Raw genomic sequence first — 72,089 nt, 5'->3', positions numbered from 1 at the left:
TCCTCAGCCCAAGCACTCAACCTATAAGCAACCAGGTTCTCATTGGATATAAGGATAGAGGAGGAGTATTTACGCCCCTCCACCAATGTTTGGCTTACAAGAAAGGGCTATTCGAATTTGTAAGTGTTGGGGAGGGTAGGTTGTGGAGGCAAAGAAGGAAGGAACTCGGTAAGACAAGGAAGGGGACCCGGGAGGTGAATAAAGAAAAATCGTCCTTTCCATCTGATAGGATCGATTAACGTATCAAGAGTGTTTAGAAGGGGGGGTTGAATAAACACTCACAATTAAAACTGATCTTTTCGAATTTTGAGTTCAGTTTGGTGACAAACTGATTCTCGGAATCTTGTTGGTCAATGACAATCAGTTAAACTAAAGTAGTTGCGGAAAATAACTGACTGAAAGATAAAATACGAAACTGAAATAAAATAGGCAAGGGTTGTTTCTGGATGTTCGGAGAATTTAATTACTCATATGTCACCCCTTCTATCTCAAGGATAGGAAATCCACTAAAAGACTTTGATCAAATACAAGAATTGTATTGTGGGGACCCGGACGCTAATCATCTTATTAATCGTCATTGAGACTAATTTAATTAATTATAATAAGCAGGGTCTAAATTTTTTTTTCTTTTTAAAATGCGGAACGTAATGGCATACATCTTAACATACCCGTCAGTACTAAAAGTACAAATCTTGCACTATATACAATCAGTCTCAACTAAGGTTTAACAACTATATAACAAGTGTTTAAACCCTAACTCTAGTCCAAGTTCGTAGTCTCCACTCTAACTCGATCTTTCTTCACCTCTGTGACCCTGAACCTATCCCACCTGTTGCCATGCACACATACAGACAAGACAATAGCCGGATAACTCCGGTGGGATATAAATATCCCAATATAAACAATGTATCAATGCAATCATATAAAACATATATAAAAGCATAAACAATCATTAAAACATGTATCCAATCTGACTACATGAATCAATACGAATCTGTATTTAAGTCAATGAATTATTATCTTATCTCAACTTATTTCTAACCTAGGGATCCCGATCTAATTTAGAATTTGGTATGCTGTATCGAATGTCTACAATAGACGTCGATCTACATCTAAGCTCATCGATACACCGTAAGTCGAGAGTCTTCGCGGTTCTGACAAAGACTCGGCGGTTCTGCCCTAGCTAAGCTGACCTGCCCTAGACTCAAACTCTGGCTCTGCTATAATTCAATAGATTAAACATATCAATCTGATAATCTGCAAATATCAATGCAATAAAATAAAGTATGTGATTTTGGGAAACTCCTGTCAAACCTAACTCGAGTTGTGCAATCCCGAATCAACATTTATTTATACCTTTTATTCTGTCGCTCTGATAGAATCGAAATCTCGACTCAAGGCCTGTAAATGTTCAATCTGGCAATGACAATATCAATATACTATATCAATATTCTATTCAAATCAAAACATCCCCGTCTTATCAAATTCTGACGGTACAACAGTACAATCTTGCGATACCGGTGATACCACACTAGTATATACTAATTCCAATAACTTATAATCAACCACCGTACGAATCTGACATCACATCTCAGTCAATTTAACTCTGAAATTCATAACAATTCCATAATCAATCTGTTTCTTAATCTGACTTCGATTCTATGATGTCTACTATGTCAAGAATATCATATATGAATTCCATGTATTTCTGACAATATCATAATTTCAAAACATGTCAAAACGTAGTAAAACTTACGTCCAGTTGTAGCCTGCGTCGATAGGAACACAGTATCGAAGTCGGATTCAAAATCAGACGGACGAATTTTTCACAAAAGGCGTAAGGATTTTCTATAACTTCACAGAGACTTTTTCTCGATTCTTTTCTGATTCTGAAGGATTTTCGTACGTTTTGTATATATATATATATATATATATATATATATATACATTCACGCATGTAAAGCAAATGGCTCCTCCTACATGCAACAAGTCTCGCGCATATGAGCGAGACAGTATGTCTCGGCGCATATGCGCGAGACAGTATGTCTCGGCGTGTCTTCCCAGCCGCTCGCGCATATGCGCGCCTCAATTCCGCGCATATGCACGAGGCTCTCTGGACTCGACCTGTGTAGCTCGCGCATATGCGCGCCCTCATGTCGCGCATATGCGCGAGGTCTTCTGCCCATTTGGCGCATGGGCGCGCATCACGTCGCGCACGTGCGCGAGAGGCACTGTCCTCGCACATAAATTATCACACGTTACCTCAAATCGTGTCTCGGTTAATCCTCTCATAATCACATCAAATTATAAATCAATAATTACGGATTACTAGGATAAAATTCTCGGGCATTACATGTACTGACCTACTTCAGTTTGGACTTAACACTGCCAAAACTGAAACTCTTAGTATTACAGAATGTTCTCAGTGCGTAACTGATATTAGCACTATCGAATTTCAACGATTATTACAACTTGCTAATGAGCTCAAATTGTAGCCTTAACTGCTACGAATATATCAAGTAAGATTGAGCTGAGATTTTGACAGAGTGACAGCAAGCTTTTGAATAGTGTTTACTATCTTCTGTCTTCAGCTGTTCTTCTGTCATATTTATAAGCTTCTTTTCTCCAATGGTAACTTGAGAGGAATTTGAATCTTTGTATCCGTTGATTATTCCTTGGACATTGTTTGCTTCATTTATTGTGATGCGGCGTCTTAATTGCTTTCGCCGAAATGCATTTTTCTAAGCTGTATTGATTGAAGTGCGGCGTTGCAATCTTCTATGTCTCTTGACGGTTGATTGTTCTTTCCCGAGATATGTTCAGTTGAAGGATTCTTAGCATACGGTTGAATATATCAACTGATCAGTTTCCAACTGATCAGTCAGTTGATTTCAGTTATTAAGTCCAGTTGCTGAGTTCAGTTTACTCGATCAGTTGGTTCGTATTTTTAGTTGATTCATATTTTGTCAAACGCCGGAATTTAGTTTCCAACAATTTCCCCCTTTATGGTGTTTGACAAAATTAAGTAAATAATAACTGAACATCTGAGCTCATTGTAGATAAAATAAGAGATTGAATTTCTTGAACTGAAAGAGATCTTGATTTAATAACAGCTGAATCTAATAATCTGATTAACTGCTTCTGTTGTTTTCTGCTGTTTTTCAAGATGCTCTTTGATCTTTGATTTCTTCCCCCTTTTTGTCAAACAAATCCATCTTCTCAGATAATTTTCGAACGTCAGTTGAAAGAATTTTGACATCTGCGGAGATACTTGAGACAGCAGTTTGTAAACAAGTCTGCATCAATTCCATTTTATTAGAAACAGAAGTTTCCAATCGCTTAACTCGTTGACTGATTATATCCTGAGTTGTATAGAGACTTTGAGCTAGACCTCTGTTATTTTTCATCTCAAGTACAGTTCGGGTAAGAGACTCCATGTTTGCTTGAATGGCTTTCAGTTTTGCGGAGTCATATTCAATTGAAGAATCCAATTTGACAGTATGAGAGAATTTTGTGGATTGAATTTTCTTGATTTCAGTAATCATCTGCTGCATATTGTGCTGCATATTCTGGATTTCTTCAAGAACAAGATCCATTTCTGTGGATTGAAGAGGAGGTGACTGATTAGATGTTCTTGGTTCATGTGAGACTTGATCAAAGACCACCATGGTTCTATCAGATAATATCGTTTCAGAGACAGTCTATGCTGGAACATCTGTTTCAGTTACTGCTACTTGGACTGGAGGAGATGAAGATTGATGTTGATCAACAATTGGGCTTTCCTGCTGAATAAGATTTTAAGTGAAAGGGTCATGAACTGCCTCCATATTTTCAGCAATCTGTTGATTTGGTGATTGAGTAGGCACCACTGTTTGCTTCTTTAGTTCAGAAACAGCAGGCTGAACTGGTGCTTCTGTTGAGATAGAGACCTCTTGAGTGATTTGATCATTTGAGTGATCAACTTCTTCAGAAATGGTTTCATTATTCATAGATTATGTCACTACTGCTTGAATTATTTCATCAATGTTGGCAAAATTCAAATCGGCTTCAGAGTACAGCTGATGCTCCACAGCAGATGATTGTGGCACATCCTGAACTGGTTCTTCAGTTGTAACAATAATTTGTTCTGAGGATGGCTCTTTCTGCTGAGAGGAGGGGTCTTCTTCTTCTTCTTCAGAGGCTTCCTCAGGAAGAACTAACTCCTGATCCATTTCCCACATTTTTATCTGAGCTTGCAAGCTAGTAAGATCTGTATCTAGCTGAGTGATCACAGCTCGATCATTATAGGCAGTTGGATTGATGGGAATGTAGTTTGCCTTTAATTTCTCAAGCAGTTGAGATAGCTTCTTAGCTCGAATTTGATCAAAAAAATATGTTTTTCTCTCCAAAGCCTGAACAATTGTAGCAGCTTTGACCATCTTAGGACAATTGCTTCCAGTTTGATAAATTTGTTCAGCTGGGATTTCTTTTTCAGCTGCTTAGCAAAAATTTGAGTTCTGTAGACGGTCCAGTCATCATAGATTTTAAGTTTTGATGCTGCAAAATTATTAACCCGTTCCCAAACAAGGTCAATATGAGTTTGAATTGAATTGGATGGCCTGGGCTCTTCAATCAATTTGCCTTTGCCTTTTTCAGTATTGAGGATGTGTGGAATTTCCAATCCAGTACGAGTAGTATCCACCTGTTCTATAATCTTTATACCTTTGGGTCTGGGAGGTGCTAGAACGGTAGGACGATTGATGTGGATTAGAGGAGCTTTGATTCTAAATGTTTCCTTTGTTGCACCAGCTGAGATTTCTGGTGGAATAATCTTCAGAGGAACTGCTTTGATAGGCTGTTGGGCATTTGAAGATATCAGTCTTTCAGTAGGAATTGATTTTACTGTGGTTGGTAATTTTGTCCTTTGTGTTCTTGGTTTCTTGGCAAGTTTTGGAGAGGGCGTCTTCTCAGAATCGGATTCACTAATAATCAATTTTCTTTTAACTGTCTTCAGTTGAGCCAATGTCTTCTCCTGTTTAACTGATTTGGGAGCCGCCTGTTGAGTCCCAATCTCCTGTTTTATCTTTACAAACTGAGCAAGAGAAATGTCTAGTTTAGTCTTGGGTGGCAGAATATTCTTCTCATTGAAAATTTTGAATTTAAATAATCGCTCCGAATCATCAGCCACCAACCCTTTGACTTTCATCAAATAGCTTAGCGGCACTGCAAATCCTTTGGATTGCTTGGTGGAGGAAAACATGTTCTTCCAGATACTAAAAATAAGTTGCTTCCAGTTGAATTTTCTTCCAGCCATAATGATCGTAATAGCTTGAAACTTCTCCAAAGTCAGGACAGCATACGATCATGCCTTGGCCAATAGCCCTTTGGCTACGATATCAGCCAGCAACTGAACCTCATGCTTTAGTTCCTTCTTAGGATCGGAAACTTTGATTTTCCGTCCATCAGCAGAGAGTGCAATTTGCATTTCTTCAATATCTGATGCTTTAACATCACCTTAGCAAGGTGTACTAATCCATCAGAGGGTAATGAAAAGATTTCTCCGAAAGAATCTTCAGAAATGGTCACCGACTGACCGTTAATATTGGCAATGATGTTTCCATCAGAGTTGATATATCCATTTGAATAGAGGTCTTGGAGTTCTTTTGGGTAAATCTCCGGCGAGTATTGTCCCAAAAACATTATGAGACCAGCAGATTCAATCTTCAGAAAGACGTTCTTAATTTCAGCTTCGTGAACTGATAGAACTGAGTCAAAATCAATGGCCATAACGTTCAACATGTGAGCTGGGATTTGATTCGCCATTGCTGAGAGTAAGGAAACCTGAAATTCTGCGAAATACAAGCTCTGAGTGTATGAGTTTGCTCTGAGAGATGATGTACGTGTAAGAAAGAAAGCTGAATTGAAGCGGGAAATTATTTATATGTATGTGACTGTTTAGCTTCTGGACACGTGTTAGTCCATCAAAATTTTGAATAAAAACGTGTGTTCGTGTGCTATAAGCGTGTGTACAATTTAAAAGGTTCAAATGCTTCCACATTTTCAAAATGAGATTCATCATTAGATAATAGACAGTCACGTCACTTGATTTGGAATATAATATGTTTTAATTAGTTAACTTATATGAGAAGATTAGTGAAATACCCAACTGAACGATCAGTTGTAAGACCGTGTCCTTTCAGTTGAGAGTTTACTAACATTTGTCTTCTCAGTTAACCTTTAAAACCATTATTCCCCCTTAATTAGTGCATAAAATAATTAAAGCGAATAATTTTAAAGGTCAGAAAGATTATCGTTTGCTGAAACGTTGACGACCCTTCAGCTTCCTTGATATTCCGCTATAAATATAAGTAACACGGTTAGTTTCAGTTATATTGGTGAAAATATTCAAGACGAAAGAATGGCAGATGCGAGTAGCTCGAGTGCTTCGCCATTTTCTTCGGAAGCTAGGAAAGCTGTTATAGAAGACGAAGTCTTCTACAAGATTCTTCCCTACTGGGAAAAGTTACAGGAGCTAGCGTTCCTGTATAATTCTGGAGAGGCTACCACTCCCAAACTGATGGCAGAGTTGAGAGAAGTGCGGGAGCACTTGAATATAGCTGTGTGGGTGGACATCTTTACGGATGGTCGTATCTATCAGCTGATGCTTCGAAAGGAACTGGAGATCCTTAATCGCATAGCTTCTTCACACAGCTTTCTCAAGACATCTTCCTCATCTCTATCCGTTTGGTTGAGAATGTGGATAGATGATATAGATGAAAAATATGAAAATGTAATCCAAGCAAATATTTATGGTTGAATAAAACATTTATTTTGGCTTAACTTAGTTTTTTCTTTTTCCTGCAAATAATAAGTTTCATTAGTTATTATATATGAATTACGATCATGAACAGATGAACTGATGATTGGTTAAGCGTTAAGTAATAAATGTCAAACTGATATCAGTTGGTAATGAACAACTGATAGTTAAGAAGCCTCGGTAAATAAGAAAGACGCTTCGGTTGATTTGAGTCTCTTCAGTTTCTTCAACATTTAAATTTCATCTGTCTTTAAATAAGATGATAGAATGTGAGACAATAACAGTTCAATATGTCGGATTCAAGTAACTTTGATGCATGCAGTAGTTCGCATATTCAAGTTAATGAGCAATTAAGTCCTTATTTAGAAGGATTGAAGAAGACAATGGAAGAATATGTCTTGATGAAAGTGATGTCAACATGGTTCAAGATTCATGATTTGCAGAGGGTAAGTAGTAGTGGTGCTGTTCCTACTCGTGCTCAAGCAGCAACAGCAAGAAAATACATTGATCGTTTTGAAGTTAGGCATGTTACAGATCTGATTGATGACAAATGTCTGTTAGAAGCAATGTTATGGAAGGAATGGCATGTGGTTGAGAAGATTTCTACAACTAGGTCATTTTCTAGAATCCAAATTTATGAGTTGAATGATTGGATTAGAGAATGGCAGGATTCAGTTGGTTCTATGATATCTTCTGTACACTGGGATCGATGGTATTCTTAATAAAGTATTATTTTCAATTTGATGTGTTATTATTTTCTGCAGATAATTCTATTAGTAAAGCAACATTAGTAATAATTTTAAGACAGATCAATTAAACCAAGAATATTGCGAAAGTAAGAAAACTTAGTCTCGGGTAATGGTTTGGTGAAGATGTCAGCTGCTTGTTGCTCAGTTGATATATACTCCAGTCTGATGTTCTTCTTCAAAGCAAGATCTCTTATGAAGTGGTTTCTGACATCTATATGCTTTGTCCTTGAGTGAAGAACTGGATTATAGGTGATGTCAATTGTACTCGTATTGTCACAAAATATGGGCGAATTATTTGTAATTACTCCATAATCTCTCAATTGTTGCTGGATCCAGATCAGTTGTACACAGCAACTACCAGCAGCAAGGTATTCTGCTTCAGTTGTTGAGGTAGCTATAGATGTCTGCTTCTTGCTGAACCAAGAGATCAGCCTGTCTCCTAGAAACTGACAAGATCCACTTGTACTTTTACGATCAAGCTTACATCCTGCATAATCTGCATCTGAATATCCAACTAAATTGAAAGTAGAGTCTTTAGAATACCATAACCCAACATTTTGTGTGCCCTTAAGATATTTCAAAATTCTTTTAGCAGCTGAGAAATGTGATTGCTTAGGATTTGCTTGAAATCTAGCACACATACACACAGCAAATACAATATCAGGGCGACTGGAAGTTAGGTATAACAATGACCCTATTAAACCTCGATATAGTATTGCCTCAACTGATATTCACCCTTGATCAGTGTCCAATTTTACTGATGTGCTCATGGGAGTATTTGCAGCTGAACATGATTCCATGCCAAATTTCTTCAGCAGCTCCTTTGTATATTTAGTCTGACTTATAAATACACCAGTTTCCAGTTGCTTCACTTGTAGTCCAAGAAAGAATGTCAGTTCACCCATCATGCTCATTTCAAACTTATCCTGCATTAGCTTAGCAAATTTCTCGCATAATTTGGGGTTAGTTGACTCAAATATGATATCATCAACATAAATTTAAACTAATAAAATGTGATCATTCTTAGTAAATTTGAACAAGGTCTTATCAACTGATCCAACAGAAAAATCATGATCAGTTAGGAATTTTGAAAGAGTTTCGTACCAAGCTCTGGGAGCTTGTTTAAGACCATATAAGGCTTTGTTCAAATGATACACATGATCAGGAAAGTTGTGATTTACAAAACCTGGGGGTTGTTCAACATATACTTCCTCTTGTAGCTAGCCATTTAGGAATGCACTTTTGACATCCATTTGATAGACTTTGAAGTTCTTTTATGATGCATAAGCAAGAAACATTCTGATTGCTTCCAGTCTTGCAACTGGAGCATATGTCTCATCATAGTCAATTCCTTCCTCTTGCCTATTCCTTGTGCTACTAGCCTCGCTTTATTGCGCACAACTGAACCATCCTCGTTCAGTTTATTCCTGTACACTCATTTTGTACCTATAACAGTTTTTGAAACTGGTCTTGGAACTAAGTTCCAGACATTGTTATGAGTGAACTGATTTAGCTCTTCTTGCATTGCATTTACCCAGTTAGGATCAGCAAGAGCTTCATCAGTTTTCTTTGGTTCTAGTTGTGATACAAAAGCTGAATGGATAAATAAATTTAGCATTTGATTGCGAGTTCTTACTGGATCAGATGGATTTCCTATTACTAGCTCAGGTGGATGTGATTTTCTCCATCTGTAGTCAGTATTTGTTGTATCAGCAATTTCTTCAGTTGGTAACTGAACACAGTTTTCAGTCTCAGTTGGTGCTTCGCCAACTGGTATTTGAATGTTATCATTATGCTCTATCAACTAATCATTAGGAATGGCTTCTGGTTCAGCTGGTTGATCTGACACTTCTGGTTCGGGTGTTTGGAGATTGTTTTGATTAATATGATTGTCTTTTTCATCATCATCCTCCAAACTGATATATGTAAATCGATCAACTAGCTCAACTTGATCAGTTGGCTTATTAGTTAGTTCAGTTTCATCGAAATCAACATGAGCTGATTCTTCAACATTTAGGGTTTTCTTGTTGAAGACTCTATAAGCTATACTAACTGATGAGTATCCAAGAAATATTCCCTCTGCAGATTTAGCATCAAATGCTTTTAAATAATTTTTACCATTATCAAGAATAAAACATCTGCAGCCGAATATTTTGAAATAAGTAATTATACTTTTTCTTCCATGCCAGATCTCATATGGTATTTTCATATGATTCTTATTAATCATTGATCTGTTCTGAGTATAACACGCAGTGTTTACTGCCTCTGCCCAAAACCTTTGAGAAATACCAGAATCAGCAAGCATTGTTCTAGCAGCTTCTTTAAGGGTCCGATTTCTTCTCTCAGCTACACCATTTTGCTGAGGAGTTCTGGCTGCTGAGAGCTCATGCTTAATTCCAGCATTCTCTAGAAAATTTGAAAGAGTTTGATTGATGAATTCAGTTCCTCGATCTGATCTGATTCGATCAATTCCAACTGATTTTTCATTTAAAAATCTTTTGAAGAGCTTTATCAGTTGTGAAGCAGTATGGTCTTTAGATTTGAGAAAAATAACCCAAGTAAATCTTGAAAAATCATCCACGACTGCCAAGGTGTATTTCATTCCCCCTAAGCTCATGACTGGTATAGGACCAAAGAGATCCATGTGCAACAGTTCTAAGCATCGGGATGAAGATTTACAACCCTTGTTTTTAAAAGAAGATCGTACTTGTTTACCATACTGACATGCTGAGCAAAGTTTTTCTTTTGAAAAGTCTATTTTGGGCAAACCAGTTACAAATTCATGTTTACTCAGATAGGCAATGGATTTAAAGTTTAGATGACTTAGTCTCTTGTGCCACAACCAGTTTTTAGATGATTTGGAAGCAATAAAACAAACTGGTACATAAGTTTGATCATTCCAACTGACTTTATATGTGTTTCCACAACGTTTGCCAGTTAGTATGATTTCATCAGTTGAAGTTTTGACTGAACATGAGTTTTTATCAAAATGTACTGAGAATCCACTGTCGCATAACTGACTGATGCTGATCAAGTTATACTTCAGGTTTTCTACTAATAGAACATCTTTAAAAGTAAAGTTATCATGGATAAGCTTACCCTTACCCACAGTTCTACCTTTGGAATTGTCCCCCAAAACTGATATTTGGACCACTGTATTTGATCAGTTGAGATAGCACACTTGCATCTCCTGTTATATGTCGCGAACATCCACTATCCAAATACCATATTGAGTTTTTGTTTGTACCTGTTACCTGCAGTCACACACATAATATAATTTGGTACCCATATCTATTTGGGTCCTAAACTGATTAGTCCTTTAGGAACCCATACTTGGATTAGTCTAACAGGCTTTCCAGTAGCTGTATTCCAAATGGTTTTTCTCGGCTTTTGTGTGCTTGTGTGGTGTACGAATGATACAATATGTGTTTTAGCTTTATTCAACTGATTGTTCATTATATATCTCTTCTGAACTGGCTTGCAGTTATAGTAATTGGAATAGCCATTCGAATAGTTTTTGTAAAATCTCTTTGATGACTGACTTTGTTAATCAGTTGAGAATTTTTGACTATAACCAATACCATATCTTTTGTCCTTGTTCATACTTTCAGTTGGCTTTTCAACTAGTTTACTTGGCTCTGATTGTTCTTGTACCATAACTGATTTGACAAAGTGAATGTATTTCCCTTTGCCCATATTCAGTTTTGTTGAGTATCATTGGTTGACATTTTATCTTGGTTACAGAACCCCAAACCAGTTTTATCAGTTACTAATTTTTGGGAGTTCTGTATATCAGTCAATGCAACAGATGATTTGTTCCAAGCCTGAATAAGTTCAGTTTGTTTTGAATTTTCAAGAATTAACTTCTGGATTAATTCCTGATTTTTGTTTCTTTCTGCTTTTAACTCAGCAATTTCCCTTTTTAGACTCAACCCATCGACTTATTCATCAGTTTTGGTTTTATTTTCTGTGGGATCAGTTTGCTTTGCTTTGATTTCTTCAAATGATGATGCAAGCTTTTGATACTCATTTACCATGTCATGTAGTATTAGAATGAGTTCTTCTCGTGTGAAATCAGTTGAGCTGAAATCAAATACCTGTTGGCTAGATGATTCTTCTGCTGCATCATTAGCCATCAAGCACTTTACTTCCTCATCATCACTTGAACAGCATGAGATTTCTGGTTCCGACTCTTCACTCTCAGTTTCTGCCCATTTAGATTTGTTTTCTTCAGCTAAGAGTACCTCATGTTTCTTTCTGAAGACCTTCTTATATTCCTTGGATCTTCTTTTGCGTTCATATGATTTCTTTCTTCTGTCAGTTGAGCCTTGACTGTCCTTCTTGGGTTTAGGACAATCAGCAATGAAGTGACCTGATTTGCCACAGTTATAGCAGGCATTTGGTTCATCTTTGGAATTGTTCCTTTGGTATGGCTTCTGGAAGTTTCCTTGATTCTTTCTCATGAACCTTCCGAATTTTTTGATGAATAATGACATAGCATCATTACTCAACTGATCAGCAGATTTTTCGACTGAACTGATTTGTTCAGTTCTGACAGCAGCTAGAGCATTTGTGGCTGCAGGGGTGGATGGTTCTCCTTCTCTGGTCTGCAGCTCGAACTCATAAGCCTTTAAATCAGCAAATAAATCATGAAGTTCAATCTGATTTAGATCTTTGGACTCCGTCATTGCCATGGTTTTGACATCTCATTCCTTGGGAAGACCTCTCATTATCTTTAGTGCAATCTCTTTGTTAGTATACACTTTTCCAAGTGCATTTAACTCATTGATGACACTGCTTACTCTTTCATCATACTCGTGCATCGATTCTCCTGCTTTCATTTTGGTGTTATCAAACTTTTGCATAGCAACAGAAAGTTTATTTTCCATGGTTTGATCATTTCCTTCATACAGCTAGATCAGCTTCTCCCAAATTTCTTTGGTTGTTTTACACATCTTTATTTTGCTGAAGGTTACTTTGTCCAGCGTTTTGTACAGAATGTCTTTAGCCACATTGTCAAGATTTGCTTTTTTTTTGTCTTCAGTTGTCCATTCATCTCTGGGCTTTTCTATTCTTTGTGGTGCCCTTTCTGTTATGGCAACTGCTGTATTTGCTTTTAGAATCTTCACGGGTCCATCAGTTATGACATACCACATGTCATCATCTTGTGCAGCCAAATGAGCCTGCATTCTAATTTTTCAATCATCAAATTCTTCTCTGGAGAACATGGAAATTTTGTTGAATGAAGTCATGCTGGCAAGTTTTTAGATCAAAAGTATTCAAGAACAAGATTCAACCGCTCTGATACCACTTGATAGGATCGATTAACGTATCAAGAGTGTTTAGAAGGGGGGTTGAATAAACACTCACAATTAAAACTGATCTTTTCGAATTTTGAGTTCAGTTTGGTGACAAACTGATTCTCGGAATCTTGTTGGTCAATGACAATCAGTTAAACTAAAGTATTTGCGGAAAATAACTGAATGAAAGATAGAATACGAAACTGAAATAAAATAGGCAAGGGTTGTTTCTGGATGTTCGGAGAATTTAATTACTCCTACGTCACCCCTTCTATCTCAAGGATAGGATATCCACTAAAAGACTTTGATCAAATACAAGAATTGTACTGACCCACTTCAGTTTGGACTTAACACTGCCAAAACTGAAACTCTTAGTATTACAGAATGTTCTCAGTGCATAACTGATATTAGCACTATCGAATTTCAACGATTATTACAACTTGCTAATGAGCTCAAATTGTAGCCTTAACTGCTACGATTATATCAAGTAAGATTGAGCTGAGATTTTGACAGAGTGATAGCAAGCTTTTGAATAGTGTTTACTCTCTTCTGTCTTCAGCTGTTCTTCTGTCATATTTATAAGCTTCTTTTCTCCAACGGTAACTTGAGATGAATTTCAATCTTTGTATCCGTTGATTATTCCAAATGATCAGTCAGTTGATTTCAGTTATTAAGTCCAGTTGCTGAGTTCAGTTTACTCAATCAGTTGGTTCATATTTTCAGTTGATTCATATTTTGTCAAACGCCGGAATTTAGTTTCCAACACCATCCCTTCTGAGAGGAATGAATGTCATCAAGGAACCGGGCATTTAACCGGGTTGTCAAGGAGAAGGCATTATCTCCGAGTCTGTAGGAGAAGAAGTAGTGGAGGATGAGGGGGTTGATAACAAGATTGTTCATTTTTAAAAGGACATAGGCCGAGGCCATAATCCTGAAGGAGTTGGGGTGGAGTTGGTTAATAGGCACGCCAAAAAACTTGGGGACCTCGATATAGAAAGAAGGGATGGGGAACCGGAGACCATTTCTAAGTTGGTCCCTGAAGAAGGTGGTGTAGCCGGGGGGAGGGTTATCTGCCCTATCTGAAAGGCCGGGAATCAGAATGGAAAGATTGGAGGGGATAGAGCCCAAGATCCAGAGTTTTTTGTCCGCCCCCGAGCGCAAGGTGCTGCTCATTGAGGAGAACAAAGGAACTCCCGGGGTCTCAATGGTAGGAGGGCTAGAAGCCCGGGCTTTTCCTTTACCCTTGCTCTTTTGCAGAGTTTGGGAGTGGCCAGAGGAAGAAGGTTTTGAGGAAGATGGCTTGGTTTGATGGGCTGAGGGTTTTTTGGAAACTTGGGTAGGAATGCGACGGTGAGGGGGAGATGGGGGTGAACCGGAGCGCACCGCGGTGGACTCGTCACCAGGTAAGCCTCGCGCATTGGCCCCTGAAGTGGAAGAAGTAGAATCAGACATGGTTAATAAAAGAGGGAACTTACGAGTCTGGGGTGGAAAGCGGTGGAAGATCGCCGGGGTTAGAGAAATTGATGCACCGGAGAGCTGAGAGAAAAATTTGCAAGAGTTTGGCCACAAGTTTGAATTTACGAATGATTTTTGAAAAACTGGTGAAGTACTATATATAGAGGGAGGGAGTTAATCTCTACTATTGATCTAGATCAGATCGAACAATTAGAATGAGTCTAGGAAATTGTGCATGCATGTGAAAGGACGCGTACGGATATCGAGGAGACAGGCTCATTATTACCTTGGAATACGAAACGATTTTTCGGCGGTTTAAATGCTAAAACATGCATCATAATGACACCCCTCTGACTGCCCGAGAACACTAACGACAAAATATTCAAAGTCCGAGAGATATGAGGCCCAGGCAAAATATTCAAAGTCCGAGAGACATGAGGCCCCGGCACAGTATTCAAAGTACGGGAGACATAAGGCCCCGGCACAGTATTCAAAGTCCGGGAGAGATGAGGCCCCGGCACAGTATTCAAAGTCCGGGAGATATGAGGCCCCGTCACAGTATTCAAAGTCCCGGAGACATGAGGCCCCGACACATTATTCAAAGTCCGGAAGACATAAGGCCCCGACATCTTATCCTAAGCCCGGGTGATATCAGACCCTGGTATATCGTCCCATCTCTGGGATATTGGAAGCCCCCGATGCTCTTACACACTCTAAATTATTTTTCTATAAAAGCACAAGTATGACTGATCGGGACAGCGAGTATGACTCTAGCCCGACTATTTTAAGGATGGGTGGTGATACCCCCATAAAGATCCAGGTCATGGGTGACCGGGATATTAATTGGATAGCCCAGATCAGAGCCAATATGCTGGGTACTCTCCTCATTAACCGGGCATTGATTCTCCTCCGGGGTAATCAAGAGCCCGGTCTCTCATACAAGTGCCCGGGAACTTCCACCCGGTCTACCTCGAGAATTGCACCACACTCGAATGTGATTGATACAGGCTGTGTAATCTGTCAGAGCAACATGGGTTTGGAGTGTTCTAAAAGTCATCAGAAGCTATAGTATGGGCAGCCGACTTGCCATACTTAGTAGGTGGCACTGAAAACGAGGTACATACTCCATTTTCTACTATAAATAGCAGGTATTAATGTCATTTACAGATTCTTAAATCTTTAAATTATCAATCACTTACACATATTCTCACGTGTTCATCTTCAACCTGCTGACTTAAGCATCGGAGTGGCTACGCTGGACACTCCTCCGGCGCCCATTCACGAGTTTTTTTCTTGTTTGCAGGTGTTATCGAAGCTATTATCTTCACTCAAATTTCTAAACACTAAATTATTGATTTGATCTGGTGGAGCCCCTTACCCGACTCATCCATTTCACTAAGATCACATCAATGATATTTCCTCTTCTTTGATATAAATAAAAAACAAAAAAAATAAAAAATTAAAACACTTGTTTAATTCCTGATGAACTAAAAATATTTAATTTAACTATTTGTTGTACTAAACCTTTGAATCTTTGTATTTATTTACATATAAAACTGGAGAAGATTCATTCGTTAGTTTGAAACTATATTATAATGGAAAAATGAAGGGCACGAATACATCCAAAAAATACGTTGGAGTATGACAGGGTAGATGCTAATACAATCAAAATGGTTCATTTGTATGGATATGTCGAGGAATTAGGCTTTGAAGAGACGGAGAGGCCTTGGTTTTGGAACCAAAATAGGGCCTAATTAGGGCAATGGTAGATGGGATGTAACTATTAAAGATGACATCCCAGCTAATCTCCACTTATATATCATATGAATGTGATGATGAGGTTCATGGCGATGATTATGATGGAGCTAGAAGAGAGTTTCATGATAGTGATTATGAGTTTGAGGAGGGATATTCAAAAATATAACCTCTGTTTGAGTCTCACTTAGATATATGATTATATTTTTTTAATTAAGTTGTTACTTTTTTACTCTTTTCACATAAATCTAATAAAAAAATCACTTTGACATAAATCTAATAAGAAATGAATACTTCTATTTCAAAATAGAAAAAAAATTACAAATGTCAGCAGATATGTTTTGAAAAGAAACGGACTAGAATCATAAATGATGTTTTGTTCTTTTGTTTACGACGTACTAGACAAAATGTATAAGATGAATTTTCATATTCAAGTTTTCATTTTGAATTGAGAAAAAAAGAAAAAAAATTTGGATGCAATGAAGTATTTGGTTGGCTTCTTTAATAATGAGATGCCAAAAATTCCAAAGATATTAGAAAAATAATAAATCAAAATGGTCTGCTTATTATTTTAGTTTTGTTATTTGTGAAAATTTACTTAGAGTTTAATCTTATGGAACTGTGAGAAAATTGAAAACAATAACAAATGCGAACAGATGTATTCTTTCTCATTAGCTCAAATGTCCAAAAAACAATATGTTTTTGAAACAGATGAAAAACATGAACTCATAAGTTCCAAAATACCAACTTAACAAGAATTAGAAAAAATAACAAATTCAAGCTTGTATATTCTTCTCCATTAGCTCAAATGTCGAAGGAACAACATGTCATTGAAACAGAGGAAAAATATGAACGTGTAAGTTCCAAAATACCAACTTAAGAATAATTAAAAAATTAAATACATATATTAAAATATTGATTTGTTCTTCGTGCTTTTAAATTCACCAACATAAGGAATTTTCTTTTTCTTTGTTCTCCCTTTGTTAACTCTAACCTTAGTAAGTACTACAATCAGAAAATAATTGTCAGCGGGTATGTTCCATTCTTCGGAGGGGGGAATAGGATAAATAGTTTTTGTGTATGCCAAAGCACATACATTCGTGCTATAATAATGTGAGCACAATTCATATATATCTATACCATGGTGACTAGCAGCAACAATAGCATGTACACAAGGAAGTTTATCAATATCGAAAACTCGACAACGACGTGTTCTTCCATTTAACTCTACGACTGCATCATGGCCAACTCTAATGACGTGGTATTCAAAAGTATTCATCTGAACAACTTTCATTTTATGTGACTCAATAAATCTTGATCGCAAGATCGTCTCAGTCCATGGAGTAAGATGTCGTGTGGAAGCAACGACAGCTTTGCGGTGATTATTAAACCACGATGAGATAAGACGTTGAATTGCATCCAACAAAGCAATCATTGGTAGCTCGCTTGAAAACACCAACTTTCATTGATTGATTTTGATCAATTTGTTGTCATAATATTATATCGAGAACCAGGAAATATGATCTTGCTCATTTTTCTCTATCAATGATGCCCTCGAGATATTTTGTGATACATGGATAACTGTTTTTCATCTCTTCATACAATTCATCAAACTCAACATGTTTATAATATAAGCTTTAGCAGATCGCACAAACAACGCAATTCCACCTACCTTGGACTTTTGCCCTGACTTGATGTTTTGACCAAGATGCCACATGCAATGCCCATGTCGTGCTTGCTTATATATAGAGGCAAGTCCATTGATGATTCCTTTATGTCTGTCAGAAATAAAAACTAACTCAACATCATCAGATATCAATTCATGCAACTTTTCAAAAAACCTAATCAAAGATTCTTCGCATTCTGAATCAACAACTGCCCAAGCAATAAGATAATGGTGGTGGTTTCCATCTTGTGTTGTGGGTATCAATAAAACACCATTATATTTTCCTGTCAAATACGTACCATCAACTAATATCACCTTCTTCATATATCTAAATCCTGCAATACAGGCATGGTAGGCCAAAAACATATATTTGAAGCTATCATCTTCGTTTACCTACAAATGTTTTGTTGATCCTGGATTCAATTGTTCAATAATGTACAAATATGCAGGAAGTAATTTGAAACTTTCGGCAAGATCTCCCCTCAGTTGATTTATGGTAAGATGTTTCCCCTTCCGAGCTTTAGAGTAGCTAATCTCAACGCCCTTATTTTGCATTATTGTTTGTATTGATTTCAAGGCAGGCATTTTTTGTTGTCCTCCCAAATTTTCCACCAACGTATCCGATACTATAGCTGCACTTGCTGGTCGGTGCCTCTTTTTTCGATTAGTCAGATCACAACTATGCTTATTGCAATAAGTTCGAACCGAAAACCGCGATGATCCCTTTTTTTGTGCTACATGTACCCTCCAACTGCTATTATCATCTACACATCTTACTGAACACAGATTCGTGGTGGATTTTGAAACTAGCATCTCAAATGAAGTTTTCATCGCAACATTATACAATTATCTTTGAACATCTATTTTGTTGTCGAACTCTTTACCAAATGACAAATCAGACTCATCGGTAAAGCTATATACATGCTCACTACTAGAACCAAGCAATATAAATTTTGTCTATCATTGGCCACCAGTTCACCATTGTCAGACTCCAATTCAACACGTTGTGTTACTCTACAATTCACATTCTCGTTCATATTTTCCACATCATCATTTTTTTATGTTCACTTCCACCATTATTTACTATAAAGACGCCATCAAAGTGTCCATCTCTATAAAGTTAACCGTTAGCATAATCACCGAGATCATCACAAATATTACCACCAAGATCATTATCTCGACGTAAACTGAATTTAGAATCAATAAAATCACCACGACAATTGTTATTGATGTGTATATGAAATTTAGAACCACCAGAATCATCATAACCATGTGAACCAAATTCATTATCAATGAAGGGATATATTATTTCTAAATTTAATTGATAGAATTTCTTGTTTTAAATAATTTTTCTAATATTATATTTTCCTTATTTGATTTGATTGACCATAATCTTTTGTAAGATTTTGACTTTCTTGATAATGAGATAATTATGCAAATATTATTATGATATGGTATCAAGATTTAAAAAGAGTTTTGTTTCTAATAAAACTCTTACTTTACTTGTTGAATAGGTTTCCTTGTGGAGAAAAACTCTAGGAGAGAGAAGATCCTTAAATAAGATAAACAAGGACGTTGGTGTTGTTGTTCTTCTCGAATATACATACACGCACTTGTGCACGTTGTGGATTTTAGAGAAACATATTATCAATGTTGCTGCTGCTTTGAAGATTACAGTTGCACGTGTTGCCTTGAATGTTGGAGACATCTTCAGAAAACATCCGTAACGAAGTTGGCTGAAGATCGTTTTTGTTGCTCCAATCTTTTGGCTTCACGTTTTTGCTTTCTTAATTACGTTTTATTATTATTGGTTGTTTTAGAAAGTATTTATTTTCTTAATGTGTTGAGAAAATTGATTTTCGTTTAGATCACTAGTGATAGATTTTTGTGTAAACGTTTTGGTTTTCTAGTGATTAATTTTTGCCCTGAGGCACCGCACAAGTATTTATACTTGTGAAAATTTAATATTATCCATTTATTTATTGAAAGTGAATTTGAGTTACAAACTTTAATATTCCGCTGCTTGTTTTCTCAAATGTTGTAACATTTGGCACAAAAATTAATTCTAATAAAACACAAATTTATAATTTTACATTACTGCTGATATATTTACTCACATATGTCGAACAAAGTTTCTTACAAGTGGTATTAGAGCTCACTCTTGATATACTAAGTGCTGATTCTGGTTTTTGTTTTGTTTGACAGAATTATTTGAATGGATACATCACTTGCAAATACAGCACTTCGACCACTGTCCTAGATGGAACCAATTACAGTATATGGAAGGTCAAAATCAGGATCTATATAAAATTCATAGATGAGAGAGCATGGCAACGAGTTACAGGCAGTTGGACTCCACCAAGGAGACTGGACGAAGATGGTGATAGTCTGATAAAACCAGAAAGTGACTGGACTACTGATGAAGTGCAAATTTCTAACTATAACTCAAAGGCATTGAATGCGATCTTTTACTCGGTTGATATGAATATTTTCGGTTTGATTACTAATTGTATTTCTGCTAAGGATGCATGGGATATCCTCCAAAGACACTGTGAAGGTTCTGAGAGTGTTCGACGAACTAGACTAAGGATTCTTACTTCCAAGTTTGAAATCATGAGAATGGAAGAATCTGAGAATATACTGGATTATGATCGTCTCCTACGAGAAATTGCTAATGACGCGTTCATTCTTGGAGACCCCATCTCTAATGAACGATTAGTTAGCAAAGTTCTCTGCTCTTTACCCGAAAGATTCAACGTAAAAATCTGTGCAATAGACGAGGCTAAGGACACATCTCAGATGGCTTTGGAGGATCTAATCAGTTCACTTCGCACCTTCGAAATGAACATGGACATGCAGAAGAAAGAAAAAGGGAAGACAATTGCATTCCAAGTCTCAAATGACTCCTCTAATGATCTTCTTCAAATATCCCAAGAAGTTAATGAATCATACATTTGTGAAGACTCCATCGCCTATATCATAAAGAAATTCGGGGATTACTTGAAGAGAATTAGAGATAAGAATAAGGATGCACAACCATCTAAATTCCCAAGTCTTCCAGCACCTGAAAGGCCACAAACGTTCCCTTTCCAACAGCAATTTCGACCAAGGAATGAATGCAAGGGACAATTCTATTCGAAAAGGTATGACTTGGTGCAATGTAGAGAATGCAATAGTTTCGGCCACTATGCCAATGAATGTGCTAACATGTTACGAAAAACAAAGGTTATAATGTCTCTCTAAGCGATGAAGAATCTGATGAAGAGGAGAAATCAAATGAAGAAGCTGATCACACCTCCTTGACTGCTCTACTGACTGAAAAACATTGGCTGCAAGTGAACCCGTTAGGTGTTGCCACTCCTGGATGCAACACGTGGTTAAATTCAGTGTGTCTAAAATCTACATCTTCTGGAAATTCAAGTGTAGATGATGAGCCAGAAGTTGATGAAGAAGAAATCACTCTTGAGAGTGTACAAATGAGGAGTTGTATGCCGATTGGACAAAAAGAAACAAGCTTAACTCAACTCTCATGAAGAAGAACGCCGAACTAAAAGCTGTTGTTGCCAAACTTGAAGTTATCCTTAGCAAAAAGGACTTAGAACTGAGCAAAACCAAGGATGAACTTCAAAAGACAACTGAGACCTTATCCAAGTTTAATTCGAGCATTTCTAAGCTTGAATCCTTACTTTTGATGGGAAGAGATGACAAGAAGGGTTTAGGGTTCAAAGACAGTGTATTTGAAATTGGTGAATCTTCAAAATCGACAATTTTTGTGAAAGGAAAAAACTGAAACATTCACACCGTCACAACCTACACATTCAACCAAAAGCTCTCCACCAAAAAGAAAACCTACTTCACCTATTCCTAAGAAAAGAAAACACAGGTATGTATGTCATTACTGCTTTAAGCCTGGTCATATCAGGCCTTACTGTTTTAAACTCAGGGATGACCGCATGAACCAAAAGTCAAGCCGAATGTTTCCCCTAATGTTGCACAATACTTCCCGTAACACCTCCAAACGCCGACCTACAATAAGACAAGTTTGGGTACCAAAGGTAACAACTCACTGTAATGTTATTTATACTTCATTAAAAACTAACACTGCACGTTGTTGGTACTTCGATAGTGGAAACTCACGCCACATGACAGGATCACGAGAACATCTTATTGACTATGTTGATCAAAAAAGTGGTAGAGTAACATATAGAGGGGGAGCAAAAGGAAGGATTGTAGGAAAGAGGACATTGAATGTTGAAGGACTTCCAAAGCTCCACAATGTGCTTCATGTTGAAGGATTAAATTCGAATTTGATTAGCATAAGCCAATTGTGTGATGATAATTTGCATGTCAAGTTTAATAAACATACTTGTGAAGTTTTTGATTAAACTAACTTGTGCATCATGACAGGTACAAGGTCGTCGGATAATTGCTACCAAATTAGTGAAAAACCTTCATGCAATCGCGCACAATTTAGTGAACTTGATATATGGCATCAAAAACTTGGACATGTGAATTTCAAGACCCTGAAGAACTTATGTAAGTATGATGCAGTATTAAGTATGCCTAATCTCTCTTCTGGTATACCATATGTGTGCGGAGATTGTCAAAAGGGTCAGCAGATTCGCGTGTCACACCCAGTGTTGCCATCATCTGGGACAACACGCTGTCTGGAATTACTGCACATGGACCTTATTGGTCCTATGGAAGTGGAAAGCTTCGGAGGTAAGAAGTATTCTTTTGTATGTGTTGATGATTTCTCACGTTTTTCATGGATAAGTTTCATTAGGGAGAAATCGGTCACTTTTGATGTGTTTAAACACTTAGTCACAAGAATCACGAACTTCCACAGTTTGAAGATAAAACGGATCAGGACTGATCATGGTAAGGAATTTGAAAACTCTTCATTCTCATCATTTTGTAACATGAAAGGAATTTCACATGAGTTTTCAGCACCAAAAACCCCATAGCAAAATGGCATTTCCAAACGCAAGAACAGAACACTGCAAGAAATGGCAAGGGTGATGCTGACTTCAAAGAATATTTCAAAGCGTTTTTAGGTAGAGGCCCTAAATACGGCTTGTCATATTTCAAAAAGGGGTATTTGAGAAGTGGTTCAACCATGACTTCTTATGAAATAATCATGCGAAAGAAGCCTAATCTTAAATATTTTCATATTTTTGGTTGTGTTTGTTACACTTTGAATGACAAGGATCAACTTGCAAAATTTGATTCAAAGAGTGATAAGTGTTTGTTCTTAGGATATGACACTAATAGTCGAGCTTATCGCATGTTTAATTTACGAACTAGGACTATTATGGAATCTATTAATGTTGTTTTTTATGACTGTACATATCTCAAAAAGAAAACAGTTGAAGATGATGTGGATGATCTTCTGGAAATTCCAATGTCACTGGAAAATGCAGGTGTTGCCCCAGATGTTGCAACACCTAGCACAACACGTGACACTGAAGTCACTGAATCTAAGGACGAAACGAACAGCGATGATGACGCAGTAGATGATGGACACAATATTCCAAGTAAAATTCAAAAAGACCATCCATCATCTCAAATAATTGGAAATATGTGCGAAGATGTCCAAACTCGAAAGAAAAAAAAAGTGGATTATTGCAAGATGGTTGGACTTATATGCATGAGCTCCATAAACTCACAGGTCAGGTTTTTATGTTTTATATCCAATATTGAGCCTAAAAATATTGATGAAGCTTTAAAAGATGAATTTTGGATTGATGCAATGCATGCGGAGCTTGAGCAATTTGTTCGAAATGATGTGTGGCACTTGGTTCCACCTCCTGACCATGGTAATATTATTGGTACAAAATGTATTTTTAAAAATAAAACTGATTAGTCGGTAAACATCATTCGAAACAAAGAAAGTTTGGTTGCTCAAGGGTACACACAGGTTGAGGGGGTTGATTTTGATGAGACCTTTGCTCCTGTTGCCCGTATTGAGTCAGTCAGACTATTGCTAGCTATTGCATGCTACATGAAAAATCAAACTTTTTCAAATTGATGTTAAATGTGCGTTTTTAAATGGGATCTTGGTTGAAGAAGCACATGTGAGACAACCGAAGGGTTTTGAGGATCCACACCATTTGGACCATGTCTAAAAATTAAAAAAAGGCACTTTATGGTTTGAAGAAAGCACCACGTGCGTGGTATGGAAGATTAACAGAATATCTACTTGAAATTTGATTCAAACGAGGTGAGGATAGACAAAACTCTTTTCATTCAAAAATCCAAAGGTGAGATCCTTATTTGTCAAGTCTATGTTGATGATATAATCTTTGGCTCTTCATCCCAAAAGCATGCTGATAATTTTGTTGAATGCATGTCATCCACATTCGAAATGAGCATGGTTGGTGAGTTGAGTTACTTCCTTGGCTTGCAAATTAAACAATTGAATGAGACATCTTTCTATGTCAAACTAAGTATGCTAAGAATCTGATTAAGAAATTTGCAAATGAAAACACTAAACACATGAGAACTCCTATCGACTCGATTGAAAAATAGTGCAAAGATGATGTTGCCGAAAATGTTGAAAACACCCGATACCGCAGCATCATAGGAAGCCTCCTGTATCTAATAGCCAGTCGACCCGACATCATGTTTAATGTATGCCTATGTGCTAGATATCAAGCCAATCCTAAAATTTCTCATTTGAAAGCCGTGAAATGCATCTTACGTTACATAGCAGGTAGTATTGACTTAGGGATTATGGTACACTCAAGAAACAAATTCGAATTTAGTAGGATTTTTTGATGCTGATTGGGCTGGTGACTTAGATGATAGGAAGAGTACATCTGGAGGCTGCTTTTATCTTGGCAATAATTTGATCTCATGGCATAGTAAGAAACAAAACTGTGTTTCACTTTCAACTGCTGAATCAGAATATGTGGCAGCTGAAAGTTGTTGTTCTCAACTTTTGTGGATGGATCAAATGATTAAGGACTATGGGCTTAATAGTGAAACCTTAGTTATGTACTGTGATAACTCTAGTGCAATTGATATTTCAAAAAATCCAGTACAACACTCTCGAACTAAACACATTGAAATTAGACATCACTTCACTCGAGATTTAGTAGAAAAATGATTAATTCGAATTGAATTTGTTGGAACAAATAACCAACTGGCTGACATATTCACAAAAGCATTAGACTTTGAGAGATTCTCCAACCTTAGGAAATCTCTCAGCATGTGTTTTCCCTAAACATTCATCAATGTTGTCTCGGATGTTACAACACCTCGGATAACACCTAACATGCATGTGCATTTTTAGGACTTAGAAATTTTGCATTACATTCATACTGTGACATGTTGTGTTGAACTGTGTTGCTTCATGTTCTTATGCACGTACAATTTCATGTTCTAGTTTAATTCCTAACACCCATACTTGTGAAATTAGTCACAAAAGATTTGAAGAATGGTCACTTGACACCAAGAAACATTGAAACATAAGAATAAAAACTTTTTGGTCTGTGTTAGAAGGAAAGATGGAAAAAGCTACCTAAAGGAGCCCAATAAAGGTTGTCCTTTCAGTGTGGGAGCTACCCCTTCTAAAATTAGCACAGAAATAGAAGATAATGGAAAAAGCTAACTAGGGAAGTCAAATGAAGACTGTTCTTCTAGTGTGGGAGCTACCACTTCTATGTTTAGAAAGTTGTTAAGTCATTGAGTGTGAAGAGAATTTCAAATTGTTTTCCTGGAATTGTGCATGTTGTCAGAAGATTTTGCCAACATTTGTGACAACACTTCATCTGTAAACATCTCTCATTTTTGTTTTAATGTTTTTATTTATGTAACATTCTGTTATTAGGCATAATTAGGTCATGCATAAACATAACATTGTTAATATTGTTGTGTCATAAGGATATGATTATTTCAACAAAGATGAATTCGATGAAAACCCAGTTTTTGCGAAAAATCGAATTCATGTGTTCTTTGATGTTTAGTGGAGTTAAATTCGATGTGGGTTTTATTTCTGGAAATTACTTTGAACAATCATTGCACGAAATTATCTCAGTATGTGAAGAAAGGTGATAACAGCTATATTTCTTCGGTTTCATTTTTTTTAACCGTTAGACTAAGTCAGTTACTAAATTTTTGTTACCGTTGCCCTGTTCTTTCATGTTTATCTCCATGATTTACAACGCCTAAGTCATCATTATTTGCAAAATAGTTTCTCGAATTTTCGTGTCTTCCTCACGCAATTTCTCTCTGTTTTTTTCGGAATTCCTCATTTTTTTCACTTGCAATCTAAACTCCATCAATGGCAGGAAAGGGATACGATCCACATGACATTCAAAGTGAGATGGGTCATGCGGAGGATGTTGCCCCAACTCCCGCAACATCTGACGTAACACCCACTGCTCCAAATCTACAGATCATCCCTGCTGTTCTAACACCAGAACCGTTGGAGGTTATTGACCCAGGAGAGCCAGGGAATCCAGTAGACATCGATAATCCACCAATTATACAGGTTTTTTATCCACCACGACCACCGATGAGACGATCAAAATGACAGGCTGGGTTTAGCCCTGATCTCACACCCGGCAAACGATTCCGATTCAAGTGCCAGTCCTCCACTCCATCGCTTATTGATCCGGCAGAAACCTCGGGAGATGACTTGGATGATGCCGATTATGAACTTGTGGCTCGTAAGAAGGTTGAACCTGCAAAGGAGAGTAGCCCTCTGTCTGATAACGCTACAAAATTTGATGAGCCTGCTGCCACTGTTCTTCCACTGGAGACTACCCAGCCTGATGAAGAAGAGATCTCATTGGCCCAATTTATGGCCACCTTGAAGAAGGACAAACATCATGCTCCTTCCGTTTCTGAACCCACACAGAGCACTCCTCTTTATAATTCCATTGATGAGGAGATAAAAGAAACTTTAGAAAGTCTCTCACATAGTAATGATTCTGATGCATCCTCTCACCATTCTGTTGATGCTCTTGATGAGGGTGCCACTTCTGTTACTGACAGCCATGAAGATTCCTCGGCTGAGGAGGATGTTGCTGCCGATGTTGCCCACATTCCGGACAACACAGACCTTGCTGACTATGATTTGAGCACAGCCTTCAGTGACAAGTTTTACACTGAAGCGGCTGATGCTCAGTGGCAGTTGTATGCAAATCGAGAGTTCCTGGAAGAGAAGAATATTGATGGTGATGCCTTTGACAGACAGAACTTGAGTGCATTCCTCAAGCAAGCCCATCTTTTCTCAACTGTGTCAGCTATCACACCCTTCTCCCACAAACTCGTGCTCGAGTTTTATGCTAACTTATCTCCAGGCGTGGAAGATGAGCGATCGGCAAAGTTCGGGAAAGTCTTTGTTCGTGATAGACTTTATGAGTTTAGTGCTGCTGCAATAAACTCTCATTATCAGACCCCAATGGAAGATGTTGATGAAATTTCCCCAGACATTCATCTAGTCACCTCCACACTCACCAGGGGCATTATTACTCGCTTCCCAATCCATCCACAGAATCTATCAGCTGCCAATTTAACATCGTTTTACTTTGTGCTACACAAGATAGCCATTTGAAATTGGACACCTTCCACAAACACCACCATAGTCACCAGACACCAAGCCATAGTTCTGTACTCCATAGGGACAAATGGAGTGTTTAATTTCGGACAGCTGGTCTTCAACACGGTACGTCAGTATGCGGTAGGAGGTCTCTAGGCATCTAAGATCACTTTTCCCAGTTTAATCTACGGGATGCTGGTATCCCAAGACTTTGTTCGGGATGTTAGGGAGCCACTGTCTACCATTGGTGAATCCTTCAAAATTGCTCCTACTTTCTTTAAAGGCAACCGGAAAATTGATCTCCCATGGTCTGAGCCTCACACCACTGCCCCTGTCTCTGGAATCTCTCAAGGCTCCACTCCTACTCCACAGGCCACTGGATTCATCAAGCTCACTACGGCTTAGATCCAAGTCCAAATTGATCATGCCCTTACTAAGATCACTCAGGCAAAGGCTGATATCGCATACTATGAGGATCTTCTAGCCAACTACAAGATACTTTTGGATATAGGGGTCTTTTCTGAACAAAAAGAAGAAGATAGAGATGATCAAACTCAAGTAGCTAGTCCATCTGGGACCAAAGAAACCGACGACGAAGAGGGGACAGATGAAGAGGATGAGAACTAATTGTTTATTTGATAGTTTGCTGTTTTGATTTTTTTGGTTTGGTTTGTTTATTCTTTCTCTGCTCTAATGTATTTGCTCAAATTGTTATGTTAATGAAATAGTGCATGTGTTATCTCAAGTGTTGCCAACAAATCTAACAACACATGTGCTAACATTATTTTATTTAGGGGGAGAAAATTTCTCGAAATCGGGGGGAGATGAATTGAGCTTACAAAGATAAATATGTTTAATCTCATTTTGTCCAGAAAGGCAAAAAGGGGGAGATTGAAGGGAAATATTATTTCTAAATTTAATTGATATAATTTCTTGTTTTAAATAATTTCCCCAATATTATCTTTTCCTTATTTGATTTGATTGACCATAATCTTTTGTAAGATTTTGTCTTTCTTGATAATGAGATAATTATGCAAATATTATTATGATATGGTATCAAGATTTAAAAAGAGTTTTATTTCTAATAAAACTCTTACTTTACTTGTTGAAAAGATTTCATTGTGGAGAAAAACTCTAGGAGAGAGAAGATCCTTAAATAAGATAAACAAGGACATTGGTGTTGTTGTTCTTCTCGAATATACATACACGCACTTGTGCACGTTGTGGATTTTAGAGAAACATATTATAAACGTTGCTGCTGCTTTGAAGATTACAGTTGCATGTGTTACCTTGAATGTTGGAAACATCTTCTGACAACATCGTAACGAAGTTGGCTGAAGATCATTTTTGTTGCTCCAAGCTTTTGGCTTCACGTTTTTGCTTTCTTAATTATCTTTTATTATTATTGGTTGTTTTATAAAGCATTTATTTTCTCAATGTGTTGAGAAAATTGATTTTCGTTTACATCACTAGTGATAGGTTTTTGTGTAAACGTTTTGGTTTTCTAGTGATTAATTTTTGCACTGAGGCACCGCACATGTATAAACAAATTTAATATTGTCCATTTAGTTATAGAAAGTGAATTTTTGTTACAAAATTTAATATTCCGCTGCATGTTATCTCAAATGTTGTAACATTTGGCACAATACTTAATTCTGATAAAACACAAATTTACAATCTTACATTACTGCTGATATATTTACTCACATCCGTCGAACAACATTTCTTACAATCAATATTGTTGTCACAAATAACTTGAACTTTCTTCTCAATTTTCACGTGAAGTAATGGCCTCTGATGTTTATCACCAAAGCAATAGATAGGTCAACAGACACTTTTCACTTCTTAAATATATCGGACCACGAATATGATCACAAATATGTGTTGAGTAACTGAATTTTAATTCAAGCTCACTTTTGTTCAAGCCATAAGTCACGTATACTCGATCTTTCAGCATTGACATGGTTACTTCAGCGACATCAAAATTTATGGCTCTATATCCAGCATTCAACCCCGAGCACCATTCAGGTCCTTCTCTCTTATTATTTTTCCTTTTTCCATCATATCGGAACAAAAAAATGGCCTGCATCATTTTCTTGTAGAAAAAAGAAAGAAGTATACTATTAAGTAAAAAAAATGCATCGCTCAAAATTAAAGGAAATTGAAAATCAAAATTAAAATTATCTATGCATTTCATGTATGAACTTTTTTTCTAAAAAAAAAATTAATACAAACTTTATTTTATTCTTTGATAATTCTGAAGAAAATTTCACGCACTTATTTTTCTAAAAAACACTAATACAAAATTTATCTTATTCTTTGGTGATTTTGAAGCAAATATAAAAGCAATGGATGTTAAAAAAAAATTACGAATATCTCGGAAGTTCTTTGGAAATTCTAAAGCAATAAGACATTAAAAGTTGACTTTCTTAGTTTTTTTTTTCATTTTATCTTATTCTTAAATCAATTATAATATTAAAATTCAAAACCTCCATCACTATATCATCACTACTTGTCTTATTCTTTAAAAAATAAACAAATGTGAAAGCAATTCACATTCTTCTACTTTTTTTCGCTTTTTCACATACTTTGCAAACAAATGAACAAAAATAACATAAATGATCAAAAGTAAACACATAACAGAAATTATACATGCACTCGTTACCCGGGATAAGCAAATGATGTCGGAATGTTTTTTCTTTTTTGTATGAAAGATATGTAGAAGAAAGCATAAGAAAGAAAATAATCCAGAATGTGGGAAAAGGGATAATGATAGATAACAGAAGGGGAGGCGCCTAAGAAAATGATATACCGAGGAGGGAAAATCAATAATTTAGATTAGAGTAAATGAATAATTAGGTTAGAATAATTATGTTTGAGCATGTTTTGTCCACCTACCTTAGACTTTGGCTCTGACTTGATGTTTTGTCTAAGATGCCACATGCAATGCCCATGTTGTGCTTGCTTGTATACAGAGACAAGACCATTGATGATCTTTATATCTGTCAAAAATAAAAACTAACTCAACATCATCAGATATAAATTCATGCAACTTTTCAAAAAACCAAGTCCAAGATTCTTCGCATTCTGAATCAATAACTACCCAAGCAATAAGATACTGGTGGTGGTTTCCATCCTGTGTTGTGGGTATCAGTAAAACACCTTTATATTTTCCTGTCAAATACGTACCATCAACTAATATAACCTTCCTCATATATCTAAATCCTGCAATACAGGAACGGTAGGCCAAAAACATATATTTGAAGCTACCATCTTCGTTGACCTTCAAACGTTTTGTTGATCCTGGATTCACTTGTTCAATCATGTACAAATATGCAGGAAGTAATTTGAAACTTTCGGCAGGATCTCCCCTTAGTTGATTTATGGTAAGATGTTTCCCCTTCCGAGCTTTAGAGTAGCTAATCTCAACGCCCTTATTTTGCATCATTGTTTGTATTGATTTCAAGGCAGGCATTTTTTGTTGTCCTCTGAAATTTTCCACCAACATATCTGATACTATAGCTGCACTTGCTTTTCGGTGCCTCCTTTTTCGATTAATCAGATCACAAGTATGCTTATTGCAATAAGTTCGAACCGAAAACCATGATGATCCCTTTTTTTGTGCTACATGCACCCTCCAACTGCTATTATCATCTACACATCTTACTGAATACAGAGTCGTGATGGATTTTGAAACTAGTATCTCAAATAAAGCTTTCACCGCAATATTATACAATTATCTTTGAACATCTATTTTGCTGTCGAACTCTTTACCAAATGACAAATCAGACTCATAGGTAAAGCTATATACATGCTCACTACTAGAACCAAGCAATATAAATTTTTGGCTATCATTGGCCACCGGTTCACCATTGTCAGACTCCAATTCAACACGTTGTGTTACTCTACCATTCACATTCTCGTTCATATATTCCACATCATCATTTTTTTATGTTCACTTCCACCATTACTTACTATAAAGACGCCATCAAAGTGTTCATCTCTATAAAGTTCACCATTAGCATAATCACCGAGATCATCACAAATATTACCACCACAATCATAATCTCGACGTAAACTTAATTCAGAATCAATAAAATCACCGTGACAATTGTTATTGATGTGTATATTATTAGAACCACCAGAATCATCATAACCATGTGAAACAAATTCATTTTCAATATTATTGTCGCAAATAACTTGAACTTTCTTCTCAATTTCCACGTGAAGTAAAGGCCTCTGATGTGTATCACCAAAGCAATAGATAGGTCAACAGACACTTTTCACTTGTTAAATATATCGGACCAAGAATATGATCACAAATATGTGTTGAGTAACTGAATTTTAATTCAAACTCACTTTTGTTCAAGTCACAATTCACGTATACTCGATCTTTCAGCATTGACATGATTACTTCAGCATCATCAAAATTTATGGCTCCATATCCACCATTCAACCCCGAGCACCATTCAGGTTCTTCTCGCTCATTATTTTTCCATTTTCATCATATCGGAACAAAACAATGGCCTGCGTCATTTTCTTGTAGAAAAAAGAAAGAAGTACTATTAAGTAAAAAATTACATCATTCAAAATTAAAGGAAATTGAAAATCAAAATTAAAAATATCTATGGAAATGCATGAAACTTTTTTTTCTAAAAATAACTAATACAAAATTTATTTTATCCTTTGATATTTCTGAAAAAAATATCAAACGCACTTATTTTTCTAAAAAAAACACTAGTACAAAATTTATCTATTCTTTGGTGATTTTGAAGCAAATATAAAAACAACGGATGTTTAAAAAAATTAAGAATGTCCAGAAAGTTCTATGAAAATTATGAAACAATAGGATATTAAAAGTTGACTTTCTTAATTTATTTTTTTTCACTTTTCGTCTTATTCTTAAATCAATAGAATATTAAAATTCAAGAACCTCCATCATTATAACATCACTACTTATCTTATTCTTTTAAAAATAAATAAATGTGAAACTCTTTTTTTCGTTTTTTCACATACTTTGCAGACAAATGAAAAAAAATAATATAAATGATCAAAAGTAAACAAATAACAGAAATTATACATGCAATCGTTATCCGGGATAAGCAAATGATGTCGGACTGTTTTATTTTTTTGTATGAAAGATATGTAGAAGAAAACATAAGAAAGAAAATAATCTAGAATATGGGAAAAAGGATAATGATCGAGAATAGAAGGTGATGTGCCTAAAAAATGATATGTCGAGGAGGGAAAGTAATATTTTAGATTAGACTAAATGAGTAATTAGGTTAGAATAATTATGTTTGAGCATGTAAGATATTATAAATGTATGTATATTATATATGTATGTATAATGTGTATATACAGTATACATATGTCATATAATATATATATATAGTGTATATATATAAATACATATATATACACTGTATATATATATATACGGGGTGGGTCCACCGAAACCTGTGACCCGACCCGGACTCGCCATTGGATCCGCTAATTTGGTTCATTCATCCAACAACGAAAAAATGGATCACACTTACAAATTGAGACTCTCGATGATGCTATCTTGCCGTCGTCGTCCAATATCAGAGACAAATCGGCCAGCTGCGAGAGGGCGTTGGGAGCAATGGAAAAATCTTAACAGATTAGTTGACGACATGGACATGTTTCGGAAACAAAATTGCCGATTACGGATATAAATGACACAAAAAATATCTGAAAGACATAAATGGGAAAATGTGGAAACAACAGGGGCATTGTAATGTATTAACCCACGTGTATGAGATCGTCTCACAAGAAATTTAATGTTATTTTATACTTGTTTGAAATTTTAAGAAATAATAATAAATTTAATGTAAAAGGATTTTTTCGAAGTGTGATATTCATAAAAAAATATTTTGCAAAATGATATTAGAGAAAGATGAAAGACTAAATAAAAATTAAGGAATTATATTTTAAATATATGATCAAACAAAAGTCATGTTGTTAAATCTTTTCAATTGTGAAGGTAAAAAAAAAACGTGACTCATTTGTCACTTCAATTAAACGGGCTTATATAAATATTAATTTGATGCCATTGCTATTTTATCATGTAAAGCTTAATATTTTTGTAGAATATACGAGTAAAGATGATTTTGATAGAGTAAATGTCTTGTAAGTTAATTGTTGGTTATGGAATTTATTGACTCAGTTATAATAAAAAAATCTTTATTTTAATATAATTCATTATTTCATGGTTTGTTATTTCTTTATCTGTATACCCATGTGAACAATATAGATAAAGACTTTGATTATACTTTAATACAAATGAATCGTAATTCGATGTTGAAACTCATTTGTAAACACTGTATGATCTAAATTCGTTCCTAGTCGATTCAGCCGCCTAAAACGTGGATAAATGTCGCTTGAGCTCGAGATTAGTGATAAGCCCAAATCTTATAGAGATTTTAGGGATTCTATTTTATAATATTTGTGCTTATCTAGAATTATTATCCTTAATTTTGTGCTTATCTTAATTAAGTTTATAATGATTGTATATTTGAATAGAAGAGGAAAAAATGCATAATTTGGGAGATAATATGATTTTGCAAGACTTCAAAGGCAACAAAATACCAAGAGGAAGGAAATAAAATATTCTTATATTTTATTCCTTGATAATGTTGAAATTTTGGAAGAAAATCTATCCAGATATTGAGAGGGGAAGACTAAAAATTGAAAAATATAATATTATCTACAATTTTAAACATGAGAAGAGCTTCAAAGATTTAAAGGATGAGGCCCATGAAGAATTATAAAAGGTAGCGTACGTGAGCAGAAAAGGGGGGCGCACTAAAGAGAAAAAATCAGCGCGGAAGAGAGAAGCAAGGAGGAAGAGAAAGGGAGAAGCATACAGAGACGTGAACAGTGAGAGAAAAGAAGAGAGAGACAGAGGAGAGAAGACGGAAGTGCAGAACAGAAGACTACATGGAAGACAACACCAAGGAGGAAGAAGAGAAAAGAAACAGGGAGGAAGACAAAAGCAAAAGCTGGAGGAATTCCTCATCACATGCCAGAAATCACTAAGAATTCCTTTCACTCATCCTTAATTTTATTTTCTTCTATGAACTTAAATATGACTTTGCACTTTTGTTTTGAATTCATGGAGTAATTTTATTTATACTAAGACCACGATAGGGCCAAACAATACTTTATTTGATATTTGTTTTATTTTTATTATATTATTTTTCTAGATTTTAATTATTGATTGATGTTAGTTTAAATTTTTTGTTAATAGCCTGATCAACTATTTACATGTTTGTTGATTAATCACGAATCGGAAGATGATTGATTAAATATAGCAACAAAGACGTCATCAACACATGGTTAAACTGACTAGAAATAGTATTCGGTTTCAGTGTGCGGTTTTAGGTGAAAACTGAAATTCCACGAAGGTTTAATGCATTTAGATCTAATTAAATTCAATTAGAAATAATTGGACTGTTAGATTTAAATAGGTTTATTAACTCGAGGAATCGTTTAATAAATAAATTTGGGGATTTCACCGTGATTGTCAAGAATTAAATAATTAATTGAATTTTAACATATGTCAACATAGTAGAGTTTGGTACCGTGGTGTGTCTTAGTTATTTATTTGAATTTGAACCCCTCCTTGATATTTGAATGTCTCGTTTTTAATTGCAATTATTTTATTTAATAATTTAAATTAATAATTCACATATTATCTTTTTATTTATTTTGTCTAGCTTAAGTTAAGTGATATAAATTCTAGTAATTAAATATTAGTCTCTGTGGGATCGATACTTGGACTCATCATCCATTTACTATAACTTGACCTAGTCCGCTTGCTAGATTTATTCCCAACCGAAATCGTCGGTCAATTAGCATCTATGATGTTGTGTACGGCTTTTTTTTGACAAAGGCATAGAGACGTCCAAACATGCATATGCTAGTCATATGATGATTATACCGAACTACCATCCCTCGAACTTTCCAAGTTGTTATCATTCATAGAGAGGATAAGTCTGTGGTTATGATTGTACACCATTAGTCCTCACGACCCGGGACAAAACTGAGGCTCTATATACTATGGCTGTGCTTTGACTCGTTTACCGACTCCAAGAGAGTCATCAGGTGGCGAGATTGGGTACAGTTGAGACACATATAGGAGCCAGTGCATTGTAGTCGGGAATTCACCTCTCATCTACGGGTGTGGATATCCTATGTGATCTGATGAAATAATAGTGCGTGGAATCTCTGGCCAGAGTATGAGATGTACGTTGGAGAAGGAGTTCTCCAATAGTACATGCGATGCCACTATTTATATGTGTCACATAGTATCGAATTATTATGCAACCTTCGATGAACCAATTGTTGCATATTCGATCGGGATATATGAGATGAAGGGACCGTACTGTATGTTAATCATAATCGACTGGTTCTTGCAGGCATTATCAGTGATACTTAGGGAATCATGGGGCGATGCTACTAGACGCTCTTATCATGATTCAATGTGTTTAATCAGAAAGATGATTTCTGACATTCTCATGATCAATTTTTGATACATGGAATGGGTCAAATTAGGGTAAGCCCGAATAAAAGATTATGTACTGAATCACAAAAAGTTGTGAACTCACGGCTAGCTGTATCCCTGAACTATTGAGGGTCACACAAGTACTGGATCATTTGTTCTCGTTGAGAAAAAAATAAATTCAATGAGTTGAATTTATATAAAATAGTAAATTCAAGGAGTTGAATTTATGATAATTAAATTTTGAGAAAAAAATTCAAGGAGTTGAATTTATGAGATAGTACATTCAAGAAGTTGAATTTATGATATATAAAATTTGGAGAGAAGAAATTCAAGAAGTTGAATTTATAAAATTTGAAGAATTAAATTATTAAACTCAAAAGTTGAGTTTATTAAATATTAAATTAAATATGATGGGAGGTATGTTTATTGGGCTTGTAGGAGTACAAGTCCAACATATTAAATGATTAAACTTCTTAATAGACTTTAATATAATTAATTAAACTAGTTTGACTAGTCCATTTAATTAACAAATCGCATTAAATTTAATTAACCTAAATCCACAATTATGGAATAGGTTAAAGCTCTCTTTTTTAAGGTAATAAAATACAAATATAGCCTCCACTAACTCCTCGTGGTGATTTTCGAGAATCACAAACACAATTCCTCCAAAATATTTTCGGCCACTCTTCAAGAAAAAGATATTTGAGTCCTCTATCAAATTTTTGATCTCAACGTAAAAACTTCTTTCAAATATTCTAGTGCTATTTGAAAGAGGAACAGATCTTCTGGTCGTGGACTTGATAGAAAGATTGAAGAAATGAGTTTCTAAAAAAAGTTCGTAGGGAATTCATCAAGAGCTATCTCCGCTAATCTCGGAATAGTTGGAGCCGTGTAAATTTTTCACCAAAGATATAAAATTCTTTAACATCTTATGAATGTTTATTTTTAAAACTATACGAGTGCTCAACAATATTTTGATTGTCAAAATAAAAATTTTAAAACTTCTGTTGCGTTTGAGCACGAGAAATCCGAGATCCAACAGATTTGTAGTAATTTTAAAATAATTTTTTTTAAAATCTTAGATTGATTTGGTACATAGGAGAAGACGGATAAGCATGTATTTTGTAAAATATAAAAAGATTATATTCCAAATTTCCATGAAAATGCTAGAAAACATTGTAATACGCACACATTCAACATTAAAATCAACTTACACATGAAAGCGTCAGGAAATTACATTGAATAAATAATTCAAAATTTGACATATTAATAGATACAACAGAAAAATAAACTTCAATAACGAAAAGAGTAATTTTTTATTTTATTTTCTACAAAATTACGGATGAAGTTTCTACATTCTATTTTATGAAAAATCTCGTGCTACACAAATATATAAGATACTATTAATTAATTTAAGATGTGTAATAAACAAATAAATTACATAAAAATTCTTGTGACATCGTATGATTAGTCAAATTTTTTATACTAGTCTCTAATCTGACCCGACTCATAAGAAACAAAATTGTTTCAGTTTGCTACAAATATAGATCGTGTCAACCTGTTGAACATATTTAGATCCATGAAACCATGAACATTCACTAACATCTATTGGAGCCGGGCGAAAATCCACAAAAGTTCATTTCTTACTCGTTTTTGCACACGGGGGAACAATTAGAGGAAGCAACAGAGCCAGAAATTTGCGTTAGAAGGGGCGAATTTAAGAATCCGCATCATATTTTTTTTGTATTCTAATACATGAAAATATATAAATATACAGTAAAGATTTGTGATGCAATGGATAATGTACATTAAAGGACGAATGGCGAAAAGGCTCCCGCATCATTGAAAAGCAAGACGTGTTAAAACAACAATGCCTAAGGTCTCCTTGGAGTCGGGACTCAGCTTCAAAGGATAGAAAAGCAGATTAGGAGCAAGAATGGACCCAGAAATTTCAGAGGAGTATGGTGAATAGGATGAAAGAGGGCGTGACAATGAAATTCAGCCGGTGAAACTTGAATTTTTAAAACATGACGACACATAAGGTGATTTTTGTTCAAGGGTGGCACTATTCTGTCCGCCGTTATCAGGAGTGTGTTTTCAGATCGCTCTTGCTGAATTGCAAGTGAAAGGATCACAAAGTATAGTGTTCCTGTACTGAAATTCCTTTCGGCACCTTTAAAATTATTTGACTTGTATCCCATCCAGATGCTTCAAGTTGTAGCAGGACAAGAAAGTATTTCTCTTCTGCATAAAGTTTAAGAAGCATCCTCAACTGTTAAAAGCAAATGGAGAAAATCAACCATTTGAACTCTGGCATAACATTTTTAATCAGTTCATCGTAATTCTATAAATATAAGTTCACAACGGCGAGAAGAAATTGATGTTGGATTAAAATAAAATAATGATCCATCTGAATTGGAAGATTGGATTTAAAATTATGAATTCCAAATAATAAATCTCAATGACTACATTGAAGTAAGAATTCGAAATCGATCACTATGATAAAAAAGTAACTCGTAATCATAGTTTGTGGATTTGTTTGAACGATTTGAAATTGCTTCGTTTCAAAATCCTCAACCGAAATGCAAATTATGAGAAATTTACTACTGAGAAAATAATACCATACCATGAAGCCACATCTCTTTCCGGTGATCATCTCTTCCAAGGACACGCCAAATATAATTCTTGGTTTCATAAACCTTTCCCATACTAATATATCTTCCATCTTGTTACAGTCATTGATTCCTGGCAAGAAGGAAGCTTATTGATTCATCCAGATAAAATTGCCAAAGTATATGACACAAGAACAAGCTTACCTGGAACTTTCCGGTGCAACACATGCGAATTTACCAGTATACGAGCACGCTTAAGATTTATCTGCCAAAAATTATGTGAAGGATTTAAATGCAACTAACCAACAAGCAAAACTGTGAATATTTTCTTTTGTTAGTCTCCCTTATTTATGACAAATATACAATAAAAGCCTTTTTAAATATAGTTTAAGGAGTTCAGATATAAAAAAATACATTTTATGAATTTGCATAAATATATAGACTCGTTAACATCTATGCTTAAGCATGCAGAAAAAAAGCTTACTGTTTTGAACCGCAAAACAGAGAGGGACAAATAGCGCAATCAAAGGTGTAGCAGCTGCATGCCCAGCCAAGTTAATGTCATCGTAGGATATGATGACGAAATACCAGGAGTATCCTATATTTTATTTTAATTGAAATGAATGAAGAATGAAATTTCAAGCGAGTGGAAATTGAAATCAAGATAAATTGGTATCCAGGTACCCTACATACCAAAGCAAGTATTCCTACACCTAGTCCAACTAGCTCAGCAGCTACTTCCCAACCTTCTTCCTGCCGATTTTGGCACAAAAAAGAAAACAAGAAAAATATAGTGAAATTATCCAGCGATTGAATTAGTTCTGTAATTGTAGCATTACCTTGATTTCCATAGTTTAAAACAAGGAACAATTATTGAAGAATTTGATAAACTGAATTCTTAAATTTTATTAATGTCAAATGAAGTATAAATACAAGGAACGAAGCTAAGGAAAGAAATCACGAAATATCCTAAAACTAGGAAATAAATCAGAATCAAATCAAATCAGAACTAAATCTAGGATTCTAATCTTAATAAAAGGAAACTAAATATTACGTATATCTTTCCTAACTTTTAATAATTCGACACTCTCCTTCAAGTTGGGACGTAAATGTCATACATTCCCAACTTGTTACATATTTCATCAAAGTTAGGACCAATCAAAGCTTTGGTCAAGATATCTGCAAGTTGTTCACGAGTTGGAGTATACCGCAGTAATACTTCAGTACTCTTAATCTTCTCGGCAATGAAGTGACGATCAATTTCGACATGCTTAGTACGGTCATGATGAACAGGGTCTTTAGCAATGCTAATCGCAGCTTGATTATCGCACTTGAGGATCACAGACTCATGGTACGGCATTTTCAATTCGGCCATCATTCTTCTAATCCATATCCCTTCACACGTGGCTAAGGACAACGCGCGAAACTCAGCTTCAGCACTGCTTCTTGACACAACGAGTTGCTTTTTGCTCCTCCAAGTCACCAAATTTCCCCATACGAAGGAACAGTAACCCGTAGTAGATCTTCGGTCAATACGACTTCCTGCCGAATCAGCATCTGAAAACATAATGATGTTACGAACATCATGTTTCTGAAATAAAATCCCCTTTCCGGGAGACTTCTTCAAATACCGAAGTATGCGGTAGACTGCATCCATGTGGCATTGCTTCGGATTATGCATGAACTGACTTACGTAGCTAACCGCGAAGCCAATGTCCGGTCGTGTGTGCGACAGGTAGATCAATCGTCCCACCAACCGTTGATACCGTTGTTTCTCGACGGGATCTCCTTCGGGTACACCTTCGGCCTCTCGAGTCGATACCATTGGTGTGCTTGCAGGTTTACAACCGAGCATCCCAGTATCTCTAAGTAGATCGAGTACATGTTTCCGCTGAGAAACGGATATGCCCTTATTTGAACGGGTAATTTCCATACCTAGAAAGTAGCGGAGAGGTCCCAAATCCTTCACCTCAAACGTCCGAGCCAACGTAGCCTTGATACTACTGATTTCCTCTTCATAATCTCTAGTTAATATAATGTCATCCACATACACAATAAGGATGGCAATTCTATTATCTTGAGAATGTTTAACAAAGAGCGTATGATCCGTTTGGCACTGGACAAACCCCTGGTCTTTAACCACCGTGGAAAACTTTCCAAACCACACTCTAGGCGATTGTTTAAGACCGTAGATGGACTTATGCAGTCTGCACACTTGATTCCCTGGTTCATTCGGAACCACTAAACCGGCGGGAACTTCCATATACACTTCTTCCTCTAGGTCCCCATTAAGAAATGCATTCTTAATGTCCAATTGCTGCAATTTCCAATCGAGATTCGCTGCTAAGGAGATGAGGATCCGGACAGTATTGAGTTTCGCAACCGACGCAAATGTCTCTTCATAATCGATCCCATAAGACTGAGTAAACCCACGAGCCACTAATCGAGCTTTCAATCTCTCAACACTCCCATCAGCGTTAAACTTCACCGTAAAAATCCATTTACAACTCACCGCTCTTTTACCAGGTGGCAATTCGGTAATCGACCATGTACCATTCCTTTCTAGAGACGTGAGTTCGGATTTCACTGCTTCAGCCCAGCCCGGATGCAGAAGTGCTTCCTGGATGGTGTTCGGAATGTAGATATTATCCAGCTTCGTGACATATGCTCGGTAGGACTGGGAGAGACGTCCGTAGGAGACCCACCTATCAATCGGATGGTTAGTGCATGTACGAGTACCTTTCCGTAGAGCTATAGGCAAGTCTTCCAGATTCTGATTCTGAGGGGCTGGAGCCGGAGTGCTTAGTGTAGTTGTCTCCGGAATTGGGATCGGTGTAGTGGTATCTTCAGCGGCAAGTGTAGGATGTGCTGGAGCTTCACACTCCCTCTGACCTCGTTGCCACTGACCTCGCGTATAGACTTGGAGGTTTGGCGAGGTGGGTGGACTAACATGGGTTTCGGTAACTGGTGTAGCTGGTGGGTTCGGGTTCGATGGGATAGTAGGTGTAGTTGACTCAGGTGGTTCGGGATCATGAAGGATTTTACAAAACGGGACTTCGATTATAGGTTGTTTCTCCCCCTGAAGGACAGTTTTGGGATAATATGGAGTATCTTCAAAAAAGTTAACATCCATAGTTGTGAATGTTTTTCGAGAGACGGGGCAGTAACATTTGTATCTTTTTTTGTTAGAGGAGTACCCGATGAATACACACTTGGTAGCCCGAGGATCAAGCTTACTACGGAAATGAGGGTAGATATGAACAAAAGCGGTGCAACCAAATATTTTTGGTGGGAGATGAGACGATAATGTATTAATAAGTGGGAAACTGGACGATAGGGTTTGAAAAGGGGTGACATACCGCAAGACCCGGGACGGGAGCTGTAAGGCCCGAGAATTTGATTACCGTAATCTGAACAGATTTGGGTATATTTACCGTAATCTGAGATTAATCTGGGGATGATTTCTTGATTAATTGAAGTAATTATAGACGGAACGGAGTGGACCGGAAAAGACGAGAACAGATGCAAAACACATGTGCGAGGACAGTAGCATCGGCGCACATGCGCGACCGAATGCGCGCACATGCGCCAAACAGGCAGAAGACCTCGCGCATATGCGCGGAAGATGTCGCGCATATGCGCGAAGCCTATGCGAGTGACTCCAGAGAGTCTCGCGCATATGCGCGAGGCGATGTGCATGATATATGCGGAGACAGTAGGTCTCGCGCATATGCGCGATGTCAGGGCGCGCATATGCGCGAGTAGTCTAGGAGCCGGACAGTGCTTCCGGCGCATATGCGCGGATTTTGGGCGTGCATATGCGCGTGGCATGCAAAACGTAAGATTGCCACTTGGTTTGTATGAGCGACGTGTATATATATATATATATACATACAAACGGTTAATCTTCAGAAGAATCGAGAAAGGGCCGAAGAAAGGGAAAGAAAATCCTTACGCCTTTTGTGAGAAATCTGTCTATCTGATTTTGAATCCGACTTCAGTACTGGATTCCTACCGACGCAGGCTACAACTAGACGTAAGTTTTGATACGTTTTGATATGTTTTGAAATTATGATGTTGTCAGAATTAAATGGAATTCATATATGATGTTCTTGACATGTTAGACATCATAGAATCGAAGTCAGATTAAAGAATAGACTGGTTATACAATTATTATGAAATTGTTATAAATTTCAGAGTTGATTTAGTTGAGATTCTATATCAGAGTTGTGTTATTATTCAGATTATGAGTTGTACTGATACTGGTTATGAATTCTGGTATTATATTTGTGATGTTGAGATAGACGGGGTTATCATGACTGTATTGTTATGCCGTCGAAACATCAGTAGATTGATATTGATCAGATTCAATATTGATTGAGATTGATCAGATTCAGTAGTGATTTCGATTGTATCGTGATATCATTGATATGAATTAGATTGGACCTTGTGCAGATATGGATCAGATTATGTACTGATTTGAGTATTGATCAGAACAGATTTTGAATTGAGTTATATACTGATATTGTATTTATGCGATTGTCATTGCCAGACTGGGTATGGACAGATTGGAATACGAGACTTCGTCTTCATCAGATCGTGAAGATAAAGGTATAAATAAATGTTGATACGGGATTGCACACCTCGAGTTAGGTTTGACTTGAGTTTCCCAAAATCACATACTTTACTTTATTGCATTGATATTTGCAGCTTATCAGATTGATATGTTTAGTCTATTGAATTATAGCAGAGCCAGAGCTTGAGTCTAGGGCAGATCAGCCTAGCTAGGGCAGAATCGCCGAGTCTTTGTCAGAACCGCGTAGACTCTAGACTTACGGTGTATCGATGAGCTTGGATGTAGATCGACGTCTATTGTAGACATTCGATACAGCATACCAAAGTCTAAATTAGATCGGGATCCCTAGATTAGAATGAGAGATGAGTCGAGTCTTAGATATCGAGACTAGAACTTGATTTACAGATCCGTATTGATTTATGTTTCGTAGATTACGATTCATGTTTTATTTACAGACTGGTATTGATACATGTTGTTTGATTATGCCACATGTGATAAGATATAATTCATGCTTTTATGTTAATTCAGTTAACTGCATGTATACATTATTTATACTAGGATTTATTCTCATCGGAGTATCCGGCTGTTGTCTTGTTTGTATGTGTGCATGACAACATGTGGGGCAGGATCAGGGTCAAGAGGATGATGAGAGATCGAGATTAGAGTGGTGATTCCGGACTTGGATGTAGATTTGGTTTAATACTGGAAATTAGTAGTTGAACCTTAGACTAGTTTGAACTAAAAGCATGTGGTACAAGATTTGTATTATTATACTGATTTGGATAATAGATTGATTCCATTACTTTCCGCATTTTAAAGAAACAAATTTTAGACCCTGTTTATCTTAATTGATAATTAAATCCCAAAGATGATTAAGAAGATGATTAGCGTCCGGGTCCCCACAACAGGTGGTATCAGAGCGATAGATCCTTTAGATTGAGATAGAAGAGAATGAGCGGGGTAGATTGAGTTTTCTTTCCTTGCATGTGATTGCTAGCATGAGATTTATTTTAATGTTGATTGACATTGCGTATGCTAGCATGAGATTTTGTTTTACTGCTTTGAAATACATGGTTACCTGATTATCTGATTTGAGTTGGTATTATGTATTATTGAGTATGAATCAGATCTGATTCATGATCAGCAGTAAGATGATCCGAGAAAGATTGGAACAGATTTGTAGTATTTGAGTACTAATGTTTAGATAAGCAGATGTACCTCCTCGAAGAATTCTGGACTGAACAGATAGATGTATCAGAAACTCAGATAGAAATACAGTTGAAAGAATTTCAGTTATTTCTGCCGCCGATTCTGAGTGGTACCGAGACGTCTGAAGATTGTGAGAACTGGTTTGATGACATAGAAATACTGTTTAATTTACTTGATTATTCAGATGAGCAGAGAATTAAACTGATATTCCACCAATTACGAGAGACTGCCAGGAGTTGGTGGATTACAAGTAAAAGAATGTTAGAACAGAGAGGTACAGTGATTTCGTGGGAAATATTCAGAACTGAATTTTATCGAAGATTTTTCTCAGTTTCGTACCGAGAGGACAAGAAAGCAGAGTTTGAGAGTTTGAGACAAGGCCAACTGAATATTGAAGAATATGTTGCGAAATTCTCTACTCTACTGCGTTTTGTTCCTCATGTAATTGGGAATGATGAAGCTGTAGCGGATCAGTTCATCAGAGGATTGAACTCGGAGGTAGTTGCATTGATGAATATGCAGCGACCTTACCATTTTGTTGATGCCTTGAGTAAAGCGAAGAGAGCGGAGGCGAGTCTGATTAGACAACTAAAAAGGGTGTGTGCGATGCAACCCCAGACACAACAATCCCCTCTCCGATTTGATCGTGGCAGCACGAGTGGAAAGCAAGATTTGCTGAAAGCTCGAAAGAAGCCATTCAAGAAGTTAGGGAGTGGACTGAGCGGTTCAACTAGCTCCAGTGGTTCCAGCCCGAGTTATACTGGAGTGTATCGCAGGATTTGCGGAGGGAGACATTCCACAGAGCAATGCCAGGGAGTGACTGGTAGTTGTCGTATCTGCCGACAGCCGGGACACTTTGCTAGAGTTTGTCCCCAGAGAGATTCCCGAAGATTTCAGGGATCAGGACCATCTGGTGGTAGTGACCGAGGAACAGACCCAAGAGGCACTTGATGATATAGTGGCAGGTACTGTTACTTTATGATTATATTGCATATGTATTGATATATACTAATACAGTTCCTATGATTATCTTCGACTGAGTTGTATTGATATATGTTGTACCTGCTGGGTCTGTATTACTATAGTATTGATCCTTGTACCTTTTGGGGAAAGGAATTGATATCAGTGAATTCTGTGATATATTGTGTACTGCAGTAAAAAGAGAATGAGATTGAGTTAGATTATGATGTACTTGTGTTTTCTGATTTGATTGCATTATTGATATTAATATGCTGAACAAGTACGGAACTATTATAGATTCCTTTCAGGAGAGTATAAGATTCAAACCAGACAGGGCTGATGAGTAGAGATTCCACGATAAGGATTCTAGATCTAGAATTCCTTTGATATCTGTATTGTTTATGACTCGATTGATACAGAAAGGAGCAGATGATATCCTTACGTATTCAGTAGACATACTGAAATCGAGTCTAGCATTGGCAGATTTGCCAATGATGTATGAGTTGGCTGATGTTTGCCCACATAAAATTTCAGATTTGCTTTATATCAGAAAGATAGATTTCAGAATTGAATTGAGACCAGGTACTGTTTATTGTTTTAGAATTCAGTACAGAATGATATTGAATGTCCAGAATGACACTGAATGAATTGAAAGAATTAAAAGATCAGTAGAAGAGTACCGACCAGGAGTTACATCTGATTTAGTGTTTCTCTTTGGCATGTTTCAGTATGTTCAGAGATATTCTGATGATTTCATGCTCGTTGTGTCTATGATATTTTGATATATTCGCAGCATCTGATTGATTGAATCGAATAACTGAAGATTGAATGGGATATTCTGAGAAATGTAATTATTGTATACAGAAATTTTTCAGATATGAATTCTGCTTGAAACAGATTGTATTCAGAGTATGCGATATCTGAAGTTAGTATATCGATTGATTTTGACACAATTGAGATCAGAATCAGTGACTGAGAATGATACCGATATCAGAAAGATCAGAAATTTCAGAAATGTCAGAAATTTATTTTTGGTCTGAATTGATAGATTATCGTATACGATTGGTGTTTTGTGTCTGTGTGGGGACCCGGACGCTAATCATCAACTTAATCATCCTTGGGATTTAATTATCAATTAAGATAAACAGGGTCTAAAAATTTTTCTTTAAAATGTGGAAGGTAATGGACTCAATCGATTATACAAACCAGTATAATAATACAAATCTTGTACAACATGCTTCTAGTTCAAACTAGTCTAAGGTTTAACTACTAAATTTCAAGTATCAAACCAAGTCTACATCCAAGTCCGGAATCACCACTCTAACTCATCTTCTCTCATCATCTTCTTGACCCCGATCATGTCCCACCTGTTGTCATGCACACATACAAAACAAGACAACAGCCGGATACTCCGGTGAGAATAAATCCCAGTATAAAACATGTATACATGCATATACACAATATAAATCATAAAGCATATTATCATGCATAAAATTCATAACAATAGGTTTCATAGTCTAGGAAACCAAATCAAAATAAGCATGCCGTAACAATGGGTTCCATAATCTCTGAAACCAAAATAAAATAAGCATGCAACTCAATTCAATTCATATCTTGACTCGACTCGACTCTAACTCTAGGGATCCCGATGTGAATAAGACGTCACTGTCTGTCACCTACCCTCCCAATCGGGGTAACTGTACGTCTTATTCCTAGACTTCGGTCATGTCTGTATCGAATGTCTACAATCGGAGTGAATCTGATCCGAAGCGTCGATACCACCGAACATTTAGTTTGGCAAGTCTGCCAATGACTCTCCTATGTCAAATGCTTGAATATAAATCTATAAACAAGACATCGTCATATCAAGAGATTTGAATATAATTCCATAAACAAATCAATTATATCAAAAGGTAAACAACAACCCTAGTATGTGATTTTGTTGGGCAACTCAAATTGAATCTCATTTGAGTTGTGTCTTCCCCAAAACAAAACATGAATTATACCTTTCTCTTCTCGGCAATGACAATCGCATATGCGCGAGGTGATGTGCATGATATGTGCGGAGACATTAGGTCTCGCGCATATGCGCGATGTCAGGGCGCGCATATGCGCGAGTAGTCTAGGAGCCGGACAGTGCTTCTGGCGCATATGCGCGGATTTTGGGCGCGCATATGCGCGTGGCATGCAAAACGTAAGATTGCCACTTGGTTTGTATGAGCGACGTGTATATATATATATATATATACATACAAACGTTAATCTTCAGAAGAATCGAGAAAGGGCCGAAGAAAGGGAAAGAAAATCCTTACGCCTTTTGTGAGAAATCCGTCTATCTGATTTTAAATCCGACTTCAGTACTGGGTTCCTACCGACGCAGGCTACAACTGGACGTAAGTTTTGTTACGTTTTGATATGTTTTGAAATTATGATATTGTCAGAATTAAATGGAATTCATATATGATGTTCTTGACATGTTAGACATCATAGAATCGAAGTCAGATTAAAGAATAGACTGGTTATACAATTATTATGAAATTGTTATAAATTTCAGAGTTGATTTAGTTGAGATTCTATATCAGAGTTGTGTTATTATTCAGATTATGAGTTGTACTGATACTGGTTATGAATTCTGGTATTATATTTGTGATGTTGAGATAGACGGGGGGGTTATCATGACTGTATTGTTATGCCGTCGAAACATCAGTAGATTGATATTGATCAGATTCAATATTGATTGAGATTGATCAGATTCAGTAGTGATTTCGATTGTATCGTGATATCATTGATATGAATTAGATTGGACCTTGTGCAGATATGGATCAGATTATGTACTGATTTGAGTATTGATCAGAACAGATTTTGAATTGAGTTATATACTGATATTGTATTTATGCGATTGTCATTGCCAGACTGGGTATGGACAGATTGGAATACGAGACTTCGTCTTCATCAGATCGTGAAGATAAAGGTATAAATAAATGTTGATCCGGGATTGCACAACTCGAGTTAGGTTTGACTTGAGTTTCCCAAAATCACATACTTTACTTTATTGCATTGATATTTGCAGCTTATCAGATTGATATGTTTAGTCTATTGAATTATAGCAGAGCCAGAGCTTGAGTCTAGGGCAGATCAGCCTAGCTAGGGCAGAATCGCCGAGTCTTTGTCAGAATCGCGTAGACTCTAGACTTACGGTGTATCGATGAGCTTGGATGTAGATCGACGTCTATTGTAGACATTCGATACAGCATACCAAAGTCTAAATTAGATCGGGATCCCTAGATTAGAATGAGAGATGAGTCGAGTCTTAGATATCGAGACTAGAACTTGATTTACAGATCCGTATTGATTTATGTTTCGTAGATTACGATTCATGTTTTATTTACAGACTGATATTGATACATGTTGTTTGATTATGCCACATGTGATAAGATATAATTCATGCTTTTATGTTAATTCAGTTAACTGCATGTATACATTATTTATACTGGGATTTATTCTCACCGGAGTATCCGGCTGTTGTCTTGTTTGTATGTGTGCATGACAACATGTGGGGCAGGATCAGGGTCAAGAAGATGATGAGAGAAGATGAGTTAGAGTGGTGATTCCGGACTTGGATGTAGACTTGGTTTGATACTTGAAATTTAGTAGTTAACCTTAGACTAGTTTGAACTAGAAGCATGTTGTACAAGATTTGTATTATTATACTGGTTTGTATAATCGATTGAGTCCATTACTTTCCGCATTTTAAAGAAAAAATTTTTAGACCCTGTTTATCTTAATTGATAATTAAATCCCAAAGATGATTAAGAAAATGATTAGCGTCCGGGTCCCCACAGGAGCCGATTTATAAGATAGGCAGCGGTCAAAACACCCTCTCCCCACAGGTATTTCGGCACATTCATGGAGAGTAGGAGGGAACGCGCGACCTCTAAAAGGTGACGGTTTTTTCTTTCGGCAATCCCGTTTTGTTGCGGTGTGTCGACGCAAGAGCTGATTTGGACAATGCCCTGCTTGGTGAAATAGGATCCTAAGGTGGTGTTGAAGTAGTCACGGGAATTAATAGACTTGAGAACCCGAATACGGGTATTGAATTGTGTTTGGATCATAGTGTTAAAGGCTGAAATATTTGGGCGAGATCAGATTTGTCTTTCATAAGAAAGACCCATGTAAGGCGGGTATGATCGTCGATGAAGGTGACGAACCACCGGGCTCCATTTATATTGGGTATCCGAGATGCGCCCCAAATGTCACTGTGGATGAGTGAAAATGGTTGAGAAGGTTTGTATGGGATAGGATTATATGAGACCCGAGTGTGTTTTGCAAGTTGACAGATATCACAATGAAAAAACCTCGACCTTTTATTAACGAATAAATTCGGATACGATTTTTCAAGATAAAAGAAACTTGGATGACCTAACTGAAAGTGTAAGTGCATAACATCACTTCCAGACTCTATATGAAAACCAAAACTAACATTTGAACAGGAATGGGAGCGAGATTCGAGGCTGGATAGACTTGTATTGAGGAGATAGAGGCCTGAGCACATCCTAGCACTGCCAATCGTCTTCATCGATCCCAACTCCTGGAAAAAACACACATTATTGGAAAAATTAGCCGAGCACTGTTCATCGGTTGTCAATTTACTAATGGACAATAAATTGCAATCCAAAGAAGGAACATGCAGCACAGATTTAAGAGTAAGGTCGGAGGAAATCTGTACGGATCCGAAACCAGCAATCCGGGTCTTGGTACCATCCGCAATCCGAACATGGAGAGAGTCGGTATTGGGTTGGTATGTTGTAAAGAGATTCCGGTTGCCGGTCATATGGTCGGAGGCACCGAGTCGACAATCCAAGAGCACGAGAACTGCTGAGCGGAAATTAAAGCAAGAACATCTATACCTTCGGTAGCGTGAAGGCTGGTGGATTTAGATCCAGTAGCATGTTGCGCTAAGGTTGCAGACATGATTTATTGCAGTGCTTCAATCTGTTGCGGAAAGAACGGACTGTCGTTGGCCTGGTCGCCTGAGGGCTGAGCTGAGAGGCCGCGGTTGGTCTTGGCAGTCGGAGGACGGGATGATTTCCAATCAGAAGGTTTGCCATGGAGAACCCAGCAAGTGTTCTTCGTGTGCCCTGGTTTGGAACAGTGCTCACATGTTGGCCGTGACTTACGCCTCTCTTGTTGAGTTGCTCCAGTAGCACCGAGTGAAGACCCGAGGAGGGCAGAACCATCAGCCGAGGTAGAAGGTGGGCCCATCATGACCTTTTTGCGGCTTTCTTCGCGGCGAATCTCAGCAAAAGCTTCTCGAAGACCCAAGAATGGCTTGGCACTCATTACTCTGCCTCGAACATCATCTAGTTCTTTGTTGAGACCGAGTAGAAACTTGAAGGTGCGCTTCTGCTCCACAATCTTGCGATAGCGCTGACCATCTTCCGGACACTTCCAAGCGTGGGTTTCAAAAACATCAAGTTGCTGCCATTGTTTGGTGAGGGCATTATAGTACTGGGTGACACTGAGTTCTCCCTGCCGGAGGTCGTGAAGGGCTGATTCAATAGCCGACAGTTCCGAGGTGTTATCGGAACTTGAATACGTCTCACGGACTACCTCCCATACATCTTTAGCAGTCTCGTAGAGAAGGAAATTCTCACTTACTTCCAAACTCATGGAATTGATGAGCCATGACATGATTAAGTGATTCTCCGTCTTCCACTTCTTATAGTCGGCATCAGTCTTTGTTGGGGCTTCAATTTCTCCGGTGAGGTACTCTTCTTTGCAGCGTCCACAGATGAACATTCTTACGGATTGGGACCATTGCAAGTAGTTCGAACCTGTAAGGCGGTGAGGAGTGATAAGGAGAGAGTTATTGGAAGGGTTGGGATTCGACTCAAGGATATCGGATTTTTCCTCCGAAGGGGTTCCTGTGGCGAGACCGTGTTTTACCATGGTCGCTCTGATACCATGAAGAATTTGATAAACTGAATTCTTAAATTTTATTAATGTCAAATGAAGTATAAATACAAGGAACGGAGCTAAGGAAAGAAATCAGGAAATATCCTAAAACTAGGAAATAAATCAGAATCAAATCAAATCAGAACTAAATCTAGGATTCTAATCTTAATAAAAGGAAACTAAATATTACGTATATCTCTCATAACTTTTAATAATTCGACAATTATAATACATAACACAACGACTTCTCGCTGATTGAATTTCACCATAAAGGTATATGAAAATCCTATAATAGGTTTTTTCCAGATTCTTAAAAGGTCTAAAAGATTAGTGAAGTGGTATTCAACTCCTCTCACTCTTTCAAATAACAATAAACAGCAAGCATGTAAACAAAATTAGAGACCGATAAAGAGATGCCATCAGAGGACCTATGCCAAAACTTAAATCAACAATCTAAGCCACACATTTCTGATAGCAAAAATATCATAGCGGCCTACCTTCGCAGAGACCTCTCCCAGATTTCCTGAGGTTGCAAAATGGTTTTGTATAACCCGGAATGATGGATCTCTTAGGCCCCTCCCAACAGCCTGCATAGGCAGGAAGTATGGGCATCACCATTCTTCTAAATATGGCTCCATTTTTCAAAAAACAAACGGGGCAAAAATTCTTCCAAAATTTTCTTGATGCTGGAGTAGGGATGCTGGGATTTAACAAATTATAAACACTTCGGGTAACCCATAAAAAAAATTAACTTTACCTTTGCAAGATTACCTGTTGATGCCAATGACAGGAAATAAGCAGGATATAACTGGGTGCTGAGATCAAAGATGCTGCAACAAGAGTTCATATTTGCATCATAAAGAATGATGAAACAGCTCTTCACACTTCAAGAAGTAGAATTCAGACCTTCCTACACTACCAATGAAGTCTGCATACAAGCGCCACTGTTTAGGATCATTGTCAAAAAGATTACCAAATCTTCCACCTGACAATAAAGAAGCCATAATCACTCAAAATTTCATATCAGTGGTGTCCTTTCTAATGGTGACAGTAGATATCCCCACAAATGAATAATCGACCAAGAGCACCAATGCCATCCTTAGACACCCATCTGCAGAAACACCAACAACCCTACATTAGTACACTGAACTACAGCATTTTAAGAGAATAAAAGTGTCTTTCACATCCTTCAAAAATATTGAGCATAGAAAAAAAGTAAACCAATAGAGCAGGGAGATTACCATGCCGGACACATAATAAAATAATAAATTAATGCTTCGGCGATACTAAAGTAAAATGAAAGACTGCAAAAAACAGCTCATTTACTAAGAATCGTAAGCTATACCTGATTGTGGCAGCAGCAGCCGCTGCAGCGGATCCTGAAAATGACCCTATTCCAATAGCCTGTATTAACACCACAAAATTTTGAACGGTGAACATTTAGTGTAGAATGGCAATAAAAAGTTGACATTAACATCAATGATTTAATTGGAAAAAGCATAAAATATTTACAAAATGGTCGATGCTATAAAATAATATATGAGCACGATAACTTTTTACACAATTTTAGGAAAGATATGCAAAGACTTTACCCATGACATCCTCCATGTATACAAGGAAAAATTGTGCCCCTTTATTGGTTTTAAGAGTTGAAAATTTAGAGCCACTAATAGGATTAAAAGGAATATGAAAATTGAAACAAAGTTTCTGTCAGATTTCGAGACGTAACGAGTTCAAAGCTTCACTATAGTCCAACTAAAATTTTCAGGTTTGGTGATATTCCATTCCATACACTAATGAAATAAAGAAATCTTGCAATGTTTGCTGACTTTTTACTCGGCAACATACCCAAGCAGAATTTACGGCCTGAATTAGATTCACATGCCTTTAAAAGACTGGAAGTGACCAGTGTATGACAAATCCATCCTGTCACATTTGTTGGGAACTGAAGCAATATGTAGTCCAAGTAATCATCTGAAACAGAATCTGCAGCTCGAAATATAAAATCAAATATATTGTAATACCCAAAAAGTTCTCATAACCATGAAGAGACATGATTGACCGATGACATTTAAGTGGCACTTAAAAGGTAAAGATATAACATATCACCAGGGAAGCCAGCAGGCAGAATGAAGTCCTTAATAATTGTTGGAAGCCAGCATAGTTCTGAGTCATGTTCCACGAAGGCTGAACCTTGAAAAACACTAGTTTCAGGCAAACGTTCGCCAAGGATTGTTCGAATCCTTGAATCACTCTCTATGATATATCTGATTGTATACATTCATAAAAATAAATTGGTTCATCAAAACACGATTACTGAAATACTCTAAAATAATGACAAGCTCAACTTATTAGACTTCCAAGCTAGTACCATTAAGTAGTACCATCATCCCATATCGCATTACAGAAAATGAAAAAAAAATATTATAAACCTACATACAACAAATTGCTACATCAACATGCAATTACAAAACCATGCTAGCTAAACTTACTAGACTTTCAAGAAGTTAGAACCTTTCGGAAGTTTTATTACGACACACATTACAAAAACAAAACTAAAATAAATCCATTTAGACAGCAAATTGCTGAATCAACACGCAGTTAGAGATACTATGAAATATCAATGCAAGCTAAACTTACTAGGCTTTAAGCATTAAGTGGCATGAATTTAAAAATACTATTGGCATACTGTAGTGCCCAAATTCAGTGCACGTTTAATCCATGCATTCATTTAATTATTAAATCATTTAATTAATTTTAAAAGAGTTTTAGCCATGCATAATTATGAAAATGCATTATTTTAAATTATCCATGTTTATTGGGATGCACGTTAAAATATTTTTCGAGTTTCATGTTTCAGGCGATTATTCGAGACGAGATTGAGGAAAAGAGACCGGGGATGATTCTTGGCAATTTAAAATGTGATACTTTTATTTTAAGTTGAAGATGAGGCATTAAGTGATTTTCCTAATTTACTAATCACACACACACACACTTTTACACACACTAATAACGCATAAACACACACACACATTCAGATTTCCACTTCTTTTATTTTTTAAAGAGCAAAACCTAGGGTTCTAAGAGGAGAACAGCAGCCGCCCCTTCCCTTGTCAATTTTCGGCAAGTTTTGATCGATTTTATTGCAAGAAAATCGCGTCACGTTCGTCCCGGATCAACCTCGCTTCTATCTCCGCTTCGGTGTCGCCGTTTCGATAAAGTTTATCATCAAAAGGCACGTATAATCTGTTCTTGATGCATCGATCATGTCATATTATGCGTGCGTTGTTATTTATGGGTAAAACCATGGGTACGATGTGTAGAAGTTCGAGCAATTGTGTTGGGATCACTTTTGAAACCATTTTAGGGATCAAAAATCACGTTTTTACTGTTCTGGTTGAAATCGCGAGTTTTCAGTCGATATTTTGATAAAACTTTCAACTAAAGAATTGTAGAACTTTTTGATACCTTCGATTTGACAGTAAATTCGAAATATTTGGACAAAAATTGAGTGAGTTATGGCGTTTTTCGTGGGACTGCTCAAACTGCGTTTTTCAGAAATTATGTTTTGATGTGTTCTTTAGATTTTATTGTTGCAGGCTTCGTTGGGGATCGTCGGATGATCGTTTCTGCATTTAGGTATGCTTAGTATGATGTTGGGAGTATTTTTGAGGTTTCGGTTCATGTCAATAGGCGCTCGATTTAATTAAAAGTCGTGGGTAACTTTTGATGTCAATTACAATGTTTTGAATGGTATGTGTCGTAGGGTGAACATAGCCGCCTTGGGAATTTGTACGAATTTGGTTTGAGGTTATGGCGTGCTAGGATGAGCCTTAGAGTGTCGATTCATAGTCCGCGCAATCGAGTCTAGAAATTTAAGCGAAACATGTACAAAATTTTCGTAAGTTCGCGTTTACAGTAGGTACCCGGACCCCCACACGGGGTCCGTGCCCTTTTTCCACCGAAGTGCCTTTTTCCAGAGTCTACACGGACCCCCACACTGACCCTGACACGGGGTCCGTGTCCACCTTCCCTTTCGAGCCTTCTCATCCGAGTCTACACGGACCCCTACACGGAGGTAGGCACGGGGTCCGTGTCCTTCATAACTTTGGGGAAAATTTCTATAGTATGCTTTGGAGGGGGGTTGATGGCATGGTTTTAGTTCAGTAATTTACGCAGTCGAGTCATGGGAATTTACAACGTCATATGGAATTGAATGAGTTCTTATGTAAGCTTGAAATTATGTCTAAGTTACGCAGATAAGCATGCCAATTCATGATTAGTAGGTGCAGCAACGCCCCCGATCGAAGTCCAACGAATCCCTCAACGCCAAGTAAGTATGTTGACGTGCAAAAAGAAAATATTTTAAGTTTTGAGGTATGCTAAATGTCTTGTGACCAAATTATGTTTAGGATTGGAAAGCGTTAAATTATGAACGGGGACCAATCCGCCAGTTAAATTATGAACGGGTTAGATCGAGGTTGGAAAGCGTTAAATTATGAACGGGGACCAACAAGCCCGTTAAATTATGAACGGGGATCTCACGTATGTGGCAGTGGATACGTCCCTGTCAGCCCAGTACTGTGGTTTGTCTGATCAGGCATTTATTATGTTATGGGTCACTTGCTTTGAAACATGCCTCTACGCAAAATGATGAAGTTATGTATGTTCTAGTATGCAGTATGTTTATGACAAGTTTTCACGTTAAGGCACGTCTATGTTATGTACGTATGTTCAAGTTTTAGTACGCAAATTCAAGTTCAAGTATGTATGTTCTATTTTAAAGTTTCATGCGGTTTTATTATGTAGTACTCGCTATTTCCCAGTTTATACGTGTTGAGTCTTTAGACTCACTAGACTTGATCGATGCAGGTGAGTATGTTGATGAGGAGACAGGAGGTGGCGACTCAGGGGCAGGCTTGGACTGAGCGGGAGGCTAGACCGATGACCGCCCACGTTATTTTAACGTTTTTATGCAAGTTTAAAATACTCTGATTTTTATGTTTGATGCGAGATGCTTTGAGAAGACCTTTCTTTTAACAAGATCTTTATTGTGAATGGATGATGTAGTGACGACCGTATTGATTTTATTTTCGTATTCAAGAAAATTTTTAATTTTTCCGCAAATTTTAAGTAGTAAAAAGTACGGTTCGTTACAGTTGGTATCAGAGCGGTGTTCTTGTAAAGGGTCACGCCTACTGCCAGTCGCAAGAAGCTCACGAAGTCACACCTCAAGTCTGTAAGTTTAAAGTTTTGCATTATGTTATGTAGTAAGCATCAAGTTATGATTTCAGTATGTGCATGTTTTAAGTTTGAGTTACGTGTATCATAAAATATTGATATATGTTCATGCATATTGGGTTTACGTGCTGGGTAATTTATTGGAACAGTATGCCTCCTAGACGTGTGATCGACCGTGAAACAAGGGAGGAGGACAGAGAGCCTCGAGTTGAGGAGAGGGCCAATCCTCCACCACCACCACCTCCAGATATGCAGGCGCAGATGCTTGCGGGTATGACGCAGTTCTTCGCACAGTTTTCAGGGAACCAGGCTGCAGCAGTAGGTGCAGGGGCGAGGCCCCAACTAGAGGCAGTGTATGAACGGTTTAGGAGGATGAGTCCCAAAGGAGTTTGCGGGTACCACTGACCTGTTAGAGTAGGTGCCCGTCGAGCCAAGTGTTAGGCCGAGGGTTCATGATTAAACTCTATGTATAAACAGTCTTTATTTTAATAATATTTGAATTTATTATTTTGGCACTTCTTTATCTGTATACCCATGCTAGTTGCATAGATAAAGACCTTGAATATACAAATAGTAGAAAGATATGAGATGCTCATATGATGAGTATCATGAAACTCATATTTGTAATACTGTATATTCTAAACAGTTCCTAGTCGATTCAGCCGCCACTAAGAAGGATATAGGCCGCTCGAGTTCGAGACTAGTATCTGCGATGTGAGTACCATGTTTCATTGGTAGGGGACATTGTGATGTCCGAGCATGCAGATAGGTGCTCCTGGTAGAGTGCACTGAACAACCCTCCATAAAAGACTTTCCAAGTGGTTCTCACTTATCGAGTGGAAAAGTCATAGTTTATGGTTGTACACCGTTAGTCCTTATGACCCGGGACAACATTGAGACTCTATGTGCTAGAATTACACTTTGACTTGTTTACCGACTCTCATGGTGTCATCAGGTGGCAAGGTTGGGTGTTCTGTCGAAACATATATGAGTCGATGCATTGTAGTCGGGATTCACCGCTTACCTACGGGTATGGATATCCTATGTGTTTTTCATGTATATGTAGTTTGAAATCTCTGATCAGAGTATGGTGGTAATTATGAAAAGGGTTTCATAGATTACATCATCGATGCAACTACGACATGACACACAGTATCGATTCATTGACAACTCTCGATAAACCAATGGTTGTCGAATCGGTCGGGATATATGAGTTGAAGGGACCGTACTGTACGCTAACCATAATTGAATGGTTCTTGCAGGCACTATCATTTGATACCTAGGGAATCATGTAAGCGATGCTGCTAGGCGTTTAACATGATTGGTTGGGTACTATCAGACTTAAGTTCTGACGTTCTTGTTATCAAGGAGTTGATAAGTAAGAATGGAGCAATTGGGGTATGCTCATATAAGGACATGTTTAGTCCGAATCACATGGAGATGTGAACCCACGGCTAGTTGTATCAATGAACAATTGAGGGCCACACAAGTACTAGCTTTCTAGATCCCGTTGAGAAGTAAAAATAGTTCAATGTGTTGAACGGCTTATAAATGAGTTTATAAGCGTAGAGAAAAATAGATGTATGACTTCTATGAGAGAAATGTAATTTTTAATTTATGAATGTGTTACTAAATTAAAAATAGGTCAAGTAAATAATATACTTGAAAATTGTGATTTTCATAAACATTATTATGGACTAAATTAAATTAATTCAAATGTTGAATTAATTTAACACTAGTGGGCCTAGTAGAGTCCAAATAATTAAATTAATTCAAGTGTTGAATTAATTAAACACCATTGGACCTTGTAGAGCCCAATTGAAAATAATTATTTAACTAATAGGCTTGAGTAAAATCAAGTAAATTATAAATGGGCTCAAATATGTTTGAGACAAATTTAAATAGTCCATGGGCTTTGTAAATTTTACAAGCCCACTAGGTTTTGCATGCTTGGGAGGTGAAGGGGTGTGAATACTTTTGATTAAAATATTGCATGGCATGCAACTTTTTTGGATCAACTTTTTGCACTACCAAGACAACTCATCCTCCCTCATTCAACTCACTCACTTGGCTGAAACTTCACCTTGTTTTCTCTCCAATTTTGTGTTCTTCAATTGTTGAAGAATACACACACTTCTCCTTGTAAAATCTTCTTATTTTTCTAGTGCAAAATAAGAAGGGTTCTAGCTAGTTGGTGGTGGGCCAAATTTTGAAGGAAAGGAGGAAGCTTGTAGATTGTCTACCATTGAAGAGCCAAGTTGCTTACAACTTGGTTGGTGCCATCATCAACCTCAAGAGGTTGATAGGTAACGATTTTCTCAACACCCTATGTATGATATTTGGTGTTTGTTGTATTTGCTACACAATATTATGAGGTGGCCGAAATATTGCATGAAAAAATCAAAATTTTTAACTTCCGTTGCGCTTCCGGTCACCGTAACCGATCCCCTTTCATGACCTGATGGCAGCTGAGGGATGGATCAAGTCCATCGAGGTAATTTTCGACTATATGAAGCTGACAGATGCTGACAGGGTCTGTTGTGCCACTTTCTTATTGACTGGAGACGCTAGACTATGGTGGGAGAGTGCGTCAATGGCAGTCAATTTGCAGGTGCTGCCTTGGAATGGTTTCAAGGAGGTCTTCTACTCCAAGTACTTCACTGAAGAAGTACGCTCTCGTTTGACCAGGGAATTTATGACATTGAGACAAGGGGACAGTAGTGTGGCAGAGTTTGTCAGGAAGTTTGAGAGGGGATATCACTTCGTACCCCTCATTGCGAATGATGCCCAGGCAAAGCTGAGGCATTTCATGGATGGTCTGCGGCCGATCTTGCGCCGTGATGTGAGGGTAGTTGGCCCTACTTCGTATGCCGTCGCAGTATCTAGAGCTTTAGCGGCAGAGCAGGACCAGAGAGATATTGAGGCTGATAGGCAGGGCAAGAGGCCCTATCAAGCGCCGCAGCACCAGCAGCAACAGCATCAGAGGCCCCCGTTCAAGAAACCGTATCAGGGGCCGCCAGGGAAGAAGCCGTATCATGGACCACCAAAGGGCAAGGGTCCAATTCAGCAGCAGGGGGCGCCTAAGAAGCTCGTTGCTTATCCAGTGTGTCCTAAATGCAACCTCCAGCACCTGGGGCAGTGCTTGTATGGGTCAGGCAAATGTTTTAAATGTGGAGCTACGGATCACATGCTGAAAGAGTGCCTGCAGTGGAAGCAGCCAACCCAGGGCAGGGTATTCGCCATGCATGCACAGGAGGCGGACCCAGACACCACTTTACTGACTGGTAAACTTTTCTACCTAAGCTCAGTATTATTTTGCCTTGCATGTGGAATTTTTTTTACTTGGGATTATTAGTGTGCTAGTAATATTTTGTGTGCCTTGGGATATTGAGTTCTATTATGCTTGAGGTTTATGTTAGTAATTTTGGGATATAAGTTTGTGTTGTGCTAACGCATCTCTCAGGAAACATTTTCATAAAGAGATTAGCAACAACGGCACTGATAGATTCAGGAGCCACTCACTCCTTTATATCGGAGACGTTTGCTAATCATTTGGACCTCAAGTCCATTGGCCTAGACGTGAACTTTTCAGTGACAGTCCCATCAGGGGAAGAGCTGTTAGCTACCAGTGTGGTCAGAGATATCGATCTAGAACTGCATGGCCACCTAGTATATGCAGATTTAATCCTATTGCCGATGCCAGAATTCGACATCATATTGGGAATGGACTGGCTGACTAAGAACAGAGTTCTGATCGATTTTCAGAAGAGATCAGTGTTGGTCAGACCGCTGGGCATGGAGCAGTTCATATTTGAGCCAGCTAGATGGAGGAGTTTCCCTCGCATGATTTCATGCATGCAGGCGAGGAGACTAATTTCTAAGGGGTGTCAGGCTTTCTTGGCCAGCATCATCGCAGCACCTGACATGCCCACTACATCGCTATCAGATGTGCCAGTAGTCAGAGACTTACCAAACGTCTTTCCTGACGACGTCACAGGCCTTCCACCAGAGAGAGAGGTGGAGTTTGCAATCGATCTCATGCCAGGCACAGTGCCAATCTCTAAGGCACCGTACAGATTAGCTCCAGCTGAATGTTAGAACTCAAGCAGCAGATCCAGGAGCTTCTCAACAAGGAATTCATCTGCCCCAGTTTCTCACCGTGGGGCGCACCAGCACTTTTTGTGAAAAAGAAAGACGGGAGCATGAGACTGTGCATCGATTACCGTGAGCTGAACAAGGTAACGATCAAGAATAAGTACCCGTTGCCTAGAATCGAAGACTTGTTCGATCAATTGCAGGGAGCTACCGTGTTCTCTAAGATAGATCTTCGATCAGGGTACCATCAGCTGAAAGTGAAGGATGCAGATGTCCACAAGACAGCTTTTAGGACCAGATATGGGCATTACGAGTTCTTGGTGATGCCGTTCGGACTGACAAATGCTCCAGCTATTTTCATGGACCTCATGAACCGAGTATTTCAGCCCTACCTGGATCAGTTCGTCATCGTGTTTATTGACGACATTCTCATATACTCGAAGAGCCATGAGGAGCACAACCAACACTTAAGGACAGTTTTACAGTTTCTGCAGAGTCGCAAGTTGTTTGCGAAGTTTAGTGAGTGCGAGTTTTGGCTGCAGAAATTTGCATTTTTGGGGCATATAGTATCTAGCAGTGGAAACGAGGTGGATCCAGCGAAAGTAGCAGCTGTCAAGGAATGGGTTGAGCCGAAGAATGCATCAGAAATCCGCAGCTTTTTGGGTTTAGCTGGTTACTACCGTAAGTTTATTAAGGGATTTTCATCCATAGCAGTGCCACTCACTTCCCTGACCAAGAAGAATGCTAAGTTTGTGTGGAGTGAAGAATGTCAAAAGAGCTTCGATACTTTGAAGCAAGCTCTTATTTCAGTGCCTAGTGCTAGCCATGCCGACAGGGCAGGGTGAATTTGTGCTTTACACCGATGCATCTAAGCTCGGGTTAGGCGCAGTATTGATGCAGCAGGGTCGGGTCATAGCTTATGCTTCCAGGCAGTTGAAGATGCACGAGAAGAATTACCCGACTCACGACCTGGAGTTAGCCGCCGTTGTCTTCGCACTGAAAATTTGGAGACACTACCTATTCGGCAAGAAATGCCAGATTTTCACCGATCATAAGAGTCTCAAATATTTCTTCACGCAGAAAGAGTTGAATATGAGACAGAGACGGTGGTTGGAACTGGTGAAAGATTACGACTGCGAAATTAGCTACCATCCGGGAAAGGCTAATGTTGTCGCAGACGCTTTGAGCAGAAAAGTGGCAGTTGTCGCTCAGTTGTCAGCTCAGAGACCGCTTCAGTCGGAGATTCAGAGATTTGGTCTAGAGATTTATCGTGAGGGCAGAGCCCCTAGACTGTCTAATCTGATAGTCAAATCTGATTTGCTAGACCGTATCCGAGCAGGACAGTCTTCAGATGCGCAGGTACAGAAATGGAGACTGAAAGATGAAGCCATGGCAATGTTCTTTACACAGTGACAGACGGCATTGTGAGATACAGAGGTAGAATGTGGGTGCCTAGTGGTGAGTCGATCAGACAGGATATTTTGATAGAGGCACACGCATCTCCGTATTCTATCCATCCGCGAGGTACCAAGATGTATAAGGACCTCCAGATTTTGTATTGGTGGCCAGGGATGAAGAGACACATCCGCCGATTTGTGTCAGAATGCCTCACTTGTCAGCAGGTGAAGGCAGAACATCAGAGGCCAGCGGGGTTGGTTAAGCCACTCCCCATCCCAGAGTGGAAATGGGAGAACATTACGATGGACTTCGTCGTTGGATTGCCTAGATCAGTCAGAGGTTTTAATGCCATTTGGGTTATAGTGGACCGACTCACTAAGTCAGCGCACTTCTTGCCAGTGAAGACGACTTTCTCCATGACGCAGTATGCGGAGCTTTATATCAGGGAGATCGTTCGATTGCATGGAATCCCAGTTTCCATAGTGTCCGACAAGGACCCGAGGTTCACATCGTCCTTCTGGAAGAGCTTACATGCAGCTATGGGGATGAAGTTGCTATTTAGTACAGCGTTTCACCCGCAGACAGACGGCCAGTCTGAGCGTGTGATACAGATTTTGGAGGATTTGCTGAGAGCCTGTATGATTGATTTTCAGGGAACTTGGGAGTCTAAGCTACCTCTAGTGGAGTTCACATACAACAACAGTTTCCAAGCATCCATTGGTATGGCTCCTTACGAGGAATTATATGGAAGAAAGTGCAGATCACCAGTTCATTGGGACGAGGTCGGAGAAAGAGCGGAACTTGGACCAAAAATAGTTCAGGAGACTGCAGACATGGTGGTCAAGATTCGTGATAGAATGAAGACCGCCCAGAGTCGTCAGAAGAGTTATGCTGATAAGAGGAGGAGAGATCTCGAATTTGACGTTAGTGATCACGTATTCGTCAAGATAGCACCTATGAAAGGTGTTATGAGATTTGGGAAGAGAGGCAAGCTGAGTCCGAGGTTTATTGGACCATTCGAGATTTTGGAAAGAGTTGGAACATTACCTTATCGTGTTGCCCTTCCGCCGAATCTGGCCGGGGTACACAATGTGTTCCATGTCTCGATGCTGAGGAAATATCTGGCTAACCCTTCGCACATTCTGAGTTATGAGCCGTTGCAGCTGACTCCAGACTTGTCTTACGAGGAAAAACCGATTCAAATCCTAGACAGACAGGAGCGCAGACTCCGGAACAAAGTGACTAAGCTAGTCAAAGTCCGGTGGCTAAATCAATCGGTGGAAGAGGCCACTTGGGAATCAGAAGCAGATATGAGACTTCGCTACCCGGAGTTGTTCGGTAAGACTTAATTTCGAGGACGAAATTTTTATAAGTAGGGGAGGAACTGTAGTGCCCAAATTCAGTGCACGTTTAATCCATGCATTCATTTAATTATTAAATCATTTAATTAATTTTAAAAGAGTTTTAGCCATGCATAATTATGAAAATGCATTATTTTAAATTATCCATGTTTATTGGGATGCACGTTAAAATGTTTTTCGAGTTTCATGTTTCAGGCGATTATTCGAGACGAGATTGAGGAAAAGAGACCGGGGACGATTCTTGGCAATTTAAAATGTGATACTTTTATTTTAAGTTGAGGATGGGGCATTTTAAATGGCTTACTAAGTTGTTAGTATTTTAAAGCCTAAAATTTATTTATTTAGTGATTTAAGAGTTTGAAACTTTTAAAATTAGCTTCTTTCTTTTTTGTGCATTATTTTAATTGAGGGATTTTATTTAAAGTTTAAAGAGTGTTAGTATTTTAAATAGTTTTATTTATTATTTAATTAAGTGATTTTCCTAATTTACTAATCACACACACACACACTTTTACACACACTAATAACGCATAAACACACACACACATTCAGATTTCCACTTCTTTTATTTTTTAAAGAGCAAAACCTAGGGTTCTAAGAGGAGAACAGCAGCCGCCCCTTCCCTTGTCAATTTTCGGCAAGTTTTGATCGATTTTATTGCAAGAAAATCGCGTCACGTTCGTCCCGGAACAACCTCGCTTCTATCTCCGCTTCGGTGTCGCCGTTTCGATAAAGTTTATCATCAAAAGGCACGTATAATCTGTTCTTGATGCATCGATCATGTCATATTATGCGTGCGTTGTTATTTATGGGTAAAACCATGGGTACGATGTGTAGAAGTTCGAGCAATTGTGTTGGGATCACTTTTGAAACCATTTTAGGGATCAAAAATCACGTTTTTACTGTTCTGGTTGAAACTGTGAGTTTTCAGTAGATATTTTGATTAAACTTTCAACTAGAGAATTGTAGAACTTTTCGATACCTTCGATTTGACAGAAAATTCGAAATATTTGGACAAAAATTGAGTGAGTTATGGCATTTTTCGTGGGACTGCTCAAACTGCGTTTTTCAAAAATTATGTTTTGATGTGTTCTTGAGATTTTATTGTTGCAGGCTTCGTTGGGGATCGTCGGATGATTGTTGCTGCGTTTAGGTATGCTTAGTACGATGTTGGGAGTATTTTTGAGGTTTCGGTTCATGTCAATAGGCGCTCGATTTAATTAAAAGTCGTGGGTAACTTTTGATGTCAATTACAATGTTTTGAATGGTATGTGTCGTAGGGTGAACATAGTCGCCTTGAAAATTTGTACGAATTTGGTTTGAGGTTATGGCGTGCTAGGATGAGCCTTGGAGTGTCGATTCATAGTCCGCGCAATCGAGTCTAGAAAGTTAAGCGAAACATGTACAAAATTTTCGTAAGTTCGCGTTTACAGTAGGTACCCGGACCCCCACATGGGGTCCGTGCCCTTGTTCCACCGAAGTGATTTTTTCCAGAGTCTACACGGACCCCCACACGGACCCTGACACGGGGTCCGTGTCCACTTTCCCTTTCGAGCCTTCTCATCCGAGTCTACACGGACCCCTACACGGAGGTAGGCACGGGGTCCGTGTCCTTCACAACTTTGGGGAAAATTTCTATATTATGCTTTGGGGGGGTTGATGGCATAGTTTTAGTTCAGTGATTTACGCAGTAGAGTCATGGGAATTTACAACGTCATAAGGAATTGAATGAGTTCTTATGTAAGCTTGAAATTATGTCTATGTTACGCAGATAAGCATGCCAATTCATGATTAGTAGGTGCAGCAACGCCCCCGATCGAAGTCCAACGAATCCCTCAACGCCAAGTAAGTATGTTGACGTGCAAAAAGAAAATATTTTAAGTTTTGAGGTATGCTAAATGTCTTGTGACCAAATTATGTTTAGGATTGGAAAGCGTTAAATTATGAACGGGGACCAATCCGCCCGTTAAATTATGAACGGGTTTGATCAAGGTTGGAAAGCGTTAAATTATGAACGGGGACCAACCAGCTCGTTAAATTATGAACGGGGATCTCACGTATGTGGCAGTGGATACGTCTCTGTCAGCCCAGTACAGTGGTTTGTCTGATCAGGCTTTTATTATGTTATGGGTCACTTGCTTTGAAACATGCCTTTACGCAAAATGATGAAGTTATGTATGTTCTAGTATGCAGTATGTTTATGACAAGTTTTCACGTTAAGGCACGTCTATGTTATGTACGTATGTTCAAGTTTTAGTACGCAAATTCAAGTTCAAGTATGTATGTTCTATTTTAAAATTGCATGCGGTTTTATTATGTAGTACTCGCTATTTCCCAGTTTATACGTGTTGAGTCTTTAGACTCACTAGACTTGATCAATGCAGGTGAGTATGTTGATGAGGAGACAGGAGGTGGCGACTCAGGGGCAGGCTTGGACTGAGCGGGAGGCTAGACCCGAGGACCGCCCACGTTATTTTTAACGTTTTTATGCAAGTTTAAAATACTCTGATTTTTATGTTTGATGCGAGATGCTTTGAGAAGACCTTTCTTTCAACAAGATCTTTATTGTGAATGGATGATGTAGTGACGACCGTATTGATTTTATTTTCGTATTCAAGAAAATTTTTAATTTTTCCGCAAATTTTAAGTAGTAAAAAGTACGGTTCGTTACACATACACATTGCAAAAATAAGAGAAGATAAATCTGAATACAAAAACAAACAGATTGCTAAATCAGCATGGAATTACACAACTTCAAAAAAATCAATGCAAGCTAAACTTTTTCATGCTTTCAGGCAGTGAGCACCTTTTGGAAGTCCCATTTCCGTATTTTTCCAGTAGAATCAGGCGTGATTGACTTTCCTCACTATGATCAATTAGAAAATTCAAAAGAATCCGACTTTGTGTACAGGTGACTCGGAACTCAAACAAGAATCGATTCTTACTTGGAAAACCGGGGGGTTAGTTAAAAAAGTAGGAGTTAGATAGAAAGTATTTAAAAAATAAGGACTCTGACTTTTTTTTCAAGAAACAAGGAGTTGACTTCTGATTATTAAATTAGCTGCAATTAAACTCTTTAACTTAATTAATTCTCCCCTTCTTTTTTTTTCTTTGTCGACACACATCTTCCCCAATCAAAATTTACAAGTCTTTCCCCGAATCAAGATATATCGACCCAAAACCAATTTAGTCGATCATAATGAATCGACCCAACAATCAACAGTGTCGACCGTCAATGATCGACCAATTGTTGGTCGACCAAAGAGTGGTCGACCAACAACAATGGTCTACCAAAGAGCTTTGGTCGACCAACAATGTCGACCATCAACAATGGTCGACCATTGCTCTGGTCAAAGACCAAAGCTTTGGTCAAAGACCAAAGCAATGGTCGACCAATTGGAGCTTTGGTCTTTGACCAAAGCAAGTCGGTCGACCAAAGCTATCAATTGGTCGACCAAACAATGGTTGACCACTGTTTGGTTTTGGTCGACTATCGTTGGGTTTTGGGTAGATCCAAAAGTAGATAGATGGTCGATCTAAGCTTGGTTGACTCATGTCCGGGAAATTTTTTTCTTCAATCATTCGATCGACCAATTAAAATAAACAATAAATCGAAATAAACATTAATATTATCAAATTATTATTAGTCATTGCGTCGATTTGTGTTGAGAATTGTAGTCGGAAAGAAAATAAAAAAGAGGTCGACAGAGAGGACTTAAGTTGAGTCGACTGATGAAAATGAATTACGTGTTAAAGTAAATATATATATGTAATCAAATTTAATGATGTATTTACATTTAAAATAAAAGGACATTTAAGTAAATTTACTCATGGATCCTTTTTTTTAAATACTTCAGAATCCACTCCCTTCTCCCTAAATTTCCCGAAAACGGGGGGCCATCTGCTCCGGCTGATGGAACCGGATAACAGGACACCCGGAGCCTCTCAAATCTCGCCGGAGTCGACTTTCTGCCGCGATCAATGAAGAAGTTCTGGTGAGAAAGCCGCAAAGGGGAAGCCATTTTCAAGAAGACGGTGGATGAGGGAGGGATGGGATGTAAGAACGAATTCGCGGGCCACAGTCTGAATACTTGCTAACCCGTGGACCGAAATCAGATTCGACTCTAAAAAATTATCATTAAAAAATATTAAATAATAAATTATGATGAAATTTTAGAATACTTAGTTAACTTTAATTATTTTAGTAATCTTACGAACTGAACCACAATTTTTCTATGACCATAAAATTTTTTTTAGTAGGCTCTATGAAGTGGGATTGTCGATCCGATCAATATTTATAGTGAAAATTAATAATTTTGATATAAAAATAAAAAAATTTATGAGTGAAGTCGGTTCAGAAAACCGTCTAACAAAATTGTCTAATTAAACAGTTTTATAATAATTTTTATGTTTTTGCATAACAAAATAAAACTTAATCTAAATCAAATCAAATGTAACCAAACTAAAATTTGGGTTATATAGTTTAATAGACACCTAATTGAGAAATATGTAGGCTAATAAGACAATAAATATTATATAGGAGGTTATGAGTAGGTCTCTTGTGAGATGGTCTCACGAATCTTTATCTGTGAGACGGGTCAACCCTACCGATACTCACAATAAAAAGTAATACTCTTAGCATAAAAAGTAATATTTTTCATGGATGACCCAAATAAGATATTGATCTCATAAAATACGACCCATTAGATCGTCTCCCATAAATTTTTGTTTAATATTCTTAAGAGCTAACGTCAATGGTCCAAAAAGAAGGATGGGGGATTTCTTGGCCAATATTTCGATTTATCCAACTTTTTTATACTCTTTTTTATACTCGATTTTTCGAAAAATTTGCATTTTCAGCCTTATATATTTACCTAGTTGTAATTTTGGTATTTTATATTGTCAAATTTCAGTTTTAGCTCAGTATCTTTCAATTTTTAACAATTTTATTCATGGTTGATGTGACAATGCACATATTAACGTCATATCGGCTCCACATAGCTATCACGCCAGTCTACTATAAAAAGAAGGACTAAAATTGCAATTACACCAAAAATAGTGGACTAAAACAGAAGTTTTACAATATAAAATATCAAAACGCATTAAAATAAAAATTCAGACGAAAAATGCAGTTTCTCCTTCCTTTTATATCGAATATTTCACAATATATTCACTTTAAGACTCTGATTGACATGTTTTTTTAGTTTTTTTCTTTCTCTTTTTCATTAATATGATTGTGATTTAGAAAAAAAAAATTTGACAGATTGTGATTTAGATTTTTATATGAATTGTGATTTAGAAAAATTTTTTTTTTGACAGATTGTGATTTTTTATGTGAATTTGTGTGAGATCAATAATTTTGATTTTTTAATGAATTGGTAAGATATTTGGAATTACAAATTGGCAAGTGGGTGTTTTTGCTAGCTAAGAAACATGATTATACTTGGGAAAACTTTCAATAACTCCCTACATCCCCTCTCAACTTTATCCTAACTCCCTATCCCTTCAATTCTTTGTTTTAACTCCCCAATATTTTAAAATTTCCAAAAATACTCTTACTTCCTTATATTGGCACGTGGCATTGTTATACCTATCGAGCCTGTTCTTGAAGCATATAGTTTCAAGACATACAGCTACGCAAGGTTTCCATCCTATATACCATGCTCAAATGATCGATTTTTTTTTTATAAAAGGCCAATCATGCTTTCGTAATATAAATTTAATCTTTTACCTCTTTGATTGGAGTGCCACCGAGTTATATCTACCGTGTTTTACAGACTGCTTCTCACAGCCAAACCACGCAGTCGCAACAGATGGTTACTAACGCAGATTCCTTCATCAGCACTTGGCACAACCCTAATTCGTTTCCTACCTTAGGGTGTATGATAAAAAAATAAAATTTTGAAAATAATACATGATAGGGGCTAAAGCAAAGGTTTCTTTATTCAAACTCCAATATTATTATTACATAGTAACCTCCTGTAGAGAAGGAGAAACTTGTTTAGCTACTGATAGTAGCTGAACTTACAGAACACATAAACTTGAAAGAAAATATTACAACTTATTTTTTGAAAGCGTTTTAATTCCGAAAAATCCTAAACTTTAATATAAAATTCCTAAATTCTAAATTTAGTCTTTTTATATTATTTTAGCCCATCTGAACCACGACCCGACCCCCGTGACCCGTTTTTCAATTAATTAAGTTAGAAACCCTCACTTGACCCTAATCGGTTAGCACCGAATCACCTTTCGATTTTCTCGAGCCGCCCTAAAACCATGATGAACCAAAATCTAACCAACACATTAGAGCACCCTACTGGACCCTTGGATCCCATAGAAACCTTCCCCAACACAAAAACCGAAGCCCCCAACCCCTAGCATAAGCTGGCCGAGACTTCTATGGTGAATGGTCTTTACTTACTTGTGTCTAGGACCTAACCAATGAGCCCAGCCCCTAAACCAACACATTTTTCACTACCCTAGAACCCTTAAGACTCACCCAAGCCCCCTCGACCGAGCGCACAACTCTGAGCAGAACACAGAACCTGCGTGCCCTCACATGCACTCTCGGGTAAGAGTCCTTGTCAACAAGGACTCCTCCCAGCCCAACTAGCTCGAGTCCTATCATGGTTAGGACTCTTCCCTTGACTCCCCCACGACCCTGGACAGAAGCCAACACTAAGCCTAGCCGTGGAGTACAAAACCTGAACCCCATCCTTCCCATGACTACATGTTGCTTTCAAATTGTTTCAGATTCGTGTGTGATGTTTAGGTGGTGTTTTAGGAGTCTAAATTCATGTAGAACAAGGCTTGATCAATACCTATATCATGGCAGCCCTTAAACCATACAAAAACATGAATTTGGGAATCAAAACTTTGCTTGAAACTTCATGATATATACGAAAACGAAAATACCAACATGTGACACTTGTTTTTCCATGTTTTCATGCATAAAAATATAATATGGTGTGATGATGTTTTGAAGGAAAGAATAGGTGTGCCTTTGCGTTTTAAACGCACGAAAAATCGTTGACGATTGCGAAAAACGGAGCAAGAACCGTGGCTTTAAATCTCCTTGAAGCTTCCACCGAATTTTTTGCCTCAAAATTTTTTGTGTGTGCCATGTACTTTGGTGAGTGTTTTCGGTCTGCACAATTTCAGAAAAGTGGTGTGTACGTGTGATGATGTGGGGAGGGTTTCATATATAATATATACTAATTAAACACTAACAAGGCTTTATGTCTATTAAGCCAACAATTAGGCCCATTAGTCATAATTAAGATTTAATTAAAATATTAAAAATAGTTTTGGTAAAAATAAGTTTGTGAATTTAATAGCCGGGTTGCCAAAAAGTTCGTATCTTTGTTGAAAAACCAACACACATATTTAAATAATTAAAACAATTATTTAATAAAAACATTTTACGTTTTTCAGCCCTCGGTCTCCGTTCTTCGATCACAACTTTGAATAATCCTTAAAGATACAGTTTTATGCATAATGACAATTAAATCTTATTTAACATATAATCATGCATGTCACATAATCAATTAATCAATTAATTACTTATTTTCATATTTCCTAGATTTGCATGCAGTTGGATTACGTCGTCTTAATTTTGGACCTTACAATTCCTCATCCCCCCTTAAATAAAATTTCGTCCTCGAAATTAGAATTTACCCAATAATTCTGGATAGCGACTCTTCAAGTCTCTCTCGATATCCCAAGTAGCTTCTTCTTCCGAGTGATTCAGGCACTTGACCTTGACCATTGGAATGACTTTATTTCGCAATCTTCTTTCTAGCCTTGCCAAGATTTGGACAGGTCTTTCTTCATAGGTCATATTTGGAGTTAATTGAAGAGGTTCATTGAGCAAACATGAATTAGAGAAAATAATTCAAGGAAGAGTTTCAGTATACATGGAGGATGTCATGGGTAAAGTATTTGTGAATACTTGTTTTTGCTTGAACTTTCATAATTTTTAACCAAAAGCTAGAAGCAAGAGTATAATGCATTTTATAGCTTCTGTTTTTTGCTTATATTTTTAATTATAATTTGATATTTTTATCTTTAAAAAATTAATCATATTTGTTGAAACATTTCATATCCGCAATCTTGCTTGAACTGATCAGAATTCGAACTGATCAGTTGTCGAGCCAAAACTAAAGCTATCGACTAATATTTGAAGTTCAACTCTCTTGTATATGTGTGAGTGATTGTGTGCGAGGAATTTATCATTTACAGTGTACATCTCAAATGCATCCTCACACAAGGGGGCTTGTGCTCTCAACTAGCTGATTTCTTCATGCTAACTACCCATGCTTTGAATCATCTTCAAAAGCTCTTGTTTGATCTACTAGATGTTGTATTTATAGGCCCCAACAATGATATATACGTTAGACACAAGAATATGACCGTTTGGAAAAGTTTCTGTACTATTTCTGAGATTGCAACGGTCAAATTCGCTTTGCTGGACTTTTTCCCGACTGGTCAACTCAACTGGTCCTTCAGTTCAACTGGTCAGCCAGCTGGTTCAGTTCAGTTGGTCAGCTGCTGGTTCGGTTCGGTTCGGTTCGGTTCAGTTCAGCTAGTTCAGTTGAACTGGTTTGGTTGGTCTGGTTCAGTTTTAGTTGGTCAGCATCTGGTTCAGTTCAGTTGGTTGGTCAGCTGGTCAGCAGCTGGTTCAGTTTCAGCTGGTGTGCTGAAATCAGCCTAGCTGATTTCAGTTTGTGTAGAACCAGTAGTTTCATTGTCATTTATCAGCATTTTAAGCTTCGATTCAGACTTTGACTTCTGAAGATGATTTGTAGATCATCGTCTTGTCTTTTCAAAGCAATTGAATCACTTCATTTCGATAACCGAGCTGAGAGATATGACCAAAATA

At 37.5% G+C, this 72,089-nt stretch overlaps 1 pseudogene; it reads right to left on the bottom strand.

Moving 5' to 3' along the window:
• Window positions 1-37,285: 37,285 nt before the first annotated feature.
• Window positions 37,286-67,336, bottom strand: LOC142505362 (protein root UVB sensitive 5-like; annotated as a pseudogene).
• Window positions 67,337-72,089: the final 4,753 nt, after the last annotated feature.

This window comes from Primulina tabacum, chromosome 10 (genome assembly GCF_025594145.1).
Source record: "Primulina tabacum isolate GXHZ01 chromosome 10, ASM2559414v2, whole genome shotgun sequence".
In the NCBI taxonomy this organism is placed as follows: Eukaryota; Viridiplantae; Streptophyta; class Magnoliopsida; order Lamiales; family Gesneriaceae; genus Primulina; species Primulina tabacum.
The sequence above is the reverse complement of the archived record's forward strand: the minus strand, read 5'-3'. Positions and strand labels throughout refer to the sequence as shown.